This window comes from Bombina bombina, chromosome 1, assembly GCF_027579735.1.
Source record: "Bombina bombina isolate aBomBom1 chromosome 1, aBomBom1.pri, whole genome shotgun sequence".
NCBI lineage: Eukaryota > Metazoa > Chordata > Amphibia > Anura > Bombinatoridae > Bombina > Bombina bombina.
The window spans coordinates 55,590,832-55,643,319 of record NC_069499.1 but is presented as its reverse complement, the minus strand read 5'-3'; the positions used below and the strand labels follow the sequence as shown (position 1 = coordinate 55,643,319).

The 52,488-nt window shown below is 38.9% G+C and overlaps 2 protein-coding genes across 2 annotated transcripts; one reads left to right on the top strand and one right to left on the bottom strand.

Annotated features, from left to right (window-relative positions):
- The first annotated feature begins 5,516 nt into the window (after nt 1–5,516).
- On the top strand, nt 5,517–11,808 carry SAMD15 (sterile alpha motif domain containing 15). The gene is made up of 3 exons (XM_053689256.1): nt 5,517–5,660; nt 6,847–6,945; nt 11,201–11,808. Exons 1-3 carry the CDS (start codon nt 5,532–5,534, stop codon nt 11,372–11,374), a joined length of 402 nt encoding a protein of 133 aa, XP_053545231.1. The 5' UTR covers nt 5,517–5,531; the 3' UTR covers nt 11,375–11,808.
- Nucleotides 11,809–20,660: 8,852 nt separating this feature from the next.
- Nucleotides 20,661–32,139, bottom strand: NOXRED1 (NADP dependent oxidoreductase domain containing 1). The gene is made up of 6 exons (XM_053689247.1): nt 31,973–32,139; nt 30,835–31,025; nt 29,508–29,688; nt 27,364–27,521; nt 25,744–25,957; nt 20,661–20,850 (listed from the first exon to the last, which is right to left on the bottom strand). Exons 1-6 carry the CDS (start codon nt 32,137–32,139, stop codon nt 20,673–20,675), a joined length of 1,089 nt encoding a protein of 362 aa, XP_053545222.1. The 3' UTR covers nt 20,661–20,672.
- Between the last annotated feature and the right edge of the window lie 20,349 nt (nt 32,140–52,488).

Below are 52,488 nucleotides of genomic sequence, written 5' to 3'. Positions count from 1 at the left end.
TGTGGCACAGTGCCAGTTACTAAGCAATTAGAATGATACACAATTTATTCTGTACTCACTACTGTGTTGTAAAAAGAAAAATAATTTACCATGCTAAGAGGTGCCACAAATCTTGCCTAACTTTTAGCCTATCAAGGAATTGCTATATAAAGCTTAAAAGATGCCTAACCCAATACCAGCAGATAAAACTATGTAGTAAAGTAATAAATATATCTCAAATTCAGCTCCAATACCAGCTCCAATATATTGACCTCATCATGCATTATATTACTCACTAAATAAAGCTTAAGTTAACTCATCAGCTACTGAGAAAAGAAAGGCCAGAACAATGTGTGCACACCTGTCAACCTGTGCAAAATCCTATACTGTATATAATGTTGAACAAAAAGATTGTGGCGGGTGCAAATAAAATGCAATCAATCAAAGACTGATGTCTAGTGCAGTTTGCACTATTAGGCTATGTAGCTGGATGATTCCTAGTCCTACTAGTACCATAGGTGAGTTAAATAGTTGAATAACCACGCATTATATATAAAAAGCCTTTCTTAGTGTCTTAAACCTTATTTCTGTGGTAACATTTAATTGCTCAGTGATGTCTCTGCAAGAGAGACATCACTGAGCAATTACATTTTACCACAGAAATAAGGGGATACTAAACATATCTTCTCAACAATGAACTCCAGAGACAGTGTCCAGAGGACCACCTCCGCCACCATAGATGACACTGACAGCAGTTAACTTACCGGCGTGAGGCATCCTCCACCCGTCCAGGGCAGTCAGTCAGTGGCACTGGTTGTCTAGTTCTACTAGGCAGTAGGGGCACTCACTGGGGCTGGGCAGGCTCAGGCAGAGCAGATCCTCTTTATCTTATTCACCTGAGTCCTCAGGCCTTGCCCATCATAATCTTGAAACCTACAAAATATCCAGTTACAGTTCTAGGGTGGTGCTTAAGCAAAACCAGTTTTTATTTTGGCATCTCAGCCACAAAATTGCCAACATATTGGAATTTTCCAGACCCATATTTATACATCCAATTCTACCCAGCCATCTTTCTGGGGGTCCAGTGCCAATATTGATTAGTCCTATCCTACAGACAATGAGATTAGAAAGTGCAGGAATCTAGACACTCAGGGCAAAAAGGGTTAATACAAGTACTAAAGGAAGAAAAAAGCAGGTGATTGTACAGCTAAAATATAATAGAAGAAAAACTTCTTGACCCATTGTAATCTAGATTTCGTCCCCTTTACTCCACAGAGACAGCTATTGTTAAGGTTACCAACGACCTACTTACAGCAAAATCAAAAGGCCACTTCTCTCTGCTCATCCTCCTTGATCTGTCTGCAGCCTTTGAAACTGTTGACCACCCTCTCTTGCTCCAAACCCTCCAATCCTTCGGCATCTGTGACACAGCCCTTTCGTGGCTCTCTTCCTACCTGTCAAACCGTAACTTTAGCCTTCTCTGGGGCCTCCTCTGCCCCGTCACCACTTTCTGTTGGAGTACCGCAAGGCTCTGTCATCGGTCCCCTTCGCTTCTCAATCTACACGTCATCACTAGGTTCCCTAATAAAGTCCCACGGTTTCCAATATCATTTGTATGCTGATGACACCCAAATCTACTTCTCTGCACCAGACCTATCTCCTTCCTTGCTAATCCGTGTCACTAACTGTCTTTTCTCACATCTCTTCCTGGATGTCCTCTCAGTACCTCAAGCATAATCTCTCCAAAACTGAGCTCCTCATTTTCCCCCTTCTTCCAAAATCTCCACCCCCAATCTCTCTATAACTGTCGACAACTCCATCATTACCCCTACCCCGCATGCCCGATGTCTCAGGGTCACATTTGACTCAGATCTTTCTTTCACTCCTCACATTCAGTCCTTGGCTAAAGCCTGCCGCTTCCACCTTAAAAAATCTCGAAAATTTGACACTTCCTTACACAAGACACAACTAAGATTTTAATCCACTCTCTCATTCTTTCCCGCCTCGATTACTGCAACTCTGTCCTCTCTGGTCTCCCCACCTGCCGCCTAGCTCCTTTACAATCCATAATAAATGCCTCTGCCAGACTCGTCTTCCTTACACGTCGTTCTTCATCTGCTGCAAGTCTCTGCCAATCCCTTCACTGGCTTCCTCTTGCCTCTAGGATCAAACACAAAATTCTCACTCTGACATACAAAGCCCTCAACTGCACTGCTCCCCCCTATATCTCAGACCTTGTCTCCAGATATACTCTCCCTCCCGTCCCCTTCGCTCTGCTCATGACCTCCTACTCTCCTCCTCTCTGGTTACCTCATCGCACTTGCGTTTACAGGACTTCTCCAGACTGGCTCCCATCTTGTGATTCTCTCTGACTCGCTCCACAAGACTCTCCCCTAGTTTTGAAAGCATCAAGCGCTCCCTAAAGACTCTACTATTACTGCTTACCTATGCTAACCTTACTTTATACCATCTCCACTCCTCCATCGCTATCCCCTGAACCCCATTAGCAGTAAGCCTAAGAGTCCAGCTGTTTGTAGATCACCTTCTTAAGAGCTGACTACAACAGTGCAACTCTTGGCAGTGCCCTCTACCCATTTGATCCCTATATTTGTTTTGTTGTACTCCCCCTTTGTTTATAGCTCTGCAGAATCTGTTGGCGCTCTACAAATAACCGATAATAATAATAATAATAAGGTAATAGGATAATTAATTGCTTTGTAATATGTAATTCAATCAGCACTTTATTTCAGCCAGATACATGTAATCACTGTACACATTGCAATATTTCTTCAAGTCTGTAAATTAACTACAGTGATTACATGTATCTGGCTGTAATATAGTGTTGATTGAATTACATATTACATTTACAAAGCAGGTCATCATCCTCTATTATCTATCATGTCTCCTATATTTAAAGTTACCTCTGTGTCTTGCACTTTCCATCTTTCCTAGTTTTTCCTCTATTATATTTTAGCTGTACAGTCACCTGCTTATTTCTTCCTTGGAACTTACTTTAGTACTTGTATTAACCCTTCTGCCATGAATGTCTAGATTCCTGCCCTTTCTGATAAGAACAATCTCATTGTCTGTAGGGTACGGGGCATAGAACTAATCAATAACTGAATAGTTTAATTAGAAAATTTAAGCAAGGGTAGGCTTTATTATTTTCAGTAAAAACATGCCTTTTCCAATTTCCACACATATATTGTGTTTATATGCATGTATTTAATTTAATAATGTCTTAGCTTTAGCTGCAAGAGAAATATTATATTTCACTTGCAGATAACTTAGCTAAGACATTATTAAATTAGTTACATGCACACATAAACACAATATAAGTGTGGAAAACGCATGTTTTTACTCAAATAATAAAGCCTACTCTTGTTAAAATGTTCTAATTAAACTATTGAGACAATATCATAATGCTACTCGGCATCAAAATGGTATTCTGGACTCTGGAGACTGGTAATTGGCAATGGCAGCTCCGCTCCACACCGCAAGTCCGTTAGTCTGCAACTGGTCTGGCACCCTCTCGCTCTCTCCTGCCTGCAACACCTGGTGACTGACTCTCACGTCGATGACACACGTTGTCACTCACATGCAACGGCAGCACCTCCCTCCTGTTGTTCCCGCCAGCGGCAGTATTAGTCCGACTCCGACGTCATCACAACACTCACGTCCACATTCCAACCACGCCTCCCCAGCAGCTATAATAGCTGATTGGCTGTCTCTTTAGCTCCATCATAGAGGCGGTTTGAAGAACCGCCTCTATTGGAGCATGGTATGGGGCCACAAGGATACCACTGGGTGGCGCTAGCTCATAGTGAGATAGTAACACTATGGAGCTCCATGTTGCGTAATCAATTTTAGGGCAGCTGAACGGCTCACTGCCTCTCCATTATAATTGTGCAATATGGATTCATGGTATCGCATCGCTATGGTGGTGCCTGCGGAAGGAAAGGGGTACCTGGGGGCGTGGCCAATAAAAAAGTTAATAAGCAACACTAGAAAACTTTTATTATTCATTATTAAAAACTTTTTTTTTATGATTTTGACAGGGTAGGCACTGCCTCCCATCACTGCACGTCACTACTGCCCAGTTAAATAATGAACAAATGGTAACCCTCATTTTATACTACAGTATAAACACCTATTGGCTGTAAGACTTACCACAGCTTTACAATTGATCACTGGTTATAATCAAAATGCATCTTCTTTACTTGTTATGGCAGTTAACATAATTTGGTTAGACATTGACCTAAGTAACTATATCCATTATGTAAAGCAACTATTACCTTTCTGATACTGTACTATCTTTCTGATAGTACTAGTTATATTAACTATCTTTGAGTGCTAAGCACTTTCCCACCTGGGTGCTAAGATTTTTTAATGTTTTTTAAATTTTTTGAACAATTTGTTTTTTAACTTTTTTTTAAATTTTTTTCAGATCCCCAAGACTTACATTGTTGGAAAGGTTAAGCGATTACCTTTCCAATGGGGGTCTGTAGCTGCTTAGATGCCTGAGATACAGGCTTCTAAGCAGCATGCCCCCTGCTCCTATCCTTAACATTGTTAATTATAAATAAAGTTGCACGGTGACGTCATCACGTTATTGTGCATGACGTCACCACGGTGATGCCTGTCACTCTAAAGGCACGATCGTCAGGGTAGGAGCGGGTGGGAGCCCCCAGATCTCCCTCAAGGTGGGAGAGTGCTAGTGACGGCTCTGAGCCGTCATTAGAACCAGAGTGGGAAACTCTGTGACGGCTCAGAGCCGTCATTAGCACTCAAAGGGTTAAAACTCTGTTTGCACATGTGCAGTTGAGAGAGACTGGAGTAGCCTGCCCTTATGCCTTCCCTAAATGTGGTTTAGCACTGATTCTACTTAGTTGCTATTGCAAAGGATGCTTCTCCTATCATGATTGTTGATGCAAAACGGATAATCAACCTTTTACAAACGTGAATGCTCAGAGAATCTTGGGGGGGGGGTGAAGTAAACAGCTCACATAAATTGCCTAAATCCTCCCGGTGTGAAAGAGAAACAAGCACATTTTTTAAATGTATTTTGCTGCAAAAGGCAGCAAAATAAATAATAAATGTATATTACAATAACATTTCACTTGCAATAATTAAACATGTTATGCATTGTTGAAATGTCACATTTAAGGGTCCTTTAATGCTGACTTGTTGACACACACGACACAACTGCTGAAACTTTATCAATGTTCAGTGGCTGTCATGTACTACATTGGCTAAGAGCCACAATATACAGCTTTATGAGTGCTCATTGGCTGATATGTAGGGCAACTGGTACCACAACAGCTGTGTGACTCCTCCTACACCCACCGCAAAGCGTATCAAGCGCCTTATTCCCTCAGGCGTTTCCTACATGTAGTGGGCGTGGCTTCAGTACCCATCTCATATAATAATAATAATTCTGTCAGTCAGAACTATTCCAGCTAAATCAGGAAATCCTTATGTCTGTCAAGAGCCAACCGGAAGTACATATAGGAACAAGGCTTTCAGAAGCAGCGGAAGTTAGATTGGTTGCCATGGAGACGCGTGAGGTTGCCTTGGGGATGCATACGGTTGTCATGGAGCCACAGGCGCTGGACTGTTTGCGCTGGAGCTGCCGGGATGTTGGACTATGGATCAGGCGGAGAGGTTTCCCACAGTACGAGGTATCTAAACTTGTAGTCGAGAGAGAGTCATATAGTAGCCAGGCAACGCTACAGAGAGTCATGTAGTAAATGATAAATGGTGGCTCTTGCTGCAAATAGGTACAGATGGTCAGAATGTGACAAAAGGGGGGTTAGAGAGAGATTAATCACATGTAAATTATTACTAGCTAGATACAGACATATGTACAGAGAGAGTGATTACCAGCAACGAAAGACATAGTGTAAGATGGAATTAATAGCTAGGTACATAGAGACATAACTATATAGTCTCACAGAGACAGTGGAAGGTGGTAAATCTTCAGGTGTAGAGCCAAATATATTAATGGATAGGTACACAGAGATATAACACTGAATATATATATATTATATTAATATTACTGGAGAGATGGTTGAAATACCGTCAACCCTTTATGCTTTGCTTTTACTCAAGTACATTTACTGTATCCATAAATCACAGTCTCTGTATGCCCCAACAACAGCACTGTGGGTGAGTAAAAGGTGCCAGTCTCAGAGGCAAATTAGGGTATTATTATTTTTTCCCTTAGAAATGTAACCATACTGCAAATTATTTTTATTTTTTAACAAACATCTCTATTTATATATTGTTTTATGCACCTTTAAAACATGTACCCATAATCCCTTTGATGATGACATTTTGGATGGGGGGGGGATATTAATAGTTTTATCTGAATCACTAGCCTTCCTTCCATATTGAAAATACCTATCCAAGAGGAAAGTGCTGAGTGCTGCACACAAATTGTAATCTACATTTTTGAGAGATTATAAGTAATCATATGACCCTTCATTGAGTCTTTCTTAGTGGAAGGCTTCAAGTTTGTTTTCTCTACTAGTCATATGATAGCTGTGTCCCAGAAGAGCAAAATAAGACTTGTGTGGTGTGGGCTTTGTTATGAGTCCCATCCCTCTTTATGCAGCAGTATGTAAAATCAAACTGTATGTTACCATCATTTTTCTATTGAGCATTCACTTGTGAGATAGACATGACATTGCTTGAGGTAGAAAAAGGAGGGGGGGCACATACATTAGAAAGAAAGGGCACCTACTAAAGAAATTGCATTTCTAAAACTATACATAAATGAATAAGCAGACACAGTGAACCTGTGACGGCTCAGGGCAATATATTTGGCCTCTTGCATGATTACTAACAGCGTCTGTCATTTTATAGGAGTGCTTCACAGAAAACTGCATCAATGGCAGGAAACTTATTCACATCAACTGCTCTACTCTGCCTCAGATGGGAGTCACTGACTTTGAGCACATGAAGGTCAGTAACTGTTAATGGGACATTAAACCCAAATATTTTTTTATAAATGATTCAGATAAAGCATTTCATTTTAAATAACTTTCCAATTTATTTCTATTTAATTTGTTTAGTTCTCTTTGTATCCTTTGCTGAAAAGTATGCCTAGGTAGGCTCAGAAGCTACTGATTGGTGGCTGCACATATATGCATCTTTTCATTGGTTTTCAACTCCCAGTAGTGCTTTGCTGTTCCTTCATCAAAGAAAAACAAGATAATGAATCAAATTAAATAATAGAAGTAAATTGGAAAGTTGCTCAAAATCGTATACTATATCTGAATTATACAAAAATGAGGTTTCATGTCCCTTTAAAGCAATATCAGCCTCACTCCTATGTGTTGCTAAACTCACACACAGTGTAAAGTTCAGTCTCATACTCACATACGTTATCTTGCTCACACTCACCTCCAGCATTGTATACTGAAACATCCTTACTTGCTCACATGCTTAAAGGATTATAAAACATTGCAAATGCATTCATTAAGAACACTTATTTATGGATTGATCAGATATTTAAAATAACGTCAACTTACTCTTACAGGAAAATGAAGCTTCATTGCAATTAAACATTCCTTTTTTTTTATTCCATTACTAGGTCATCAATGACAACGCACAAAAGTGCTGCTTTAGATAAAAAAACAGCATCCAGTCATTGACAAAGTTTTTGCATATAATTATAGTCCGGGAGTGCGCTGTAGCGTTATTTTAATTTTCGCATGCACACTGTGTTAACTAAACCAGAACAAGCCATGAATTGTGGATTTGCACATGTGCAATGATAACGATATCAATGTAACCAGTGCTCTCGCAGGAACCACTTTCTTGTGAATAGCGCAGCCAATTGTGTGACAGCATTTGGCACTAAGCTGTCACAATGTGTGTTTTAATCACAATGTGTGTTTTAATGCATGTTTATGTTGGGGGTCAGAGAATCAGTCACAGATAAAAACATTTACACCAATCAGCAAGTGCTACCAAGGTTCTAAACCAAAAATGGTCCAGCTCCTAAGCTTACATTCCTGCCTTTTCAAATAAACATACCAAGACAACAACAAAAAAAATATAATAGAAGTAAATTAGACTTTTTTTTAAATGGCATGCAATATCTGAATCATGAATGAAAAAATGTGGGTTTCATATCCGTTTAATTAATATGATTATAATATAAATGGCTTAAAGGGACAGTTTACTCAAAAATGTTCTCCCCTTTAATTTGTTCCCAATGATCCACTTTACCTGCTGGAGTGTATTAAATTGTTTACAAGTAGCTCCTTTACCCTTATATTGGCATTTGAAATTGTTAATTTAGCATGTGGTATCCCCACCTATTCTGAAAGTTTGTGGCCGCACGTACCAGCTATAGATAAGCTTTGTAAACACAGCCAGCAGAAGAAATTACACTCCCAGTGTGATAAAGCAGAGATAAGTTAGTAAATGTTGATTTTCCATTGTTCTCTCAAAGTATTGGTGATTGTTTTAAGGACAGATATAAGATAAAGAAGCAGGTATATGTGCACAATGTGATACAGTAATGAGATATAATTATACCTACAAGCTCAACCTATTTTATTAGGCTGTGGCTTCAAAACACAAAATCCGAGCTTTAATATACAGAAATAAATCTTAAAAAGCTAATTTTCATAAATTTTTTACTCTGCAGTTGGTAAAAAAAGCAATTGTAAACACATTAAGGGAAAAACTATTTTACAGTATACTGTCCCTTTAACTGCCCAAGGTGACACTCGCTTGGTTTCACTGGCCACAATTGTAGTGCTTTAATCTTTTTTTTTTTTTTTTTGTATGAATCTATTCTAAATATCAGCAATTAACCTTGCTGCAAGACTTGATGGACAGACTACCTTCTGAGCAGGACCTTCAAAACTTGGCTAATAGAATTGCAACAGTGAAGTATAGTAAAATACTACTGCAACATCAGTTCGTAGGAGAACCTCTTGTGATACCACGGCCTGAAAAGAACACACAACCTGAGAAACCATCAAGCGGAGTGATTACTCACCCAAATAAAAACACAATACCGCCACTGTTAATTCAAAAGCGGGAGCTTATCTTGAAGGAAGTTTTTGGTGGGCAATATTATCAAGTCATTCACCCTTCCTACACGACCTCTGCGGCGGTGGGGGGAGGCACTGCTAACCTACCTAGAATGGTGCCCATTGAGGAGATAAGCAGACCTCAGCACTCAAAACCGAAAGCTACTACAGCAACCTTCATAACGGATGAGAGGGGGGAATTGCCGTATACACCATTGACCCCAGAGAACAGCAGCTAAAAATATTGGCACCTAGAGATGGCGCTGCCGCTTAGGGAGTTTAGGGGGGACTCCTAGAGGGCCGCTGGCCTCATGCTGTCAGATCTCCCGACATGTATCAACATGCCGACCATCGGTTCAGACCCCATCCAGCTGGGTAGCTCAGTCAACATGCCGACAGATCGCCAAGGGAGTCGGTGTCTACAAACTTTGTCACTAAATTACATTATTAAGTGACACTTCAAACTTTCGGTATGCCCCGCTCACTCTCACCTCTTTCTACTGGCAGCTACCGGAGCTCTGCCTTACCTACTAACAGGCATTAGAGAGGAAGACCAGGCATTCAAAATTCCCTAATTTTGAACTAGCTAACATTAAGGCCTTGCGCTCTTTGCAGATAAGTTCTGGGGACCAAGACTTATTGAACACTGTATAACTGTTAGACTGCTTTAAAGTTTTATTTAAGGAGCGGGACTGTTTTGTCTTTCACATGTTATGAGGTTCTTTTATATGTGCATACTATGGTGGTAAATATGTATGTTTTAGAAAGGGTCTGTAGCAGTGTCTCACATGCACACAAGTGTAATTTCCAACAGCAAATCGCAATAATCATAGGGCGGGAATTTTAAGCATCTTTATACAATAGTGGGATGGGGAATCTTCGTAGCTTTCCACACCTAAAACAAACAAGGGGCAATACAGTAACTTTTAAAGGCCTTATTGGTAGAAAAAAGCGGAGCATACACTGTTTGGATGTGTTTGGCTCCTTCTCCCGCCGGCCGGGGTGGTGTGGGGACTGGCTAATTCACGTTTAGTGTATTGCTTCTGTATTAGCATAAGGATTTAACATCTATAACTTTTGAGATTTAGCTACGGCTAATTGATGTTTAAAACAAACGTTTGACACCCCTATTCCCAAAGCCCAGACCACATATAACAAAGGTGCGGTTATATTTTAATCAGTCAGTTCTGGTAACTTGCATCTATTTTTTTTTATACACCAAGTTTTAACCTGTCGTACCATCACAATATTCTCCTTATAGATGCAAAATTCCGTGTTACTTTTCTTATTTTCTTGTTTATTGTGTTTATGAAAATCCCCCAGCTTTCATTCATAATGTTAATATAGGACCAAAAGTGTCCAACCTTCTTCAGGGGATAAAAATGAGGACTGTATTTCCTTGAATACAAGTCTATCAACTATGATGTAAATGTTTGCATAGCTGTATTCTATATTAACAGTGTTATTTTACTTTCTATGTAATGTCCTTAAAGGGACAGTCTACCATAGAATTGTTATTGTTTTAAAAGATAGATAATCCCTTTATTACCCATTCCCCAGTTTTGCATAACCAACACAGTTATATTAATAGACTTCTTACCTCTGTGATTACCTTGTATCTAGGAACCTTCTTCCAGCCCCCAATCACATGACTGTGACTGTTTATTATCTATTGTCTTAAATTTAGCATTGTATTGTGCTAGATCTTAAATAACTTTCTGTGCCTGAACACAGTGTTATCTATATAGCCCACGTGTACTTTCTGTCTGTTTGTGTTGAAAAGAGATTTAAAAAGCATGTGATAAGAGGCAGCCCTCAAAGGCTTAGAAATTAGCATATGAGCCTACCTATATTTAGTTTAAACTAAGAATACCATGATAAAAAAGCAAATTTGATGATAAAAGTAAATTGGAAAGTTGATTAAAATTAAAAGTCCTATCTGAATAATGAAAGTTTAATTTATACTAGACTGTCCCTTTAATACAAAAAAAAATAAAATTCTAAGAAAGGGCAGTGTTCTCTATAAGAGCAAACAATTATGTGATTAGGAGCTGTCCTATCTGTGAGCAGTTGCTATGCACCAGCTGTAGTGTTCCTGCAGTAATAAAATATACCTTTACATATCAGTATTATTTATATCTAACTGGTAGCCTCTTGCACCTCTACAGATCATCTCCCAGCTGATCAGAGATTTACTGGACATCAGTGAACCTCAATGGAGCCGCAGTATTTCTCTGCCTCACAGAGACAACATGGGCCTATTCCTGGAGCAAAAGTCAAGAACAGGAGCTGTCTGTGACTCCTTAACCTACAACCAATTTATTAAACATCAAAGGCTGTAGAGGATGTGCAGAAATCATCTGCTGCTACATTAGATCCAGCTGTGCTCAAATAAAGAACTCTGGGATGTGTTAATCAACACCCATTATCAGGGTAAAAGAAAAGGTTTACAAACATCTGTATTGCATTACTATAAAGTAAGTGATTTATCGTCCTTTGGTTCTGCACAATTATTACAGAAACAAGATACTGAGCAATATTCACCAATAGCCATTTCCAGCTACACCTGTTCCTATATTATTCTTTTGTAAAAGATTCTCTATCGATTGTAAAGATATATGAATGTTAGTAAATCAGCTGCATAGAGTAACATATAACCTCGTTTCATGAAACTGCTTTCTATGTACACTTATGTGTAGCTGAGTTGCTTCCATATTCAATAAAACTGTGTTCTATATAATGATTTATTTACAAAAATAAAATTTTGCTTTCAAGACTTGTTTAGTATTGTATTGCTTTTATTTAACAGATCATTGGTGCGGACCAAGAATACAAGGTAGATTATACACTAGATTTTTCTTTGCATAAATGTTTTGTAGATGATCCATTTATATAGCCCATACGTTTTTGTTGTTGTAAAATTGTATAGTTTTGCTTATTTTTAAATAACATTGTGCTGATTTTCAGACTCCTAACCTAGCCCCATTAGTAGTATACTGATGTATACCTACTCCAGCTTGCTCCTGTTTGTGTAAAGAATATTTTCATATGCAGGGGGAGTGCCTGCTTTCACTGGGTATTCCAGTCAACCTAATCAAAAGTGCTAAACTGGGTGCTTCTAAGTAAGTTTTTAAAATGTTTTATACTGGATTTTTTGATCAGTATAGGTGCATAATATGCTTTATAGTAGTGTCTATTACATGCAGTTATATGAAAATCAGTGTATACTGTCGCTTTAAAGGGACACCCAATTCAGAATTAAACTTTCATGATTCAGATAGAGCATGCAATTTTAAACAACTTTCCATTAACAAAATGTGCAGTCTTTTTATATTTACACATTTTGAGTAACCAGCTCCTACTGAGCATGTGCAAGAATTCACAGAACATACATGTATGCATTTTTGATTGGCTGATGGCTGTCACATGATACAGGGGGATGGAAATAGACATAACTTTGAAATTGGTCAGAAATAAAATCTACTTATTTGAAGTTCAGACTAAGTGCTATTGCATTGTCTTTTTATCATTCATTTGTTATCTGCAGATTTACTGTAGTTACTGGTCCTTTTTTAAAGGGACAGTAAAGACAACATTTTGGGTTTCATGTCCCTTTAAATAAAATCTGAAATAGACTGATTTGAGTGATATAAAGGGACATGAAACCCAACATTTTTCTTTCTTGAATCAAATGGAGAATACAATAAAAAAAAAATATTCAATTTACTTCTATTATCAAATGTATTGTTATTCTTTGTTGAAGAGATATCTAGATAGGTAGCGCGCACGTCTGGAACACTACATAACAGGAAATAGTGCTGCCATCTAGTGCTCTTGCTAATGTATAACATTGTTGTAAAACTGCTGCCACAGTGCTGCAGACACGTGCACGCCCCTGAGCTTACCTTCCTGCTTTAAAACAAAACATAAGAACATTTGATAATATAAATTGGAAAGCCGTTTAAAATATATGCTCGATCTCAATCATGAACAAAAAAAATTGGAGTTTTATGTCCCTTTAAATTTAACATTTCCATGTTGCGATGCCGTTTACCACCATATGGCCCTGCAAGACGTCTGTCACGTGGAGGTCATAGGGGGATACATTTGGAGTTCATATCAGAGATCCGCACTCCTTCCTTTTACTAGACCTTGGAGTCGCCAAGTGGATGTTTTTTCCATTGCTGTATAAGGCTGACAGAGAGGGTTAAAATTGCTCTCTAAATGGCTGACAGAAGGTGTTAACAATATTCTTTATGTGTTGTTATAGACATAGACAAAACTTCAAACACAATAGAGCATAGTCAAATCAACATTAAACTCTTATCCACCCTGTTTTATAAGATTTGTAATACATAAGGCACATAGGATGTAATATAGGCAACATCATAGAAAAAACATGCAAGTTCTATTGAGCGGAAGTTCCGTTAAGCACACAGAGCCAGATTATGAGTGGAGCGCAAACATTTATGCGTGAGTGATAAGGGGTTTATCGCGGGTGTTTACACTTGTCGGTCTTATCGCTCATATTAAGAGTTGAAAGTAAACGCGATTGAGTATATATATATATATATATATGTGTGTGTGTGCGTGTTTGTGTGACAGTTCTTCAGTCACATACATACACAATGTATGGCACAGTGCCCTCTATTGGTTGAACCATGCCCTGAACATTTAATAACACAGCACCCTCTATTGGTTGCAAGTTCACCAAAATGTGTACAGGAGAAAAATGACTCATTTGCATATATTTTGCATAGGGTGGCAATGCAAACAGAAGGCTATTTATTACTGTTTATAACCCCCCCTGAATCCCCCTTACGTTTGTTAGAGCTATAATTTATTATCATATCGTGCACTATGTTTTCTCTATGTTTATGTTCTCATGTGTAATGGGTCACCCTAAGTTCAATGATGTGACATTATTTTGATTTAGATTGTTGTCAACAAGATTTTCAGTGGTAGATGTCAAGTTGTAGCTTAAAGTTTATACTTATCCCTGTAGGAGATATCTGACATGGAGTTTCTAGACCTATAAGCCCTAAGTGTCTTTTTACAAATTGAATAGGCTCTGCAAGTGTAGCCACCAATCAGCAAGCGTTACCCAGGTGCTGAACTAAAAAAAAAGGCTGGTGTCTAAGCATATATTTGTGCTTTTTAAATAAAGATACCAAGAGAACAAAGAAAAATTGATACTAGGAGCAAATAAAGTTGTTTAAAATTGCATGTTCTATCTGAATCATGAAAGAAGAAAATTGGGTTTTATATCCCTTTAAGCAGTGAAACTTTTTATGGGACTACTTTATAACTATATATTTAAAAGTATACTTAGTCCAATAAAAAAAAAGCATTATTGCTTAATACGCTACTCTTGTTTATTTATATATATTCTACAAATTAAATATGAGGTAATTTAATTACCTCTCATTCCACATAAAAGAGCATCAGAAGAGGGAGGGGCAGTATGAAAAAAGTAAACCTAAGAAGGTCTGGACTCTGGGGGCTTTGAGTGGATAAATACAAAAATATCACAAGACTATAACAGTTTCAGGCATAATATTGAAATATAATAGAGGAGAGAATCTAATACTAATAAGCTGATATAATACAATGGAATGCAAAAAACTTTGTGGTCAAATAATGAAATAGTCCATGTATGCCAACATGTGTGACATAGAACCTCATACAGAGATAGTGAGTGATAACAAAATCAACTCAGCCTGATAAAATTATAGACTAAGGTGAAGTAGAGACGTCTTCCCCAATGCTTTATAGATACTAATATAATTAAGTGGGGTCTGAATAAGATAAAATACAGGTTAAACACGCCCACAGTAAACTAGCTAAAAAGAGCATTGGCCTACAAAATATCTAATGAAAAGAAGCTAGACTATGAGAGGGCAAAACTACCTAAAACATGAAGAAATGGCTCTATAGCTTGGGTATCAAATGCAAGTGGCCTATGACATTCTTATCGAGTTATATGAAAATAGAAAACATAATGAAAAAACTTATAAACATGGTCAGACACTTGTGATACCGAACTAGGGAGGAGACATATGACACTGGACTATACTTGCAATTACCAATTTCAGTGCAATAGAAAAGTATCATAGTAGATCATATTACAGATATATAATAAAACCAAACCATGTTAATGTTAGCTCTGTGGAATCTGTTGGAGCTCTACAAATAACCAATAATAAAATGTAACCTGAGGGTGAAAGTTAGTCCTTCAGTTTATGCAGAGTTGACAGTCCGTGATTATTATTATTATAATTTATTTATGAAGCGCTAACATATTCTGTAGCGCTGTCCATGGGTACAATTCATTTAAATAAAACGATATAAAATATGGAAGAGACAAGACAAAATTTGACAAACACATACAGGAAGAATTGAGGGCCCTATTCCAGTGAGAACTTACAAACTAGATCGTGTATACCTCCTTACCATGGACAGAATGTAAACGTCTATCACCCCACACCAGTCCTCCGGTGCAAATGGAATAAAATAAATGACCCCAAGGAACAGAGGGCCACAGAGCATAGAAACATAACAGGGCATAAGTAGGCATACAGTCCTCCATATCTTCGCACAGCCAGTTAGGAGACTAGCTGCCAGACAACTCCCCCAGATCAATTACTCATCCATACCGCAGTTCTGAATCTATGGAATTCAAAAAAGGCCTCCACCATTTGGGCTATAAGAATAGGTGGCTCCTTTAGACACATTGAATACAGCTGCAGGGCTCCGGTCTCTGATTCCCGTCACCTCTGCACATCCAACTAGGAGCACATCTGAGTTCTGACGCACTTTCAATGGTTAGTGTTGGGCAGATAAAGGAGGAATTCTCACGTAAGGAAGTTCTAGAGATTTTGTTGACCAATAAGCTTCCTCCACCTCAATTTCCGTGATCTTGCCAGGGTGGTCTGTTGTGTTAGTATCATTGGATTCATTACAGTCAACCATGAGAGTTTTGGACAGGCAAGGAAAATGTATAAAAAGCTCCATTGGATTTGTGTAGGACTACATCAAAACACTTGTCTAAAAACAGGTGAAGTTTCTCAAAATTATCTACTAATAATGAAAATATTGCTTCTCCAATGTTTTGCATATTCAGTTCTTTACAGTGGATAAGCCAAACATGACTGTAATAGTCTGTTCCCATAGATAAGTGAGAATTCTATTGCTCACGTCATACCAGTACCATAACGAGGAGGGGGGCTGTTGAGGCCTAACCTAGCTGGGCCGCCTTAAACCTCAACGGCCTAGACTAGACTGCAAGAATTACAGAAATAGAGATATCAATCATTGTAGTATCTATACAGAGTACCATAGCTACTGGATGGCAAAGATTTGTCTTAATACATAACATAAATGTATTATTCCAATGCTCTGCTGCCAGTATTAACTGATCATGGGCACTGCCAAGACACGCCCTCTACAGCTTTTTTAATATATCTCCAGTAAACAAATTTTCTCTAGGAATCTTTAGAAGTTAGGGTCAGATGAGTCTGATTCATTTCAGCAAGGGAACCCACAAAGCAAGTGTAGAACAGCTGTAAGAAACGCTTTTGTAGCCATGGTGAGCTTGCGAGGTGCTGACTAAAGGGAGTGTCCTTTGTCTGGACAGATATCAGGTCAACCAGGGGAAATGAGCTGCAGAAGAGGAGAGGAAAGTTAGTATAATATGAAGTACATGAAATGTGACAAGGTCATCTAAATGCTAATTTAAAACGCACCGAGTTAATGCAGTATGGGCCCGACAACTGAAATAATGCTAATAGCACGACTAGCTAGGGACCCCAAATGATAATGCAAAATAGAATAAACAGGACACTGTACTCAAACATTTTCTTTCATCCATATAAAATATCAGCATAGTAACATGTTTATAATTATATTTTTTAATAAAAATAATGTAAAGTGAAAACTTCTTAAAGGGACACTGAACACAAATTTTTTTCTTTTGTGATTCAGATAGAGCATGCAACTTTCTAATTTATTCCTGTTATCAATTTTTCTTCGTTCTCTTGCTATCTTTATTTAAAAAATAAGGCATCTAAGCTAAGGAGCCAGACAATTTTTGGTTGAGAACCCTGGTCAGCACTTGTTTTTTGGTGTGTGAATTTATCCACCAATCAGCAAGAACAACCCAGGTTGTTCACCAAAAATGGGCCGGCATCTAAATGAACATTCTTGCTTTTCAAATAAAGATACCAAGAGAATGAAGAAAATTTGATAATAGGAGTGAATTAGAAAGTTGCTTAAAATTTCATGCTCTATCTGAATCACGAAAGAAAAAAATTGGGTACAGTGTCCCTTTAAATTTAAAATTAAACCTAATACAGCTGTATCAGCTGGGTAATTTCCACTAATCTTCCTGTTAATCCTCATTGGTTGAAAGGTACTTCCTACTAATGCGCATTAGTAGGAAGTACTACCAACGAACATTAGTAGCGAGTGCTTAACTGGTATTGATAAATTAATTTCAATTTAATTTTAAATAGCTTTTACTCCATCTGTTGTTCAGTCAGAAACAAATGCCTATGTGTTTAAATAAAGTTCTTTCATATGACACCACTTTTTTAAAACAATTTCCCTTTAAGTAATAACATTAATAAATATCTTAAACTGATTACTGGGATTTAGGACAGCAGATCTGACTTTTTTTCTCAAAAAAAAATAAATCTATTTTTATATCTTTATTAATTTTACACAAATACATTACACATAATTCACCTAATACAGATTTTATATTAACTTGTTTACACTACAGTTATAAGTTCAGTAAAGATAATATATAGGAAAGAAAAATAATATATGAATAAATACATTTAAAGCATATTGTCATCCATAAGTGAGAAAATAACCAAATGGGGGGATATAAAATAATCTCTCTTCCTTCAACCCCATCACAAAGTGAAAAAAACATAATTTATGCTTACCTGATAAATTTATTTCTCTTGTAGTGTATCCAGTCCACGGATCATCCATTACTTATGGGATATATTCTCCTTCCCAACAGGAAGCTGCAAGAGTCCACCCACAGCAAAGCTGCTATATAGCTCCTCCCCTAACTGCCATTACCAGTCATTCGACCGAAAACATGCAGAGAAAGGAAAACCATAGGGTGCAGTGGTGACTGTAGTTTAATGGAAAAATTACCTGCCTTAAAGTGACAGGGCGGGCCGTGGACTGGATACACTACAAGAGAAATAAATTTATCAGGTAAGCATAAATTATGTTTTCTCTTGTTAAGTGTATCCAGTCCACGGATCATCCATTACTTATGGGATACCAATACCAAAGCTAAAGTACACGGATAATGGGAGGGACAAGGCAGGTACTTAAACGGAAGTTACCACTGCCTGTAAAAAACCCTTTCTCCCAAAAATAGCCTCCGAAGAAGCAAGGTATCAAATTTGTTAAATTTGAAAAAGTATGAAACGCAGACCAAGACTCCGTCTTGTAATCTGTTCAACAGAAGCCACATTTAAAAAAGGCCTAAGTGAAAACCACAGCTCTAGTAGAATGAGCTGTAATCCCTTCAGGAGGCTGCTGTCCAGCAGTCTCATAAGCTAAATGAATTATGCTTTTTAACCAAAAAGACAGAGAGGTTGCTGAAGTCCTTTGACCTCTCCTCTGTCCAGAATAGACAACAAACAAGGTGAATGTTTGATGAAAATCTGTAGTAGCTTGTAAGTAAAACTTTAAAACACGAACCACGTCCAAATTGTGTAATAGACGTTCCTTCTTTGAAGAAGGATTAGGATACAAGAATGGAACAACAATCTCTTGAGTGATAATCTTGTTAGATACCACTTTAGGTAAAAACCCAGGTTGGTACACAGGACTACCTTATCCGTACGGAGAACCAGATAAGGAGAATCACATTGCAACGCAGATAACTCGGAGACTCTATGAGCCGAGGAAATAGCTACCAAAAAGGAACTTTCCAAGATAGAAGTTTGATATCTATGGAATGAAAAGGTTCAAATGGAACTCCTTGAAGAACCTTAAGAACCAGCTTTAAGCTCCATGGCGGAGCAACATTTTTAACCACAGGCTTGGTTCTAACCAAAGCCTGACCAAATGCCTGAACGTCTAGAATACCTGCCAGACGCTTGTGCAAAAGAATAGACAGAGTAGAAATCTGTCCTTTTAAAGAACTAGCTGACAACCCTTTTCTCAAAATCATCTTGAAGAAAAGATAATATCCTGGGAATCCAGACTTTACTCCATGAGTAACCCTTGGATTCATAACAATAAGATATTTACACCATATCTTATGTTAAATTTTCCTAGAGACAGGCTTTTATGCCTGTATTAAGGTATCAATTACTGACTCGGAGAAGCCATGCTTTGATAACATCAAGCGTTCTGTCTCCAGGCAGTCCATCTCAGATTAGTTATATTTAGATGGTTGAAAAGACCCTGAGGTAGAGGGTCCTGTCTCAGAAGCAGAGACCGTGGTGGAAAGGATGACATGTCCACCAGATCTGCATACCAGGTCCTGCGTGGCCACGCAGGCGCTGTCAAAAGCACCAAAGCACTCTCCTGCTTGATCTTGTGCAAACCCCTCCGGAGGGAATTCCCACTCCCCCGGATGAAAAGTCTGACGACTTAGAAAATCTGCCTCCCAGTTCTCAACACCTGGGATAGGGATAGCTTTTAGACAAGAGTGAGTCTCTGTCCAGTGAATTATTTTAAGACTTCTAACATTGCTAGGGAACTTCTGTTCCCCCTTGATGGTTGATGTAAGCCACAGTCGTGATATTGTCCGACTGAAATATGATGTACCTCAGAGTTGCTAACTGAGGCCAAGTCTGAAAAGCATGGAATATCGCTCCCAGTTCCAGAATATTCATTAGAAGGAGGGTCTCCTCCTGAGTCCACTATCCCTGAGCCTTCAGGGAGTTCCAGACTGTATCCCAACCTAAAAGGCTGGCATCTGTTGTAACAATTGTCCCATCTGACCTGCGGAAGGTCATACCCTTGGACAGATGGACCCGAGATAGTCACCAGAGAAGAGAATCTCTGGTTTCTTGGTCCGGATTTAACAGGAGAACAAATCTGTGTAATCCCCGTTCCTCTGGCTGAGCATGCATAGTTGCAGTGGTCTGAAATGTAGGCGTGCAAACGGTACTATGTCCCTTGCCGCTACCATTAAGCCGATTACATTCATGTACTGAGCCACCAAAGGGCGCGGATGGAATGAAGAACACGGCAGAAATTTAGAAACTTTGACAACCTGGACTCCGTCAGGTAAATTTTAATTTAAAGTGGATAAGCCAAACATGACTGTAATAGTCTGTTCCCATAGATAAGTGAGAATTCTATTGCTCACGTCATACCAGTACCATAACGAGGAGGGGGGCTGTTGAGGCCTAACATAGCTGGGCCACCTTAAACCTCAACGGCCTGGACTAGACTGCAAGAATTACAGAAATAGAGATATCAATCATTGTAGTATCTATACAGAGTACCATAGCTACTGGATGGCAAAGATTTGTCTTAATACATAACATAAATGTATTATTCCAATGCTCTGCTGCCAGTATTAACTGATCATGGGCACTGCCAAGACACTCCCTCTACAGCTTTTTTAATATATCTCCAGTAAACAAATTTTCTCTAGGAATCTTTAGAAGTTAGGGTCAGATGAGTCTGATTCATTTCAGCAAGGGAACCCACAAAGCAAGTGTAGAACAGCTGTAAGAAACGCTTTTGTAGCCATGGTGAGCTTGCGAGGTGCTGACTAAAGGGAGTGTCCTTTGTCTGGACAGATATCAGGTCAACCAGGGGAAATGAGCTGCAGAAGAGGAGAGGAAAGTTAGTATAATATGAAGTACATGAAATGTGACAAGGTCATCTAAATGCTAATTTAAAACGCACCGAGTTAATGCAGTATGGGCCCGACAACTGAAATAATGCTAATAGCACGACTAGCTAGGGACCCCAAATGATAATGCAAAATAGAATAAACAGGACACTGTACTCAAACATTTTCTTTCATCCATATAAAATATCAGCATAGTAACATGTTTATAATTATATTTTTTAATAAAAATAATGTAAAGTGAAAACTTCTTAAAGGGACACTGAACACAAATTTTTTTCTTTTGTGATTCAGATAGAGCATGCAACTTTCTAATTTATTCCTGTTATCAATTTTTCTTCGTTCTCTTGCTATCTTTATTTAAAAAATAAGGCATCTAAGCTAAGGAGCCAGACAATTTTTGGTTGAGAACCCTGGTCAGCACTTGTTTTTTGGTGTGTGAATTTATCCACCAATCAGCAAGAACAACCCAGGTTGTTCACCAAAAATGGGCCGGCATCTAAATGAACATTCTTGCTTTTCAAATAAAGATACCAAGAGAATGAAGAAAATTTGATAATAGGAGTGAATTAGAAAGTTGCTTAAAATTTCATGCTCTATCTGAATCACGAAAGAAAAAAATTGGGTACAGTGTCCCTTTAAATTTAAAATTAAACCTAATACAGCTGTATCAGCTGGGTAATTTCCACTAATCTTCCTGTTAATCCTCATTGGTTGAAAGGTACTTCCTACTAATGCGCATTAGTAGGAAGTACTACCAACGAACATTAGTAGCGAGTGCTTAACTGGTATTGATAAATTAATTTCAATTTAATTTTAAATAGCTTTTACTCCATCTGTTGTTCAGTCAGAAACAAATGCCTATGTGTTTAAATAAAGTTCTTTCATATGACACCACTTTTTTAAAACAATTTCCCTTTAAGTAATAACATTAATAAATATCTTAAACTGATTACTGGGATTTAGGACAGCAGATCTGACTTTTTTTCCATCTGACCTGCGGAAGGTCATACCCTTGGACAGATGGACCCGAGATAGTCACCAGAGAAGAGAATCTCTGGTTTCTTGGTCCGGATTTAACAGGAGAACAAATCTGTGTAATCCCCGTTCCTCTGGCTGAGCATGCATAGTTGCAGTGGTCTGAAATGTAGGCGTGCAAACGGTACTATGTCCCTTGCCGCTACCATTAAGCCGATTACATTCATGTACTTAGCCACCAAAGGGCGCGGATGGAATGAAGAACACGGCAGAAATTTAGAAACTTTGACAACCTGGACTCCGTCAGGTAAATTTTAATTTCTACAAAATCTATCAGAATCCCTAGGAGGGAAACCCTTGATATTGGGGATAGAGAACTCTTTCCTTGTTCACTTTCCACCCATGCGATCTCAGAAATGCCAGTACTACGTCCGTATGAGACTTGGCAACTTGGATGTTTGACGCCTGTATCAGGATGTCGTCTAAATAAGGGGCCACTTCTATGCCCCGCGGCCTAAGGACCGCCAAAGTGACCCCAGAACCTCCATAAAGATTCTAGGGGCTGTAGTTAACCCAAAGGAAAGAGCTACAAACTGGTAATGCCTGTCTAGAAAGGCAAACCTGAAAAACCGATGGTGATCTTTATGCATCGTAATGTGAGGATAAGCATCCTTCAAATCCATTGTAGTCCTCTATTGACTCTCCTGGATCATAGTTAAGATGGTACGAATAGTTTCCATCTTAAATGATAGAATTCTAAAGAATTTGTTTAAGATCTTTTAGATCCAAAATAGGTCTGAAGGTTTCCTTTCCTTGGGAACCACAAACCGATTTGAGGAAAACTGTGTCCCTGTTCCTCTATTGGAACTGAATGGGTCACGTACACAATGCAAGAATGTCTCTTTCTTTATCTGGTTTGCAGATAAATGTGAAAGGCAAAAACTCCCCTTTTTTGGGGGGGAAAGCTTTGAAATCCAGAAGATATCTCTGGGGTATAATTTCCAATGCCCAGGGATCCTGGGCATCTCTTGCCCACGCCTGGGCGAAGAATGAAGTCTGCCCCTATAGGATCCGTTACCAGATAGGGGTCCGTTCCTCATGCTGTTTTAGAGGCAGCAGCAGGCTCCTTGACCTGCTTATCTTTGTTCCAGGTCCGGTTGTCTCCAGACCGCCTTGGACTGAGCAAAAGTTCCCTCTTATTTTGCCTTAGAGGAAGTTGATGCCACACCTGCCTTGAATTTTCGAAAGGCACGAAAATTAGGCCTTTTTTGTCCCTTGATTTGGACCTGTCCTGAGGAAGGGCATGATCTTTTCCTCCAGTGATATAAGTAATAATCTCCTTCAAACTAGGCCTGAATAGGGTCTGCCCCTTGAAGGGAAGTTAAGTAGCTTATTTATTAAAGTCACGACAGCTGACCATGATATAAGCCATAGCGCTCTGCGCGCCAGTATAGTAAAAAACAGAATTCTTAGCCGTTAGTCTAGTCAAAGGAACAAAGGCATCAGAAAACAAAGGAATTGGCTAGCTTAAGTGCTCTAAGCTTGTCAAATATATTCATCCAATGGAGCCTGTAAAGCCTCATCAAGAGACTCAAACCAGAACGCTGCAGCAGCAGTGACAGGAGCAATGCGTGCAAGGGGCTGCAGGATAAAACCTTGTTGAATAAACATTTTTTATCCATTGGATCTAAAAAAGCACAACAGTCCTCGCCAGAGGTAGTGGTACGCTTAGCTAGAGTAGAAACTCTTCTCTCCACCTTAGGAACTGTCTGCCATAAGTCCCGTGTGGTGGCAACTATTAGAAAACATTCTTCTAAAAAATAGGAGGGGAAGAGAACGGCACACCTGATCTATCCCATTCCTTATTAAAAATTTTAGTAAACCTCTTTAGGTATTGGAAAAACATAAGTACACACCGGCACTGCATATTATTTATCCAGTCTACACAATTTCTCTGGCACTGCGATTGTACACATTCATTCAGAGCAGCTAAAGCCTCCCTGAGCAACAAGTGGAGGTTCTCAAGCATAAATTTTAAATGTAGAAATATCAGAATCAGGTTAAATCATCTTCCCTGAGTCACAAATATCACCCACAGACTAAGCATATTGTGAGGTAGTATCAGACATGGTTCTTAAAGCGTCTGTATGCTCTGTATCTACCCCCAGAGCTGTTTTGCTTTCCTTTAATTTCAGGTAGTCTGACTAATACTGCTGCCAGTGTATTATACACAACCTTTGCCATGTCTTGTAAAATAAACGCTATGGGCGCCATTGATATACTTGGCGCCATTTGAGCGTGAGTCCCTGGAGCGGGAGTCAAAGGGTCTGACACGGGGGGAGAGTTAGTCGGCATAACTTCCCCCTCGACAGAATCCTCTGGTAAAATAAACGCTATGGGTGCCCTTGATGTGAGTCCCTAAAGCGGGAGTCAAAGGGTCTGACACGTGGGGAGAGTTAGTCGGCATAAATTCCCCCTCGACAGAATCCTCTGGTGATAATGTTTTTAAATACAAAAAATGATCTTTATTGTTTAACATGAAATCAGTACATCTGGTACACATTCTAAAATGGGGTTCCACCATGGCTTTAAACATAATAAACACAGAGCCTCCTCTATGTTAGACATGTTAGAACTAATAAAGAGACTAGTAAGCTTGGAAAACACTTTAAATCAAGTTAACAAGCAAATATAACAAACGTTACTGTGCCTTTAAGAGAAACAAATTTTGTCAAAATTTGAAAAACAGTGAAAAAAGGCAGTAAATCAAACGAAATTTTTACAGTGTGTATAATAAGCTAACAGAGCATTGCACCCACTTGCAAATGGATGATTAACCCCTTAATGCAAAAAACAGATAAAAAAAAAAAAAAACCGACATTTTTTTAAACAGACACAACAAAACTGCCACAGCTGAGCTGTGGATTACCTTCCCTATAACTGTTTCTATGCAAAATTTAAGCCAGCCACGTGGAAAAATTAGGCCCCAATAAGTTTTATCACCAAACATATATTAAAAAACGATTAAACATGCCGGCAAACGTTTTAAAACACATTCTTATAAGAGTATGTATGTCTATTAATAAGCCTGATCCAGTCGCTATCACTGCATTTAAGGCTTTACTTACATTACTTCGGTATCAGCAGTATTTTCTTAGTCAATTCCATTCCTTAGAAAAATATATTACTGCACATACCTTAGCATATATCTCTATCAATCAGCCTGGTACCAGTTGCTTTCACTGCATTTAAAGGCTGTACTTACATTACTTCGGTATCAGCAGTATTTTCTTAGTCAATTCCATTCCTTAGAAAAATATTTTACTGCACATACCTTATCTGCAGGAAAACCTGCACACCATTCCCCCTCTGAAGTACCTCACTCCTCAGAATGTGTGAGAACAGCAACTGGATCTTAGTTACGTCTGCTAAGATCATAGAAAAAACGCAGGCAGATTCTTCTTCCAAATACTGCCTGAGATAAACAGCACACTCCGGTGCCATTTAAAAATAACAAACTTTTGATTGAAGAAATAAACTAAGTATAAAAAACCACAGACTCTCACGACCTCCTATCTATGTTGAGACTTGCAAGAGAATGACTGGTAATGGCAGTTAGGGGAGGAGCTATATAGCAGCTTTGCTGTGGGTGGACTCTTGCAGCTTCCTGTTGGGAAGGAGAATATATCCCATAAGTAATGGATGATCCGTGGACTGGATACACTTAACAAGAGAAATATATATATTTCAAATATAATTTCAAATATTTGGATTTCAAGAAACCATCTCTCAAATCAAATGATAGTTTTCTGCAATACTGAAGTAGTTATTTGCACCTATATTAACTATTTTACTTTTTAGCTATACAGGGCCCCCACATTCACTCACCTGTCTTCAGACAATGCTGAGCAAATATCCTTGATCACAAAATGTTCTTTAATGAGAGCAGGACTTGAAGTTTTCCCTTCCTGGCTATCTAGCTGCTGAATCAGGGTGTTGAGGATATTGAGTGACTGCTGGTGAGACAGATGATCAAACGTGCACATGTTAAGGGCGGCATATACAGACGATTCTATCCACCTGCTCACTACACAGACTCCTCCTGTACAGTAGGAATATAGAAAGATATAGGTTTTTATTTTATAGGTTTTTATTGAAAAGGCTTAGTTTGCACTGTAACAAATACAATAATAAAACCTACATTAACAGATCATACAAAATTGAAAGTTTTTATGTAAAGTCTACAATCTGAAAATAAAGGTAAGTTTTCAAGGTATTAGATTTGTGTTTGTGTCTCAATATCGTAATATTTGCTTCTCTAGGAGGGTGCATATTAAGAGATAACTGCTCGCCATTTCACCAGTCCCCCACCCCCTCCCAAAGTTGGAAGCCAGGGGCCAAGTCATTTTCATCAAGGATTCCCAAAGAATGTAATATCAAATATATCTAATTGTTTGAGCCTATATTCTTATAATTATAAATACTTTCTACTTTTCTATCCACATATTTATAGGGGGGACAACATTTGATTTGCATCCGCAAGAAATCAGAATGTTAGCTGCATTCAGGACCTATTGGTATAGTTTTAGCTGCAACTTAGAGTTACACTTGGAATGAAAAGTTAATAGGGCCACAATCTGGCTTAAAACAAAAACCTGACCCAGCAGCAATTTGAAAAACTCTCCCACCTTGGTCGAAGGATATACTGTAGGTTTAATAAAACTGGCTTGCCAGCAAGTTGGCTGACTGCAGATTATCAGTACAGACAGTGCTGGGTTAATACCTTTTATTGGGTGACAACCCAACTGAAAATGATCAGAACTGGTTCAGTTGCTGCTGGGCTACTTAGGGCTAGATTTATCAAGCCCCTACGGCAGCAAGTTCTCACAAGAACTTGCTCGCTGTGATTTATCAAGCAGCGGTCACCAGACCGCTGCTTCCCTAAGCTCTTTGCCACCTCTAAGGTGGCGAAATTCAATCTCCTCGGTCGAGTCCGACCAAGGAGCTTGACAGCTCCTGCCCGCGCGTGATTGGCTGTGCGCGGGCAGGGGGCGGGATTGCACGCGAGCACAAAATTGTGCTTGTGTGCAATGTTGATTACCTATGGGTAATTTCGCCCCGCCACAGGCGAGCTGAGGCGTACAAGGGCGCGTATAGGTGCCCCTGTACACCTCAGCTATGATAAATCTAGCCCTTATTGTCTGCTGGCACCCCGACTGCAGCTTATTAGGATTGACACACACAATGGCTCTTTCCTTTTTTAGTGTAGGGTGATGTCCTAATTAAAGTTCATTAGGAAATGTTCAGATTTAACTGTGTATTATAGGAAGTTCTGGTCAAATATAAGGCTACTTACCCACAAAGGACTGTAATGATCAGGTTTGTATCTTATGTATCGGGAGTTCCTGGATGGCTTCTCAATACCTCATAATTCCCAGCAGCAAAGAACAAGACACAGTTTAGTTGTTTTCCTCTGCGTATTGGCATTTTGTGGCAGTAATTTCTTACCTTGCTCGGGGTCACCAGGAATCAATGTCTTCACTACAGATGCATCTCTAAGCACAGCTGTGATCGTCCCCTTTTTGTCCAATTCCTGCTCGTTAACTTTGCTCTCATATCGGTACTTTAGTCTGATGACACTGCTGTGCGACAGCAGCTGCTTCAGTCTTAAAACAAGGCAAATGAACACTTAGAACTGGTGATGTACAGGTAGGGTTGGCATCTGGTATTTAACTGGACGGTACAGTATTTCAACAATCTGTTCAGTAAAATCTTTTTTACTGAACCTATTTTTTAGGTACCCTGATGATGTTTGTACAAAAAAAAAAAAAAAATTATTATATTATAAAATATATATATATATATATATATATATATATATATATATATATATATATATATATATACACACACACACACACACACACGTGTGTATAAATATATACAGTATATACAGTGGGTATTGAAAAGAATCGCCCCCCCCTTGAAAATAATCACATTTTGTTGCCTTGCAGCCTGCAATGAAGACAGACACAGTTTTTGTTTATCCAGTTGTAATTACTCAGAGCAACTTATAACATCCAAGTTAAAGATATAACACCAACATGTCAGGGAAAAATAAAAGACAATTAAAAAAACAGAATCAGTGAGTTGCAAAAAGGATCACCCCCGTGTGTCAGTGTTTAGTTGAATACTGCTTTAATTACAGCCTTTAGCCTATTGGGATATGTTTTTACTAACTTTGCACATCTAGACTGTGCAATATTTGCCCACTCTTCTTTGCAGAACTGCTCCAGTTCCGTTTAATTTTATGGTGACTGTTTGTAGACTGCAGTCTTCAAGTCATGCCACAGATATTCAATGGGGTTTAAGTCTGGGCTCTGACTGGGCCATGCAAGGACATTTACCTTTTTCTCCTTCAACCACTGAGTGGTCATTTTTGCTGTGTGCTTTGGGTCATTGTCATGTTGGAAGGTAAACCTTCTTCCCATTGACAACTTCCTGGCAGAGGGCAGCAGATTTTCCTCAAGAATTTGACGGTATTTTGCCCCATCCATTATTCCTTCTATCCTGACAAGTGCTCCAGTGCCTGCTGTAGAGAAACAGCCCCATAACAGGATATTACCACCTCTATGCTTTACTGTAGGTATGGTGTTATTTGGATGGTGAACTGTTAAGGTTAGATCCCTAATGAAGCCCCATTCAATGAATTTATAGGGGTGAAACGTACATGGCGTTTGCTTTGTCCTATACAACACAATCTTCTGGCATGAACTTTTAAACCGAGTTACAGGTTCCAGTTACAAGTTTCCTTGAATAATGTAATTTTGTGGACATTGAAACTGGGTGAGGACCTGCTGTCCGGTTACAAGTTACAAGTTTCCTTGAATAATGTAATTTTGTGGACATTGAAACTGGGTGAGGACCTGCTGTCCGGTATACATGGCACTAACCGTATCAGCTGCATGAAACCGTTACACTTGACCACAGTGAGCAGTGACGTTGTCAATGGGAAGAAGGTTTACCTTCCAACATGACAATGACCCAAAGCGGGTGGGACCGCTCTATACGTCAGAGTCTCAGCAAGCAGGAAATTGATGGAGGGCGGAGTAAAGAAGGGAAGAGCACGTAAAAACAAATGCTTTTTTTCCCTATTTTATATATATAAACGTAATTAAAAAAATTGGCGATCAGACTGTATAATATATAAATACTATAATAATATGCAAAACACCGGAAAACTTTACCTTCACTTTAATTTGTGCCATATAGATAACATTGTGCTCATTCCCATGTAGTTATGCAGGAGTCAGCACTGATTGGCTAAAATGCAAGTGTGTAAATAGCACTGAGATAAGGAGACAGTCTGCAGAGGCTTAGATACAAGGCAATCACAGAGGTAAATGGTATATTAATATAACTGTTGGTTATGCAGAACTGGGGAATGGGTAAGAAAGGGATTATCTTTTTAAACAAACAAATTCAAGTAGACTGTCCCTTTAAATAACAGTAAAAACCAGGTGAAATGAAAAATTAAAGTGCATTGGAATAATAATAATAATAATAATGCATTCAATGGGGAATAAAAGTTTGAGATTAATGTCTATTTACGTTCCCACTGAGAGTATTCTCCAGTAGATTATATGTAATACCTGGGTAAAGGCACAGCAGACGCCAGGCTGTACACTATGCAGGATTCCTGCAGATGGTTTCGGATCTCTGCGCACACAGTAGGAAGTTGGGACGGTAGACAGCAGAGAAAAAGAACCTGGGCCCAGGATGCAAGTGCAACATTGTTATAGAAACATTGCACCCCCAGCTCTTGTAGTTCACCTGGGTAAGAAGAGACAGTAGAGAAATTATAAAACAACATAAATGTAGCCAGGGGGCAGAACAAATATCTTTGGTATTGGGAATAACCAAGGGCAGCCCAAAACTTTCACATGGCTCTTCTGATTCTCATTTTATTTTCTCTTATTTAAAGGGACAAAGGAATACAAACTAATGCACATCAGTGCATCTCAGTTCTTGTTAAAAGCAGTATGCACATATGCTCTGTACGCCCATATTAAAACGCTCTACCTGCCCAGAGAAAAACAGTGGTGTGCTTAGCATCAGCATTTACTCAATTTTACTAGAACCATTTTCACTTTTGTCTCTTCAAACATAAATCTTTTTTTTATTGGGTATTTAAAGAAACTCGAAGGTCAAATTTAAAATGTCATGATTCAGAGCTTGCAATTTTAAGAGACAATATACTTCTGTTATCGATTCTTCTTTGTTCTTTTGGTATCCTTTGCTGAAAAGCATACCTAGCAAGCAATGCACTACTGGGAGCTAGCTGGTGTTTGAGAGCTACACATATATGCTTCTTGTCATTGGCTCCCCAGATGTGCTCAGCTAGGTCCCAGAAGTACAGTGCTGTTCTAAACCTGACTAACTTTGTATAGGTAAACACAGTCATATGTAAGCAATAATGTAGTAATAAAATGCTTTAACACTTTTTTTTTTTATTTTATCTCCCTTTAAAGGGACAGTATAGTCAAGTTGTTTCTTTTTCCAAACCAATTACTGACTTTTATAGTGTAGTTTATTGATCCTACTACACTGAAAGCAACTGTTTGTTTTTATAAACCCTATAGTTACAAACTAACAAGATGTATCCTAAGAAAATGTACTGTATTATCCCACAGCTGGCTTATTCTGGTCTTCCCTGGGAGGGAACTTCTCAGTGGCTTTTCTTGGGGAGAGATCTCAATTGTTGTAATATCCAGAATCTCAAAGTAAATAACCATAAACTGCACTGCATTCTCTTTTTTATATACCTTGTGTTCTACCCAGGACAAGGAGTATGTTTCTTGGAATTTGTAGACAGACAGATCACTGCATCATGGTACTCAGCAGATATATCCGCTTCATTTGAAGTTTATATTTTTGTTTTGGTGAATAGTATTTTAGCCATTAGCCCTGAGCACTTACGGAGAGTTTCCGGTCGGCGAGTGGAGATTCTGATCTCTTCAGCATGTAAACCACTCAGGTGTGTCAGGCACAGAGCAAGTTTCTTCCCCAAATGGCCTCCACCTATTATCCCCACTCGTAGGTGCTCATTGTGTGAGATCTGCAGAAGCTTAGGGGGAGTGTGCAGACTGCACCACTTCACCTCTGGATGTCTAAGGGTTCAAGGAAGAAATGTTTGTTACCTGCACTTGATTTCAGCTAAGACTGTTCATGTCTGATTAGAATAGTAGATTCAAACTCCATTTTATTCTGTAGCATTCAGTTTTATGTAAGTTATTTAAAGGGACATTTTAGTGCAAAACAATGGCATGCTCTGAATCATTCAACATATTTGTACAACTCGCTCTGGAACTGTATGTGTTTAACCCTTGCAAATGTAAAGTTCCACAAGGAGCAACAAGCTCTGGGGATGAACACAGCCAGTGATTGGTTAACTAGCCTTTTCCTGCTCAGGACCAGCAGTTCTCTATGTGTTAACCCCTAAAGGGTCATGAAACCCAAAATGTTTATTTTATGATTCATTCCTTTTATCAAATGTACTTTGTTCTCTTGGTATTCTTTGTTGAAAATCAGGTAGGTAGGTTAAGAGTGTGTATATGTCTAACATTATATGGCAAAGATGCTTTAACAGTGTTATACATCTGCAAGAGCATCAGTGCTCCAGACATGGGAATGCTGCCTACCTAGGTATCTTCTTCAACAAAGAACACCATGTGAACAAAGCAAATTTGAGAACAGAAATAAAATGGTAAAAATTTTAAAACGATATGTTCTATCTAAATTTCAAGCAATTTGTATCTCACTGGCAAATTTCAAGCAACTAATTCATCTGTTTGGACTGTAGGTGTGACTAAAAAACAACATTTACTAATGGTAATTATCACAAAAGATACTTTCTGGAATTACTTAAAATGTTCAGGGGTTATTGCGATTAACATACACTAGATAGATAGATAGATAGATAGATAGATAGATAGATAGATAGATAGATCTGACAGCTGTAGATTTTCTTACAGTGATGTTAATGCTACAAAATAAAGCGCTGTAGTAACCCTTCTTGTATTAGAAGAGTTTTTATTAAGGAGAATGTCTAGCTCACCGGACATAGAGGAGTAGCTTGCAGAAAAACACAGAATGTGCACAAACGGTCAGTGCTGTCAAGTGGCTCCTCTGTACTAGGTGCAAAAACCCCTTGTGTCTAGGCTCCACTCCATGTTCAAACTGTAGTGAGCTTAGACCAGCTGTAATATCAGTGTCACCAAACATCATATAACCTAAAAATAGAAAAACAAAAACAATGATGAGTAATAAAGTGACATAGAAGTTGCTACATGCGACAGCTGAAAGTAACTGGTGCATTACTCAGGTGAGGCTTTGGACTGGTTCGCAGCAGCATGTCATTGTTACAGTAAAGGAACACCAAGGATTTGTATACGGTAAGTTTGACTTTTAGGTTAAAAACATATTTACCTTCAGCATTAGGTTGCCAGAATTTAGCACAGATACTCTAGCATTACTGATATGCTATAAAAGGATCTTTGGAAAAAAATGTTTTGAAATTGTAACGCTATATGTATGTAAGGCTGAAGGTATTGGTGATTCTAGTCTTTATTGTATTAACCTTAAAGGGGCATTATACACATTTTTTCTTTGCATATATGTTTTGTAGATGATCTATTTATATAGCCCTTTTTTAAATAACATTGCTCTGATTTTCAGACTCCTAACCAAGCCCCAAAGTTTTATTTGAATACCGTCAGCTACCTTCTCCAGATTGCTCCTGTTTGTGTAAAGGGTCTTTTCATATGCAAAGGAAGGGGGAGGATCTTATTTCCCACTTGCAGTGGGCTTTCCAAATAACTTTTCAACAGAGCTAAACTGAGAGTTTCTAAGTAAGTCTTTAAACCGTTTTATACAGGATTTTTATATCAGTATCTGTGCATCTTTTCTTTATAGTAGTGTCTATTACATGCAGTTATATGAAAATGAGTGTATACTGTCCCTTTAAAGCCCCATTGTAATGAAAAAAATGATATGCTCTAATTTGTAAGAGTGTGTAATTTTAACACTAGCAATGCCCCTATTCTATGTGTCTAACCCCCACAAACTAGTTAAACACACAACTAAAGGACTGCTCAGGAGCCGCAGAGCCCTGCTGGTTCAGAGTGGAAACTTACATCAACCCAATCAACATCCATATATTTGCAAATCAGTCCTAACACATGTGCTTTCCTCCAATTTGTACCAGGGTAATTAGGTGAAATGGGATTTCAATAAAAGAGGAGGGACATACCAAGCTGCATTTAGAGAGATGTATATATTTTATGTCACATCACAGTGCCGCATAACATGTTTCCATATTTTCAACTAGTTTATGTAGCTTGTTTAATTGGGAATTGCTGTTAAAATAAGGACATCTAGAAGGCAAGATAAAAAGAACTAACATTTTGAGCAACAATGAGTCACATTACAGCAACAGTAATATTCCCAATAAGAGTTTGTGGCTTTAGGAACAGTGTAATGCAATACCTGGGAACTTTACATCACAAGTAACTCTTAAAGGGACATTGCACACAAAACAAACACAGGTGTATTTTTAAACTTAAATTAGTTGTTTACATATTGGAAAGATCAATGTGATGTTTTAGTGTCCATAAAGAGCCACCATGTTGTAACCTAGATCTCCTCTGCTGAGGCTGATTAGAAACGGTTATATATTGGTCACCACTAGAGTGAGTAACCAAGGACTGTGGGAAATAAAGCAGTGATAAATCAAGAATCTGCATTTCCACTTTTAACAGGAATAGAAAAATCCACAATTTCCATGATTAAATAATAGAAAAGGTGAGCAAAATAAATAATTTTCCACGTATAATTAAATTGTTTATATTAAAATGTCAGACTGTTTAAATGGACATTGTACTCTAACATATTATATCGTGCATATGAAAGATGGACACAGTATTATTATTATCAAGGTAAATGAGCTTTGTTTTTGTAATCAATGTAACACATTCTAGAAGATGTACAATGTCCCTTTAAAAGACAGTTTCCCTTTGTTCCAGCTCTTACAAATAAATGAGACAGTTAGACTGTGTCTCAGGGATGTATGGCTGTGGGACCCTGCAGAAGTGCAGCAATGAAGAAGTGGTAACTGTGTAACCTGGCACACAACAGGGACTTTAGCTTGCACTCCGGAGAATACTGAAATATGCAGCCATTGGCCCATCATATCTCACCCACGAGATGTTACAGATTTACAGCACGGATCGCCGTGCGGCTCATACTCACACGCTGGGCAGAGGCTTCTGACGCATATGTCTACGGTTAGCTGGTGATGGTCAATCAGTAGCAGGCTTTAGCCTAGTTAGTAGGCCTAACAGTAGCCATGGCAACGCATCAACGCCAGAGAAGTAACTCAGGCAACAGCTAACCAATCATTACACAGTTCTTACCAAGGAGGCGGGCTTACATGTAAACAGCCAATCGAAAGGTGGAGAACGAGATCCATACAACGCGATAATTTATTAAGCACCTAATACTCGTCTAACGTTATAGTGAAACAGGGTTATATTCATTTAGTTTCCCCCAGCGCTCTGCACTCATTGGAACTCCGCTACAACACGGTCATATTAACTTCTGGCAGTGAATAACACTTCAGCCCATTAAGGAGATGTAGTTTTCACGTTAAGAAATAATTATTGGTTTCTGAATTACAACACCCTGGTTAAATAGAAGAGTAATACTTAAAGGGACAGTCTTGTTCATGATTCAGATAAGGCATGCATTCTTCTGTTGGTATTCTTTGCTACATGCTAAACCTAGGTAGACTCAAATTTATTTCTATACTGTTAAAAACTGCCTCCTATCTCAGTGCATTTTGACAGTTTTTCACAGTTAGACAGAGCTAGTTCATGTGTGCCATATAGACAGGGCCGGACTGGGACCAAAACGAGGCCCAGACATTTTAGGGCAAAGAGACTCCCCCACCCCATTATGCTCACTATTTCTTATTTAACCGAATACCAAACAATTCAATTGGTATACATAGTGATTACTGATGGCAGGCTCAGAATCTATAAAATATGTTGTAGCTATCCTAATTGAACAAAATAAACATTAGAGAAGAGATCAACAATGATAATCCAAGGCAGCAATAAGCAGTTGAATCAATATACATATTGATTACTGATGGCAGACTCAGAATCTATAAAACTTGTAGCTAGCCTAATTAAAAAATATAACGTTTATTTTGTTGAATTAGTCTAGCTACAACCAGTTTTATAGATTCTGTCTGGGTCTGTCATCAGTAATCATATAGTATGTATATTTACAGTGACTGAATTGCTTATTGCTGCCTTGGAGGAACATTGATCTAACTTCTAGTTAACACACATAACACACATTTAGGGGTAGCTACAGTGCACAAAGTATATGTCCCATAACACATTTAGCTGTAGCTATAGTGCACAAAGTATAAGTCACATAACACTTTTAGATGTAGCTATAGGGCACAAAGTTTATGTCACTTAAAGGGACACTCAAGTCAAAATTAAACTTCATGATTCAGATAGAGCAGCAATTTTAAACAACTTTCCAATTTACTTCCATTAACAAAATGTGCACAGTCTTTTTATTTTTACACTTTTTGAGTCACCAACTCCTATTGAGCATGTGCAAGAATTCACAGCATATACGTATATGCATTTGTGATTGGCTGATGGCGGTCACATGATACAGGGGGAGTGGAAATAAACATAACTTTGCAATTTATTTAACAAAAATCTACTACTCATTTGATGTTCAGACTAAGTGCTATTGCATTATCTTCTTATCATGCATTTGTTGATTATGCAAATGTACCGTGTTGACTGGTCCTTTAACCTTTTAATGTCGTTGTATTCCGTCACTGGGCTTTAAAGCCGTTATGACGGAATACAACGTCATCGCAAACAGCTGTCCTGAAGCCTACTAGGCTTGCAGGATTTGATCGGGGTCTGGAGGGCGTTCCTAGCATCTTAGGGACGCCCCCCAGACCTGATCCCATAATTGAAATCTCGCAATCTTTTGCACGATCGCGTGATTTCAATTTGTCAACATCGGAACGCTGTTCCGATGTAGACTTTTTAACCCGGTCATGAAAGGGTTAACACACATTCAGCTGTAGCTATAAGGACACAGAGTATGTCACATAACACACAGCTATAGGGCACAAAGCATATGTCACATAATACACAGCTATAGGGGGAAAGTATATGTCACATAACACACAGCTATAGGGCACATAGCATATGTCACATAATAACACACAGCTATAGGGCACAAAGCATATGTCACATAATAACACACAGCTATACGGAACAAAGTATATATCACATAACATAACAGCATCTGGCACCTTCACTGCACAGAGCAGGAACATGGCAGCTGGAGATAAACACAATAATAAATATCACACTTACCTTTGGAGCGACTTATACACTCACTTCGGATAGTCCTATTGACTGTTTTGTTTGCTAAGAAGTAGGTAACGCAATATTTGCAGCAGAATTGACTTGTGCTCTATGCTTTAAACTTTTTTGCACATACGGCAGTTAATTTATGCCCTATTACACCACGGATGAACCTTTGTATTTTAGCCGCTGTTATCTTCACATTGTTCTTGGTTATCTGCATTAACACACATCTTGTTTTTGATATTACCATAATATTTAAGCACGCATATGTAGTTTGGATATTTTAGCATTGTTATGAATTAGCACATTTATGAATTCATCTTTTTACAAGCATTGGGAGACGTCCCACTTTTATATATATTTTTCCATTGTTATTATTATTATCAGGTATTTGTAGAGCGCCAACAGATTCCACAGCGCTGTAAACATAGTCGGTGTACAGGATAGCTTTTGTAGGGGTCAAGTGGGTAGAGGGCCCTGCCGAGAGTTTCACTGTTGTAGTCGGCTCTTATGAAGCGATCTGTATTCAGCTGGGCCCATAGGCTTACAATCTACGGGGTTCAAGGGGAAAGCAATGGCGTTAGGAAAGGTTAGTGTTGGTTGTATGCATCCCTGAATAGTAGAGTTTTTAGGGAGTGCTTGAAGCTGTTAAAACTAGGGGAAAGTCTTATGGAGCGAGGCAGGGAATTCCACAAGATGGGGCCAGTCTGGAGAAGTCCTGTAAACGGGAATGTGAGGAAGTAACAAGAGGGGAGGAGAGGAGGAGATCCTGAGCTGATCGAAGGGGACGGGAGGGAGAGTATCTAGAGACAAGTTCTGAGATGTAGGGGGGAGCAGTGCAGTTGAGAGCTTTATATGTCAGGGTGAGGATTTTATGTTTAATCCTAGAGGCAAGAGGAAGCCAGTGAAGGAATTGGCAGAGAGGTGCAGCAGATGAAGAGCGACGAGTTAGGAAGATGAGCCTGGCAGAGGCATTCATAATAGATTGTAAAGGAGCTATGCGGCAGCTAGGTAGACCAGAGAGGACGGAGTTGCAGTAGTCGAGGCGGGAAAGGATGAGAGAGTGGATTAAAATCTTGGTTGTATCTTGTGTAAGGAAATGTCTAATTTCAGCAATGTTTTTAAGGTGGAAGCGGCAGGCTTTAGCCAAGGACTGAATGTGAGGAGTGAAAGAAAGGTCTGAGTCAAGTGTGACCCCAAGACATTGTGATTTTAATATTGTAATTATCATATAAACTATCCAATCCGGATGTTAATAAATCCTTTATAGTATCTTTAGCCTTGGGCTCACTCACTATCTTTCTTTTTCACTTATTTATTGTTTCCCTAATAGAGAAGGAGTTAGGGCAGGTGTAGTGTGTGATACTTTTAGCTAAGCGCATTTTCTTTGTATATCGCATAAACACAATAATGGTCAGGTTAAATGTAAGGTTTGCATATTGTCATTCCTTGATAAGCAATATCACAACTCAATACATTATTAACAACCTTTTTATCAAACTGAATAAGATAATGTTATAACCCAGATGAGAAAATCATATCTTGCAACACTCTTTAAAATGGGTAGCAGATAAACAATTAACAACTTTAATTGGAAAGCAAGTTTGAATAGTACTTCTTGGGTTCTTGCCTGTGATATAAGACCACTGACTAGTGAAAAGGTGGTCAGATTACCTTGTATATGTTATGTATGTACAGATGGGGCACTTGTTATATATTTTTAGCTAATTTATAAATGTAGATTATAAAAATAATATGTTATTAAAGTGTAGCTGTGGGAAGTACGAAGCATAGGATCAATATATGATGTACAGTAGCATGTCTAGAAGTACAGTAGCGTGATGTAGATGACATGTAATTAGGCTGGACGCATTTTTTTAAAGGGATATGACATTATAGGGATTACTGAGCCAGCCCAGGAATATTTTTTTAACCAAACACCCACCTGCCTGCTGCTCTGTTGACTTCACTTATAAAAATAACATTATTTCACAATAGTATACTTGTCAGTACCCAAGAGGAGGATCGGTGCCGGTAGTGACATGGGGCACGTGTTGTCCCCATATACGACTGCCGAGGTGTAACACTGGGCCGGCCTGCTAACAGAAATGGTCCTCTGTCTAACCTGACACCTGCTGAGTCTCAGGTGATCGGATCGGACAGCCCCAGCATGGCATCTCTCCAACTCCTAACTCCTCTGACAGTCTGTGTTACGTGGACTCGGCACGCGGCATCAGTGTAGTGCGGCCGTGTGCCATGCCGTGTGTGTCACTCACCAGTAACCACCTGACCACCAATTAGTGTGTGGCCGCCGGCCGGCCCAGGTACTACGTTACTATATGGCGTGCCGTGTGTGTCACTCACCGTTACCAGTCACCACCTGACCACCAATTAGTGTGCGGCCGCCGGCCCAACCCGGGTACTACTTACTATATGGCAATTCTTTTGTCATTGGTCATGAGAAAAACTGAGAATGTATTTCTTTCATGTAATTAGCAAGAGTCCATGAGCTAGTGACGTATGGGATATACATTCCTACCAGGAGGGGCAAAGTTTCCCAAACCTCAAAATGCCTATAAATACACCCCTCACCACACCCACAATTCAGTTTTACAAACTTTGCCTCCGATGGAGGTGGTGAAGTAAGTTTGTGCTAGATTCTACGTTGATATGCGCTCCGCAGCAAGTTGGAGCCCGGTTTTCCTCTCAGCGTGCAGTGAATGTCAGAGGGATGTGAGGAGAGTATTGCCTATTTGAATGCAGTGATCTCCTTCTAAGGGGTCTATTTCATAGGTTCTCTGTTATCGGTCGTAGAGATTCATCTCTTACCTCCCTTTTCAGATCGACGATATACTCTTATATATATACCATTACCTCTACTGATTCTCGTTTCAGTACTGGTTTGGCTATCTGCTATATGTAGATGAGTGTCCTGGGGTAAGTAAGTCTTATTTTCTGTGACACTCCAAGCTATGGTTGGGCACTTTGTTTATAAAGTTCTAAATATATGTATTCAAACATTTATTTGCCTTGACTCAGAATGTTCAACTTTCCTTATTTTCAGACAGTCAGTTTCATATTTGGGATAATGCATTTTGATTTGACCATTTTTTCTTACCTTAAAATTTGACTTTTTCCCTGTGGGCTGTTAGGCTTGCGGGGGCTGAAAATGCTTCATTTTATTGCGTCATTCTTGGCGCGGACTTTTTTGGCGCAAAAATTCTATTTCCGTTTCCGGCGTCATACGTGTCGCCGGAAGTTGCGTCATTCTTTGACGTTATTTCGCGCCAAAAATGTCGGCGTTCCGGATGTGGCGTCATTTTTGGCGCCAAAAAGCATTTAGGCGCCAAATAATGTGGGCGTCTTATTTGGCGCGAAAAAATATGGGCGTCACTTTTGTCTCCACATTATTTAAGTCTAATTTTTTATTGCTTCTGGTTGCTAGAAGCTTGTTCTTTGGCATTCTTTCCCATTCCTGAAACTGTCATTTAAGGAATTTGATCAATTTTGCTTTATATGTTGTTTTTTCTCTTACATATTGCAAGATGTCTCACGTTGCATCTGAGCCAGAAGATACTACAGGAAAATCGCTGTCAAGTGCTGAATCTACCAAAGCTAAGTGTATCTGCTGTAAACTTTTGGTAGCTATTTCTCCAGCTGTTGTTTGTATTGATTGTCATGACAAACTTGTTAAAGCAGATAATATTTCCTTTAGTAAAGTACCATTGCCTGTTGCAGTTCCCTCAACATCTAAGGTGCAGAATGTTCCTGATAATATAAGAGATTTTGTTTCTGAATCCATAAAGAAGGCTATGTCTGTTATTTCTCCTTCTAGTAAACGTAAAAAATCTTTTAAAACTTCTCTCCCTACAGATTAATTTTTAAATGAACATCATCATTCTGATTCTGATGACTCCTCTGGTTCAGAGGATTCTGTCTCTGAGGTTGATGCTGATAAATCTTCATATTTATTTAAAATGGAATTTATTCGTTCTTTACTTAAAGAAGTTCTAATTGCTTTAGAAATAGAGGATTCTGGTCCTCTTGATACTAATTCTAAACGTTTAGATAAGGTATTTAAAGCTCCTGTGGTTATTCCAGAAGTTTTTCCTGTTCCTAATGCTATTTCTGCAGTAATTTCCAAAGAATGGGATAATTTGGGTAATTCATTTACTCCTTCTAAACGTTTTAAGCAATTATATCCTGTGCCGTCTGACAGATTAGAATTTTGGGACAAGATCCCTAAAGTTGATGGGGCTATTTCTACCCTTGCTAAACGTACTACTATTCCTACGTCAGATGGTACTTCGTTTAAGGATCCTCTAGATAGGAAAATTGAGTCCTTTCTAAGAAAAGCTTATCTGTGTTCAGGTAATCTTCTTAGACCTGCTATATCTTTGGCTGATGTTGCTGCAGCTTCAACTTTTTGGTTGGAAACTTTAGCGCAACAAGTAACACATCGTGATTCTCATGATATTATTATTCTTCTTCAGCATGCTAATAATTTTATCTGTGATGCCATTTTTGATATTATCAGAGTTGATGTCAGGTTTATGTCTCTAGCTATTTTAGCTAGAAGAGCTTTATGGCTTAAAACTTGGAATGCTGATATGGCTTCTAAATCAACTTTACTTTCCATTTCTTTCCAGGGTAACAAATTATTTGGTTCTCAGTTGGATTCCATTATTTCAACTGTTACTGGTGGGAAAGGAACTTTTTTACCACAGGATAAAAAATCTAAAGGTAAAAACAGGGCTAATAATCGTTTTCGTTCCTTTCGTTTCAACAAAGAACAAAAGCCTGATCCTTCATCCTCAGGAGCAGTTTCAGTTTGGAGACCATCTCCAGTCTGGAATAAATCCAAGCCAGCTAGAAAGGCAAAGCCTGCTTCTAAGTCCACATGAAGGTGCGGCCCTCATTCCAGCTCAGCTGGTAGGGGGCAGGTTACGTTTTTTCAAGGAAATTTGGATCAATTCTGTTCACAATCTTTGGATTCAGAGCATTGTTTCAGAAGGGTACAGAATTGGTTTCAAGTTGAGACCTCCTGCAAAGAGATTTTTTCTTTCCCGTGTCCCAGTAAATCCAGTAAAAGCTCAAGCATTTCTGAAATGTGTTTCAGATCTAGAGTTGACTGGAGTAATTATGCCAGTTCCAGTTCCGGAACAGGGGATGGGGTTTTATTCAAATCTCTTCATTGTACCAAAGAAGGAGAATTCTTTCAGACCAGTTCTGGATCTAAAAATATTGAATCGTTATGTAAGGATACCAACGTTCAAGATGGTAACTGTAAGGACTATCTTACCTTTTGTTCAGCAAGGGAATTATATGTCCACGATAGATTTACAGGATGCATATCTGCATATTCCGATTCATCCAGATCATTATCAGTTCCTGAGATTCTCGTTTCTGGACAAGCATTACCAATTTGTGGCTCTGCCGTTTGGCCTAGCTACAGCTCCAAGAATTTTTTTTTTTTTTTTTTTTTTTTTTTTTTTTTTTTTTAGTTTTATAAATCTTTATTAACACAAAAAATATGAATATGACAGACTTGGCTCTGGTTACAATGTGAGCCCGCTACTGTTCGTACAGCAGCAAAAATTAACATATTATTGTATGTTTGCCAAGATAAATTCCAAGTCTATTACAAAACAGTGTCAATAAGAACAAAAATTAGTTTACTTCAAGTTGTTGGTGTAATAGTGCACACCTAAAGATGTGAAAAAATAGATGTATAAGTCAGTTTAAAAGAGAGATGGAGGGAAGGGGAATTGGAAGAAGAAGAGAGAGAAAGAGAAAAGAGAGAAAAAAAAAAAAAAAAAAAAAAAAAGGGGGGATAGTAGGGGAAGGAAGGGGAGCAGTAGGAGGGTAGGTGGTAAGTGGTAGATTTCACTAATAGACCACATATTCTATGCCTGTATGTTTAAGTGTTCATGGACTTCCAAAGTTCCAGCATGTATTCATGTATTTCTATTCTATCCTCTCTCCAGTACCTGTAACGTTCCAGCTGTAGATTCCTGCTAACCCAAGTCGACCAATCTGAAATAGAGGGGACGTTTGTGGTTTTCCAATTTTTTGGAATTAGGGCCTTGGCGCTATTGAGCAGTATATATAAGAGTTGCCTCTTGGGTTTTTCAGCAATTTTGGGGAGGTTATGGAATAATAAAGTGTTGGGGCTCCTGTTTAGTTTGATCTGTAAAGTATTATCTATCATATCTAGAATATTCCTCCAAAAAGCCTCTACTAATGGGCAGCTCCACCATATGTGCGAAAGAGTCCCCTGTTCCCCACAACCTCTCCAGCACTTCCCATCAGTTTGTCTGTAGATCTTTTGTAGCCTAGCGGGGGTGAGGTACCACCGCGACAGGTACTTGTAGTTGGACTCGATTGTTTTAGCAGACACTGAGGCCTTTGTGTGAGTGATAAAGATTTTTTTCCATTCATTGTCCGTGGGGCACGAGCACAGCTCTTTGCCCCAATGACCTGCAAAAGTTGGTAGGGGGGACCTTTCAGGTGACATTAATGTTCGGTACATTATGGTGATCAAGTGTCCCGGGTTATCAGGGAGTAAGCTAAGTTTTTCTAGCATCGTCAATTGCCTAGTTAAGAGTTTTGCCTGTTTGTATGTCCCCAGGAAATGGCGGAGTTGCATATAAAAATACCAGGATATATCTAGGCCCGAGTCATTTAGTTCCTCCCAACTCTTAAGTTTGTGGTTTGTGAGAAGTCTGTGAAACATTGTCATGTCCAGTCGCGTCCCATTCAGTTGGGGTCTCTGTGTGATCGTGAAGGGAAAGTCTGGGTTTTGTGTGTATGTGGTCAGTGGTGAGGGATTCAGTGGTGAGGGATTCGTGGAAACGTGGGGGAATTCCAGCAGGGTCTTATCCCATTGTGTAAAGAACTCTTTTGTGATAGTGTAGGATAGAATCGCCTCAGGTCTAGCTTTGGGAGAAATCCACCCCAAGGAGCCCACGTTATCGACACCCAGTATCACCCTTCCAATCTGTACCCATGTTTTCTGCTCTTGGTTAATGCTCCATTCTATTTGGTGTTGTAGGGCTATTGCAGCTCCAAGAATTTTTACAAAGGTTCTCGGTGCCCTGCTGTCTGTAATCAGAGAACAGGGTATTGTGGTATTTCCTTATTTGGACGATATCTTGGTACTTGCTCAGTCTTTACATTTAGCAGAATCTCATACGAATCGACTTGTGTTGTTTCTTCAAGATCATGGTTGGAGGATCAATTTACCAAAAAGTTCTTTGATTCCTCAGACAAGGGTAACCTTTCTGGGTTTCCAGATGGATTCAGTGTCCATGACTCTGTCTTTAACAGACAAGAGACGTCTAAAGTTGATTACAGCTTGTCGAAACCTTCAGTCACAATCATTCCCTTCGGTAGCCTTATGCATGGAAATTCTAGGTCTTATGACTGCTGCATCGGACGCGATCCCCTTTGCTCGTTTTCACATGCGACCTCTTCAGCTCTGTATGCTGAAGCAATGGTGCAAGGATTACACGAAGATATCTCAATTAATATCTTTAAAACCGATTGTTCGACACTCTCTAACATGGTGGACAGATCACCATCGTTTAATTCAGGGGGCTTCTTTTGTGCTTCCGACCTGGACTGTAATTTCAACAGATGCAAGTCTCACAGGTTGGGGAGCTGTGTGGGGATCTCTGACGGCACAAGGAGTTTGGGAATCTCAGGAGGTGAGATTACCGATCAATATTTTGGAACTCCGTGCAATTTTCAGAGCTCTTCAGTTTTGGCCTCTTCTGAAGAGAGAATCGTTCATTTGTTTTCAGACAGACAATGTCACAACTGTGGCATACATCAATCATCAAGGAGGGACTCACAGTCCTCTGGCTATGAAAGAAGTATCTCGAATCTTGGTTTGGGCGGAATCCAGCTCCTGTCTAATCTCTGCGGTTCATATCCCAGGTGTAGACAATTGGGAAGCGGATTATCTCAGTCGCCAAACGTTGCATCCGGGCGAATGGTCTCTTCACCCAGAGGTATTTCTTCAGATTGTTCAAATGTGGGAACTTCCAGAAATAGATCTGATGGCGTCCCATCTAAACAACTTCCCAGGTATCTGTCCAGATCCCGGGATCCTCAGGCGGAGGCAGTGGATGCATTATCACTTCCTTGGAAGTATCATCCTGCCTATATCTTTCCGCCTCTAGTTCTTCTTCCAAGAGTAATCTCCAAGATTCTGAAGGAATGCTCGTTTGTTCTGCTGGTAGCTCCGGCATGGCCTCACAGGTTTTGGTATGCGGATCTTGTCCGGATGGCCTCTTGCCAACCGTGGACTCTTCCGTTAAGACCAGACCTTCTGTCACAAGGCCCTTTTTTCCATCAGGATCTGAAATCCTTAAATTTAAAGGTATGGAGATTGAACGCTTGATTCTTGGTCAAAGAGGTTTCTCTGACTCCGTGATTAATACTATGTTACAGGCTCGTAAATCTGTATCTCGAGAGATATATTATAGAGTCTGGAAGACTTATATTTCTTGGTGTCTTTCTCATCATTTTTCTTGGCATTCTTTTAGAATACCGAGAATTTTACAGTTTCTTCAGGATGGTTTAGATAAGGGTTTGTCCGCAAGTTCTTTGAAAGGACAAATCTCTGCTCTTTCTGTTCTTTTTCACAGAAAGATTGCTATTCTTCCTGATATTCATTGTTTTGTACAAGCTTTGGTTCGTATAAAACCTGTCATTAAGTCAATTTCTCCTCCTTGGAGTTTGAATTTGGTTCTGGGAGCTCTTCAAGCTCCTCCGTTTGAACCTATGCATTCATTGGACATTAAATTACTTTCTTGGAAAGTTTTGTTCCTTTTGGCCATCTCTTCTGCTAGAAGAGTTTCTGAATTATCTGCTCTTTCTTGTGAGTCTCCTTTTCTGATTTTTCATCAGGATAAGGCGGTGTTGCGAACTTCTTTTGAATTTTTACCTAAAGTTGTGAATTCCAACAACATTAGTAGAGAAATTGTGGTTCCTTCATTATGTCCTAATCCTAAGAATTCTAAGGAGAAATCGTTGCATTCTTTGGATGTTGTTAGAGCTTTGAAATATTATGTTGAAGCTACGAAATCTTTCCGTAAGACTTCTAGTCTATTTGTTATCTTTTCCGGTTCTAGGAAAGGCCAGAAAGCTTCTGCCATTTCTTTGGCATCTTGGTTGAAATCTTTAATTCATCTTGCCTATGTTGAGTCGGGTAAAATTCCGCCTCAGAGAATTACAGCTCATTCTACTAGGTCAGTATCTACTTCCTGGGCGTTTAGGAATGAAGCTTCGGTTGACCAGATCTGCAAAGCAGCAACTTGGTCCTCTTTGCATACTTTTACTAAATTCTACCATTTTGATGTATTTTCTTCTTCTGAAGCAGTTTTTGGTAGAAAAGTACTTCAGGCAGCGGTTTCAGTTTGAATCTTCTGCTTATGTTTTTCGTTAAACTTTATTTTGGGTGTGGATTATTTTCAGCAGGAATTGGCTGTCTTTATTTTATCCCTCCCTCTCTAGTGACTCTTGTGTGGAAAGATCCACATCTTGGGTAGTCATTATCCCATACGTCACTAGCTCATGGACTCTTGCTAATTACATGAAAGAAAACATAATTTATGTAGGAACTTACCTGATAAATTCATTTCTTTCATATTAGCAAGAGTCCATGAGGCCCGCCCTTTTTTTGTGGTGGTTATGATTTTGTATAAAGCACAATTATTCCAATTCCTTATTTTATATGCTTTCGCACTTTTTTATCACCCCACTTCTTGGCTATTCGTTAAACTGAATTGTGGGTGTGGTGAGGGGTGTATTTATAGGCATTTTGAGGTTTGGGAAACTTTGCCCCTCCTGGTAGGAATGTATATCCCATACGTCACTAGCTCATGGACTCTTGCTAATATGAAAGAAATGAATTTATCAGGTAAGTTCCTACATAAATTATGTTTTTGCACAATGCACATATAAATCTATACATAATAAACATATAACAATCATTCATGGTGAAAAAATACTTACTTAATATATAAATATACTTAATATATAAAATATTATGGTCGCGGTGGGCGAGGCTAAACTACTGCATGGCCTACCGGAATTTGCCCGGTATGCCCGACGTTCAGTTCGGGCCTGCATATAGAGTCAGCACTGATTGGCTAAAATGCAAGTCTGTCAAAGGATTGAAATAAGGGGGCAATCTGCTGAGGCTTAAATACAAGGTAATCACAGAGGTAAAAAGTGTATTAACCCCTTAATGACCGAGGACGTGCAGGGTACGTCCTCAAAAAAAAGGCAGTTAATGCCTGAGAACGTACCCTGCACGTCCTCGGTTTGGAAAGCAGCTGGAAGCGATCCTGCTCGCTTCCAGCTGCTTTCCGGTTATTGCAGTGATGCCTCGATATCGAGGCATCCTGCAATAACCATTTGTAGCCATCCGGTGCAGAGAGAGCCACTCTGTGGCCCTCTCTGCACCGGACATTAACGGCTACCTTCGTTGGTGGGTGGGAGCCGGTGTGGGAGGTGGGTGGCGGCCATCGATGGCCTTTGTGATGCGGAGGGGGGCGGGATCGGGGGCGGGGACGACCGGGGGGACGCGCACGGACGCGCGCGCGTGCACGGGGAGGCCGGGCGGGCGCGTGCACGGGGAGGGAGCGGGTGGGAACCACTACGCTACAGAAAATGTTTTTGTTAGAAGTGGGGATCAAAGGGGTTAATATGGTTTTTTTAGTGATCGGTTTGGCTGGTGGGGTATTGGACTGTGGGGGGGAAGCTACACTACAGAAACAAATAGTAAAACATAAAAAAAACAACATTTTTATTTGAAAACTGGGTACTGGCAGACAGCTGCCAGTACCCAAGATGGCCCCAATAAGGCAGAGGGGGAGGGTTAGGGAGCTATTTTGGGGGGATCAGGGAGGTTGGGGGCTAAGGGGGGACCCTACATAGCAGCATATGTAAATATGCTTAAAAAAAAAATATATATTTTTTTTTTATACCTTTTATTTTAGTACTGGCAGACTTTCTGCCAGTACTTAAGATGGCGGGGACAATTGTGGGGTGGGGGAGGGAAGAGTGCTGTTTGGGAGGGATCAGGGGGTGGGATGTGTCAGGTGGGAGTCTGATCTCTACACTAAAGCTAAAATTAACCCTGCAAGCTCCCTACAAACTACCTAATTAACCCCTTCACTGCTGGCCATAATACACATGTGATGCGCAGCAGCATTTAGCGGCCTTATAATTACCAAAAAGCAACGCCAAAGCCATATATGTCTGCTATTTATGAACAAAGGGGATCCCAGAGAAGCATTTAAAACCATTTGTGCCATAATTGCACAAGCTGTTTGTAAATAATTTTAGTGAAAAACCTAAAGTTTGAAAAAGTGAACAATTTTTTTTTATTTGATTGCTTTTGGCGGTGAAATGGTGGCATGAAATATACCAAAATGGGCCTAGATCAATACTTGGGGTTGTCTACTACACTACACTAGAGCTAAAATTAACCCTAGAAGCTCCCTACATGCTCCCTAATTAACCCATTCACTGCTGGGCATAATACACGGTTGGTGCGCAGTGGCATTTAGCAGCCTTCTAATTACCAAAAAGCAAAGCCAAAGCCATATATGTCTGCTATTTATGAACAAAGGGGATCCCAGAGAAGCATTTACAACCATTTATTCCATAATTTCATGAGTTGTTTGTAAATAATTTCAGTGAGAAACCTAAAGTTTGTGAAAAAATTTGTGAAAAAGTAAAATAATTTTTTTATTTGATCGCATTCGGCGGTGAAATGGTGCCATGAAATATACCAAAATGGGCCTAGATCAATACTTTGGGATGTCTTCTAAAAAAAAATATATACATGTCAATGGATATTCAGAGATTCCTGAAAGATATTAGTGTCCCAATGTAACTAGCGCTAATTTTGAAAAAAAGTGGTTTGGAAATGGCAAAGTGCTACTTGTACTTATAGCCCTATAACTTGCAAAAAAAGTAAAGAACATGTAAACATTGGGTATTTCTAAACTCAGGACAAAATTTAGAAACTATTTAGCATGGGTGTTTTTTGGTGGTTGTAGATGTGTAACAGATTTTGGGGGTCAAAGTTAGAAAAAGTGTGTTTTTTTCCATTTTTTCCTCATATTTTATAATATTTTTTATAGTAAATTATAAGATATGATGAAAATAATGGTATATTTTGAAAGTCCATTTAATGGCGAGAAAAACGGTATATAATATGTGTGGGTACAGTAAACGAGTAAGAGGAAAATTACAGCTAAACGCAAACACCACAAAAATGTAAAAATAGCCTTGGTCCCAAACGGACAGAAAATGGAAAAGTGCTGTGGTCATTAAGGGGTTAATATAAAAGTGTTGGTTATGCAAAACTGGGATTATCTATCTTTTTAAAGAATAAAAATTTGAGAGTAGACTGTCCCTTTAAAAGGACAGTAAACCCAATTTTTTATTTCATGATTCAGAAAACGTGGTTTTAAACAACTTTTCAATTTACTGCTATTTAATGTGTTTTGTTCTCTTGGTATCATTTGTTGAAAAACATACATAGGAAGGTTCAGGAGCTGCGGATTTGTGGCTGCACGTCTCATTTTATTGGCTCATCCATGTGCATTGCTGTTTCTTCAACAACGGATACCAAAAGAACAAAGCAAATTAATAGAATTAAATTGGAAAGTTGTTTAAAATTGAAAAGAAAATGTTTGAGTTTCATATCCCTTTAGTTTTGTATTTCTCTTAAAGGGAGAGTCTACACCAGAATTTTTATTGCTTAAAAATATTTTTTTTATTACCCATTCCCCAGTTTTGCATAACCAACACAGTTATATTAATACACTTGTTACCTCTGTGATGAACTTGTATCTAAGCCTCTGCAGACTGCCCCCTTATCTCAGTTATTTTGACAGACTTGTATTTTAGCCAATCAGTGCTGACTCATAAATAACTCCATCGGAATGAGCACAATGTTATCTATAAGACACACATGAACTAGCGCTATCTAACTGTGAAAAACTGTCAAAATGCACTGGGATAAGAGGCAGTTTAACGGCTTAGAAATTAGCATATGAGCCTACCTAGGTTTAGCTTTCCACAAAGAATACCATGGAAACAAAGCAAATTTGATGATAAAAGTAAATTGGAAAGGGGGCGGAGCAATCTTAGCAACGGATCAGATGTGTGGATCAGTGATTACCTTTACTAGAAGCATTTTTACCAGTACATGTATATTGCAAATATGTTTCTATTCAAAGATGTAATTCATCTATGTGCATTTAAATTTTGACCAGAATGTCCCTTTAAGGTATCAACTTCTGAACCCTTCTCAGAGTGTGAACTGCAATGATAATGTGGGTAAGAATGGATTAACAATTTGCAGACCTGCTGAGAATTTCATGCTGCGCAACATAGATTTTTTTTATGGGCCTTATCCCCTGTGGCAAACGCTTTCCACGGAGACGAGATCTACGCTCTCACTACTATACATTAAAGTGTTCACCAACAAGTTTACTTTCATTTATTTTCCTGAACATTTTGCATAAAATGTAAGAAGCGCTCCTCACAATCTCCCTCACTACTTGGTGCTAGCAGTAACTACAGAGCCTTTTATATTGGGGTACCGTTGCATTCCTATTGGCTGAAAAATTCAAATCAGCTTATAGAGAGAACAGCCAATAGGATTTAAGCAGCTCTCATTCCTATTGGCTGATTCAAATCAGCCAACAGGAATGAGAGCTGCTTAAATCCTATTGGCTGATTTGAACAGCCAATAGGATTTATGCAGCTCTCATTCCTAATGGCTGATTCAAATCCGCCAATAGGAATGAGAGTTGCTTAAATCCTATTGGCTGATTTGAACAGCTAATAGGATTTAAGCAGCTCTCATTCCAATTGGCTCATTTGATTTTTTCAGCCAATAGGAATGCAACGGTACCCCAATATAAAAGGGGTACCTTGCATTCAATCTTCAGTGTGCGGCGGTCGATTGCGCCTCCACCGACCGCTCCTCCTCCGCTGGGATGAAGAAAAAAAGATGCCAGTCCCGTGATCGATACAGATGGAGCTGCCTGGATGAAGATGCTTCGCTGCTGGGATGAAGATTTTTTGCTGCACTTCGGCAACTGTGGGTACCAATTTTGGGGTTAGTGTTTTTTTTGGGGGGTGTTTTTTTTTTTTAGATTAGGGCTTTTTTTTAGTTTAATGGGCAATAAAAGAGCTGAATGCTATTTTAAGGGCAATGCCCATACAAATGCCCTTTTCAGGGCAATGGGTAGATAAGGTTTTTTTTTAGTTGTTTTTTTTGGGGGGTGGAGGTTTGTAATGTTAGGGGGTGTTTGTTGTAATCTTTTAGCAAAAGAGCTGTTAACTTTACGGCAATGCCCTACAAATGGCCCTTTTAAGGGCCCTTGGTAGTTTATTATAGATTAGGGTTTTTTTTTTGTTTTTTTATTATTTTTTGTAATGGTAGTTTACATTTTTTAGTAATCTTAAGTTTTTTTATTTTTAGTAATGTTAGGTTTTATTAGTGTAAGCTTAGGTTTTATTTTTATTTCACAGGTAAGTTTGTATTTATTTTAACTAGGTAGTTAGTAAATAGTTATATTGAAGCTAGCTTAGGTTTTATTTTTATTTCACAGGTAAGATTGTATTTATTTTTAAATAGGTAGTTAGTTAATAATTGTAACTTTAATTTAGGTCTATTTTAATTATGTTAAAGTTAGGGGGTGTTAGGTTTAGGGGTTAATATAGTATAATTTAGGTTTCAGCGATGTGGGGGGTGGCGGTTTAGGGGTTAATAGGTTTAGTGTTGGCGATGTTTGGGAACGGCGGTTTAGGGGTTAATAGGTTTATTTAGTATTTTAGTGTCGGCGATGTCGGGGAACTGCGGTTTAGGGGTTAATAGGTTTATTTAGTATTTTAGTGTCGGCGATGTCGGGGAACTGCGGTTTAGGGGTTAATAGGTTTAGTTATTGTTGGCAATGTCGGGAAACTGCAGTTTCGGGGTTAATAGGTTTAGTTAGTGTTGCCGATGTCGGGGAACTGCGGTTTAGGGGTTAATAGGTTTAGTTAGTGTCGGGGAATGGCGGTTCGGGGGTTAATAGGTTTAGTTAGTGTCAGCGATGTGGGGGGATGGCGGTTTAGGGGTTAATAGCTTTATTTAGTGTCAGCGATGTGGGTGGTGGCGGTGGTTTTAGATCATTTTGTTTTGGCAATCGGCGGCATATTAGTTATGTTAAGTTAAATAGTTTTTTCTGATCCTTTCATTTTTTCGGATTCTAAACTTCAGAATAGAATAATGCATATGAATAAAGAATGGATCCGAAAAAACTAAAGGATCCATAAAAAGGATTTAACTTAACATAATTAATTTGCCAAAACAATTTTTTTTTAAACTTAACTAAACTAATTTGCAGAAATGAAATTGTTTATTTAACTAATGAAAATGAAACAAAATTTTTAGCATTGCACATGTCTACTAGCCACCTTATGCTAGCTATATTTACTGAAGGTTAATACTAGAAGTAGGAAACAAGTTGCATAATTTATCTTTTCTATATATTTGTGTTTTTGTTGTGGGGTACAGGGTTCATGCCCTTATGACTATATTACTTGCAATAGTTTTAGTTAGGCACATTATTCTTTGATATTCACACCGTCTTATTCAAGGTCAGAAGATTACACACTTGAGGCTGTCAGTAGACTCATTATTATATATTATTTTTTTATTTAAGTTAAATATATCCACACCTTGTTGGTTAGTGTTATATCTAACTCCAGTAACTACTTCTAATAGTCTCCCTAATAGGTATATAGCTAATGAGACCTTCAATAACTTACAAGCAGCTAGCTCAAAAGAACAGTACTTAGTTATTTGGGAACCTCCACAACCCACTAAGATCTATTAATAGACTTTGTTGCCTGATATATCTCCTCCACCCAGTTGAATTTCTAGCTATCCCTAACTATAAGTCCAATGGCCCTACTGGACTCCTCCTCCTATATTCCCCTCCCAAAGGAAGTATATAATATAGGTTCATCCATTAAATTAGGGGACAGATTTTTAGTGTACACTATAGTCCAGTCTATATTTTATACAATTATATTAGCCTCTATATTACTCTTCCACCAACTCCGCCCACTCCCC

What these genes read in the sequence shown, in the direction of transcription:
- NOXRED1 (XM_053689247.1), bottom strand. Translation starts at nt 32,139, where the DNA reads ATGTTTGGTGACACTGATATTACAGCTGGTCTAAGCTCACTACAGTTT. An exon ending in AAGCTACTCCTCTATGTCCG is followed by an intron (nt 31,026 to 31,972) that starts GTGAGCTAGACA and finishes TTGAACCCTTAG; the next exon opens with ACATCCAGAGGTGAAGTGGT. An exon ending in TCCTGGTGACCCCGAGCAAG is followed by an intron (nt 25,958 to 27,363) that starts GTAAGAAATTAC and finishes CCTACTGTACAG; the next exon opens with GAGGAGTCTGTGTAGTGAGC.
- SAMD15 (XM_053689256.1), top strand. Translation starts at nt 5,532, where the DNA reads ATGGAGACGCGTGAGGTTGCCTTGGGGATGCATACGGTTGTCATGGAG. An exon ending in GAGGTTTCCCACAGTACGAG is followed by an intron (nt 5,661 to 6,846) that starts GTATCTAAACTT and finishes GTCATTTTATAG; the next exon opens with GAGTGCTTCACAGAAAACTG. An exon ending in CTGACTTTGAGCACATGAAG is followed by an intron (nt 6,946 to 11,200) that starts GTCAGTAACTGT and finishes GCACCTCTACAG; the next exon opens with ATCATCTCCCAGCTGATCAG.